Source organism: Squalius cephalus, assembly GCF_949319135.1.
Source record: "Squalius cephalus genome assembly, chromosome: 19".
In the NCBI taxonomy this organism is placed as follows: domain Eukaryota; kingdom Metazoa; phylum Chordata; class Actinopteri; order Cypriniformes; family Leuciscidae; genus Squalius; species Squalius cephalus.
The window spans coordinates 87,733-159,821 of NC_137140.1; the positions used below are offsets into that span (position 1 = coordinate 87,733).

The window sequence follows — 72,089 nt, forward strand, 5'->3', positions numbered from 1 at the left end:
ACTACATACACCCTTTCAAAAAAACAAAAACATTTAGCAGTTGTTTAGCAGGGTCTGTGTAACCTGTTCTGAAATGGTTTTATTATAATATCGTTATCGCAAGAGGCTGCAATGTATATCACAATATGGATTTTAGGCCATATCGCCCATCCCTAATTGATAGCCTATAGTAGTTGATAATAACATAGGCCTACCTAATGTTGCCTACGGACGGTAACAGTACAGTAGTAACCTTTTACAGTCTATGAGTAGAACAGCTTTCTCAAGCAGTTTGTGATGCATTTTGGAAACAGGAGATGAGCCCCTGGTCTAATGTGCCACCTGGCTTGAGAAACCCGTTCTCAAAGACTTACTTTTATAGTCATTATTTGGGTAGCACACATATTCTGAATGCCTTCGGCAGAATTCAAATGAGCCATTTTAATCTAGATTAATCTAGATTAATTTCAAAATTAATCTAGATTAATCTAGATTAAAAAAATTAATCTATGCCCACCTCTAATATATATATATATAAAAGGAACGCTAATTCTCCCATGGCCCTCTGCCTCGTCCTGCTCGCCACAGTGACTAAAAACATTTTAGGAAAATTTACTTTTTTGAAGCCAGCTTATGTGATGTTCTCTCAAAGTTTTCAGTTGTATTGACAATTCAACATTCAAGATGACTTTTTGGAAATGAGTGAATGCAAACAGAGAAAAATAAACTGCAGAATTGGAGGAAATGAGTGAAAAGTCCATTAAGAATTTCCCCGCCTCAAAAACCAAACTGAAACCAATCAATTAATATTTACTTGTGTTTCCTGAGTAAACAAAGCATAGTATGTGAATAGTACAGATTACTAGATTTGTACAATTAAATTAAGACATTAAGTAAAGTTAATTAAAAAGTGTTACTTAGAATCACTGTTGGATTTTACAGTGAAGGCGGAGGTCTGAAACCATTCAGCTGCGCACAATTTCAAGGTAATTTGTGATGTTTAAATTTCATATCTGAGAGAGAGGCGGACGCACATGTATCTCCACGCACATTTGATGCCTCACCATATCTTTGTCTCAGTTTAGATAAAGTATGACTTAATTTAATAAATACACTTTATAATTATTTTTGTGCATTTTTGAACTAAAATAATAGAATCACATTTAATTGAATCTTAACCACATTTTAGATGTCATAATGTATTAAATATGGATGTTAGATCAGTTGGTGTAGTTTAGGGAGAGTGAGTAGTGAAGTCTGTGGTGAGGGAGTGTGCAACAGTCTGCTTCGAGGAGAACTGTCATCAACACCCCACTCCTCGCCATCTGGACCAACAGCCCGAGAGGAGGACACACTGATCGAAACACCATAGAGGACTGTACCAGACTGGCCTTTGAAAGAGTTTCAGGGTCACAGAAATGTTGAGATTAATAAACTGTTGCGGTAGAGAAAGAGCATGTGTGTGATAGGAGTGTGAGTGTGTTTTTCCTTTCAACAATACTTGCCATTCTCTCTCTCTCCCTCTCCCTATCTCCCTCTCTCTCTCTCTCTCTCTCTCTCTCTCGCTTCCGGTGAGGGTGAGGTCGTGTGTGGTGGCGTTGGAGAGCGTTTTCTTTCTCTTTTGGGTTTTTTCCCCTTCTTTTTCTATGATTTTGTTTTTTTTTCTTTGTTTCTTTTCCCCCTACGTTACTTGTTTAAAAAAAAAAAAAAAAAAAAAAAAAAAAAAAAGCACCGGGTGCCGGTATGGCAGCCGTTCCGGCGCAAGGAACGGCCTGCTTATCCCTTCGTAATGGGTGCAGGTGTGTGCCAGAGGCGGGTGTAACAGTCGAAGATTTGTTGGTGGCGGTAGGACAAAAGGTTGGGTTTGATAACATAATCTCTGGCTCGCGAATGAACAAAGCGGTCGTAGTTTTTTTGAAAGCTGAAGCATTAGTGAATAAATTGACTGTGGACGGATTGTGGGTGAAAGAGGCTTTTGTTCCGGTTTCACAGTTGTCTGCCCCAGCTACTAAAATCACAATTTCAAATGTCCCGCCGTTTGTTTCCAACGATGCAATAACAAAAGAACTTCTACGATTTGGGAAAATTGCAAGCCCTATGAGAACGATTCCTTTAGGGTGCAAAAATACGGCGCTAAAGCATGTATTGTCTTTTAGACGTCAAATTTTTATGTTTCTAAGCTCCCAAGATCGATCCTTAGATGTTTCTTTTCGAGTCAAACACGAAGATAATTCGTACATGGTATACGCGAGCACAGAGAGTTTGAAATGTTTTGATTGCGGCGAAGTCGGACATAAGCGCTTCTCGTGTCCGCATAAAGTGCGCGATGAACCTCAGCCTTTAACGATTGCATCTAGAGCTGAAGAACCAAATGGAGAACTTCAAGCGATTGAAAGGAATAGACAAGACACTGCGCAGATTGATAGAGTGACGGAGGAGGTGAAGGAACAAGATGAGGTGAGTGGAATTGTTTCTAAAAGCGTGAGTGATCAGCCTGGATGTAGTTATGCTGTAGAAAAGCCTGTTAGTGCTTGTGGTGCTACGGATAGGATGGTGAATGTATGCAGTGTAGAGGATGTGCTGCAATACTCTTTAGTGACTCAGGCAAAATGTTCAGAGGAGGACGTAGAAGATGAAATGGATGGTTTATCTCAGAGTACTGAAGATAGCGTGAGAGATGAACAGTGGTCTGAGATGGGAAGAGTAAGAGAAAGTGATTTGTACACTGTTGAACAAATTAACAGTTTTCTTGATGAAACAAAAGGGAAAGCAGGAGTAGAAATTGGTGACTTTTTTCCTGATCTTGAGAAATTTGTTTCTTCGGTAGCTTGGGCCCGAAAAATGAATAACTGTACTGAGCTTTCTCAACAGAAAAGGTTTCGGCTTAAGAAACATATCACATCTGCTAGACAAAAATTGAAAATGTTTGGAAAAGAGCAGCTAACGAGGGGGAAAGTTAAAGACTCATGATGGGTTTCACTTTTTCTTTAATTTTTCTTTGCGGCTCTCTTTCCTTTCTCTTTCTGATGGAGATCTTAAGAGTAGGATCACTAAATGTGAATGGGATGAGGGATATGAAAAAACGTGTATTTCTTTCTGAGATTATTAATTTGAAAGAGTTAAATGTTATTTTCTTGCAAGAAACCCACAGTAATTTAGATAATGAAGTTGACTGGGGGCTATGGTGGAAGGGAGAACACTTTCTTAGTCATGGGAATAATTTAAGTGCAGGGGTAGCAATTCTTTTTGCTCCTTCCCTTAATTTCAATATTTTGTGGAAAAATGAATTGGAACCTGGAAGACTCTTGATTGTTAGAGCTGAAATACATAATATGAATTTCATTTTTGTGAACATTTATGCTCCAAATTTAGGCATTGAGAGAATAAGGCTCTTTTCTAAATTAGAACAGTTTTTAAGACAACAACATGATGGAGATTTTATTGTTTTTGGTGGAGACTGGAACTGCACCTTAGATTTCATAATAGATAGGAATGGGGAAGAACCACATCAAATGTCAGCCACTTGTCTTGCAAGATTGGTAAAGAACTTTCACTTATCAGATGTATGGAGAGAAAACAATCCTTTAGTTAAACAGTACTCTTGGGTGAGTTTTAGTAATGATACACTTTCTGCTGCTCGTTTAGATAGGTTTTACTTATCTCATAATATGAGGAACAGGACTCTGAATTCAACTATTACTCCTGTCCCTTTTTCAGACCACAAACTAATCACAGTTGAATGTAGTCTCATAACAAAAACCTATAAGAGTTCTTATTGGCATTTTAATGTTAAATTGTTGGAAGACACATTCTTTTGTGAAAATTTTAAGAATTTTTGGGAAGTTTGGAAGACTGAGAAAGGAAGATATGACAATATTATTCAGTGGTGGGAGATTGGGAAAGTGTTTATTAAAGAATATTGCCAACAATTTTCTTCTCATTCTACTTTGTGTTTAAAGAAAACATTAGAGAGTTTGGAGCAAGAACTTAAGATTATTGAAGGGAACATGATTGTAAATGCGTCTCCTAATTTGAAGGATATGTGGACTGAAAAGAAAAACTGTTTGAATTTAATCCTTGATGAAAAAGTCAAAGGAGAACTTATAAAAAATCGTTTTCTAACAAAAAGAGACATAGATGCTCCTACGTCCTTCTTTTTTAATTTAGAACGGAAAACTAAACATGGAAAAAAGATGTTGTTTTTAAAAGATAAGGATGGACACCTTGTTTCAGACCCGGAAAGGATGCGTAGACTTGCAGTGGACTTTTATACTGAACTATATTCTGCTGATTCCTTAAATGATCAATGCAGACGTGAACTTTTACAAGATCTTCCTGAGATATCTACAGAAAAAAAACAGCTTTTGGAAGCACAGCTTACTTTTAATGAACTGACTTCAGCAGTAATGGATCTCTCATCAGGGCGAGCACCAGGAATTGATGGACTTCCTGCTGAATTTTATAAACGTTTTTGGACTATTATTGGTCATGATTTTTTTGAAGTTGCTCAGAAATGTATAAGTGAAGGATGTCTAACAAGAAGTTGTCAGCGTGCTGTTTTAACATTGCTTCCAAAGAAGGGAGATTTGACGCTACTAAAAAATTGGAGACCTGTAGCTATCTTATGTTCAGAATATAAAATTCTTTCTAAGTGTCTTGCTAAAAGGTTAAATGATGTATTACATGAAATTATTCATACGGATCAATCATATTGTGTAAAGGGCAGATCTATTGCAGATAATTTACATCTGATGCGGGATCTGTATGACTATGCTTTTTACAACAATGTTGATGTTGGGTTTTTGTCAATGGACCAAGAGAAAGCCTTTGACAGAGTTGACCATATTTTTCTTTTTGAGACTCTTAAGGCTTTTGGATTTGGAGAAAATTTAATTTCATGTATAAAATTGCTTTATAATGAGGCAACTTGCTTGATAAAAATAGGTGGCAGTCTCAGTGTCCCCATAAAGGTTCAGAGGGGTATTAGACAAGGTTGCCCTATCTCAGGGCAACTTTATAGTATTGCTTTTGAGCCATTACTCTGTAAATTAAGAAGAGAATTAATGGGACTGCATATCAGAGAAATAGATTCTTCACAGTTTATTAAAATGTCTGCATATGCGGATGATCTTACAGTTTTAATAAGAGGTAATCAAGATATTAATGTTGTTAAAAAGTGTTTAGAAACTTATGAAAAAGCATCCTCTGCAAAAGTGAATTGGGGCAAAAGTGTGGCAGTATGGTGTGGGCAAGACAATAATGGTCCCATCCTTCCTGGAGAGTTGCAATGGGGAAGAGAAGGTTTTAAATACTTAGGGGTGTTTTTAGGATCTGAAGATTATAGGAAACAGAATTGGGAGGGACTAGTGGAGAAAACATGTGCTCGGTTGTCTCTATGGAAATGGTTGCTCCTTCAGTTATCCTATAGGGGTAGAGTTTTGGTCTGTAATAATCTTATTGCTGCTACTTTATGGCATAAAATGATGATATTAGAACCCCCAGAAGAATTGATAACGGACATTCAGAAAAAACTAGTTGACTTTTTTTGGTCCGGGTGTCACTGGCTAAAAGCACCAGTACTTTATCTGCCCAGGACGGAGGGAGGTCAAGGACTCATTGACATCAGGTCTAGAATCAAAGCTTTCAGACTTCAGACAGCTCAAAGACTCCTGTATGGTGAAGAAGTGAGCTGGCGTGGGGTAGCCCATGGCCTCCTGAGAAGAGCAGGTAAAATGGGTTATGATCGTCAACTGTTCTTAATGGACATTAATAAGCTGGACTTAACTGGTCTGTCATCGTTCTACAAGTCAATGTTGAGAGCGTGGACTCTTTTAAAAGTTTGCAGAGATTTAAACGGTGAACAGAGTCAGTGGTTATTGGAAGAACGTCTCGGGTTACTGGATGTAACCCTGGTTCCCCGAGAGAGGGGAACGAGACGCTGCGTCTAATATAAACGCTACGGGGAATGCCTTCGGCATGCGTTATCTGAAGTCACTATACAACTATTCCAATCTGGATTGGTGTGCGTCATCGTGCGTCATGACGTTGCATGTGACAGTGACCCGGACGCTATATAAGGGTCACAGGAACAAGGAAATGACAGCTTCGAAAAAAAGGTTCAAAGCAGCTGTTCTCAGGGCGCCCCGAAGGTGGGGAGAGGGGACGCAGCGTCTCGTTCCCCTCTCTCGGGGAACCAGGGTTACATCCAGTAACCCGAGACGTTCCCCTTCGTTACGGGGAACTCCCGCTGCGTCTAATATAAACGCTACGGGGAACGAGTACCAGCTAGCCCCCACCGAGAACAGGCGCCCCTGGTGTGAAACATCTGGCACACTCAAGAGCACTAAAGCAAGGGAGAGTGAAAGATCCAACTGTTCTAAGAATTTTATTCTTTCTTGTTTGGTGTACAAAGGGAAGGTTGCATCAACAACCTCGATATTAAGGTCCAAGTATATAGGCCTGATTAATGACAGGCAGAACACTTAACTCCTAACACCTTTTTAGTGGATCATCTCTGGAAGCCTAAGAGGCTCTCTTGCTTACACCGCACATGCAACGAAGGATGAAGAGCCTGAGGAATTTTTAGAATAGCCTCCGGTACCTTGGTTACCGGGGAGAAATATCTCAAAGAAAGCTAACAAACTCCCATTTAATACCCTATATAGATATACTCTGCGGAGCCGAATAAAGGCTCTAAGCAATTTAATATGATAGCCTGCAGAGACAGGGTTCATCCAGATTTTGACGCAGCATACAGAGGCAGAAAGCACTCTGAAGGTGAGGATCATTGCTAAGGACAGGGGAGAATTTATAGAACCCACTATACTAAGAATTTTATTCTTGTCTTTTTTGGTGTAAGAAAAAGGCTGAGTTAACAGCCTCAGAAGTGAGGTCCAATATATACATATGCCTAAAAAGGCAGGACACTGACTCCAAGGCACCATTAGTGGATAACCATAAAAGCCTAGAAGGCTCTCCTGTCACACTTATAGCAACGAAGGATGAAGAGCCAGAGGAAATCATAAGATAGCCTCCGGTACCCTTATTGGTGACCGGGGAAATTTCCTACTAGAAAGCTAACAGATTTCCAAAATATGTAGATTTTCTTTTAATCTAACATATATACACGTATCCCGCAGAACCGACAGGGGCTTTTCTTTCCACAGACCTGTCAGCCTGCAAGGATAACAGGATTCATCCTAGAAGGCTACAGGGAAATATGGAGGTCATGGGACGACCCGGGTGGACCACCCTGAGAGCATACGGAGGCCGTAGGCGCCATAGCGGCTCTGAGCGTGGACGAGAGGTCCCGATTAGAGTATAGAAGAATCCCAGTACTGAAGCCATAGGGCAGTAAAAGGCTGGGTCCAGCTAACTCAATTAAAACTTCCTGAGCCGGGGAGTTCTGGAGGTAGCTGATCTGATGACCTCGGCCACCAGATCACCCTATTCGAGAAGGCCAGTGTGGTTTTTCGAGAATAAGATCTACTCAAAATCCTCTGACCCTCTCCAGAACTCCAGGGAGTAGAGCGACCGGGGGGAAAGGCGTACAGACGTTGCCTCGGCCACGTCTGTACCATGGCCTCCAGACCCAACGGGGCTGGATGCGAGAGAGAGAACCAGAGCGGGCACCTCGGGGTGGAGCCTCCATTCCCCTGGCCTGGGCCCCTGCCTCGACAGGGTGTCTGCTCCTACATTATCAACCACAGGTATATACATAGCCCTCACAGAGAGAAATTTGTCCTTAGACAAAAATAGAATATGATGGGCCAATTTGCACAGAGGTCGAGACCTCAAGCCCCCCTGATGGTTGATATAGAAAACCACCGATATATTATCAGACCTAATAAGGACCTGATGGCCTCTGAGGTCTGGAGGGAAATGCCTGAGGGCAAAGAATACTGCCAGCATCTCCAGGCAACTGATGTGCCATGAGAGGTGATGGTCCTTCCAGACCCCGTGGGTGTACCGGCCCTCCATGACCGCACCCCAGCCCCTGCGGGAAGCATCCGTGGTCAGAATTTTTCTGGGACACGAAGCTCCAAGCACCTGGCCTTGGGACAGGAACCGTATGTCTTTCCATATGACTAGAGAACGAAGGTACCTGGACGTAACTCTAATCATACGGAAGGGGTTGCCCCTTGGGGAAAACCCCCTGGTCCCGAGCCACCACTGTAGGGCCCCATAAGGCCCAAAATTCCTTGAAAATGTTTGACAGTGATGGCCTGGCCTAACCTGATAGCTCTAACTGCAGCCACGATACTTTAAATACGTGGCTGGGTCATGGAACTTGCATAGATTGCGAGTCCCACTCAGCTCCAAGAAATTTTATTCTTTGAAGAGGAGACAGAGAACTTTTCTTGACATTGAGCCTTAGCCCCAAGCACTGAAGATGACGCAAAACAACATCTCGATGTTGGATTGCTAGCGTCTCTGGTTCTGCCAGAATAAGCCAGTCATCTAATAATTTAGGATGCGGTTCCCCTGAAGTCTCAGTGGAGCAAGGGCAGCATCCATACAGAAAGTGCAAGGGGATAGAGTTAGGCCGAAAGGAAGAACCCTATATTGGTAAGCTTTTCCCCCCAAAAGCGAACCTAAGGAACTTCCTATGATAATGGATGATGAAGTTATGAAAATAAGCATCCATGAGATCTATTGTCACAAGCCAGTCTTCAGATCTGATTTGCTGAATGATACTGGGTATAGTGAGCATATTGAAACTAAATCTCCTCAAAGATTTATTCAATACTCTAAGATCTACAATAGGATGAAGTCCACCATCCTTTTTCGGAACAATGAAGTAACGGCTGTAAAAACCTGAATCCCTCTCCTGATTAGGGGCAATTTCTATTGCTTTTGCTAAAAGAGATTCAACTTCATTTTCCATCACCTGGCGCTGATGTGAGAAAACCAGTGTGTGAAATACCCCGTTAAAATCGGGTGGTCTTACTTTAAACTGGATTCTATATCCTTTAACTATACCCAGGGTCCATTTAGATATATTCGGAAGGCCTGACCAGGCGTCTAAACAATCTATAAGAGGAATCAATTTCTCTGGGTTAGTCTCAGGTGATATAATGTGCATATCGGTGGTCTGAAGCAGTTTACTGGCAGGACGTAACCGATGAATAATCTAATAAGGAGATCAGTCCCTCGAGACTGACCTCAGGTTTTGAGATTCGGTGACCTGAAGCGATAGACCGGCAGGAACTAACCGAAAATAATATGAAGTGCCCATAAGGGTCCGCATTTTTACGCCAGGACCTCATAGTTTATTTATTTATTTTTCTTAGCCCGAAAGGCAGTCCTCAGACCTGACTTCGGGGCTTTTTTTTTTTAATTTTTTTTTTTTATGAGAACGTCTCCTCTGACCCCGAGCCCTGTACAGGGGGAAGGGGAGGGGAAGAGGTGACTTCCCAGAATATGAGGAGCTGGTGACTGTCCCCGGGGGACCTGGACTACCATATGTAGGTATGCATTTTTTTTTTTTTTTTTTTTGACATGCCGCCATATAAGCCTTCCCTACCAAATTCGAGATATTTATATTAGCTCCACTTTAATTTTAGAGGGACGTGTCTGAGTCATCAGAGGTAATACGATATCTGGGAGAAATATTCTTCTACCCCCTGCATCATTAAATTCCCCTTTAATTTTCTTCTTCAATTATTCCACAATCTCAGTACCTCAGTATGGAGATCGTTTGAAAAAGGAAGACTCTGACACAAGGATTTTGACTGGGTTTGCAGGAAGCACTCTTTTTTAGACGCTTCCTTCTTATTAAATTACCAAACATTTAATTTCATTACAGCCCCAGTCTTTCTCCAGCAACTCCTCATAATGTGGTGAATATTCGTGGTTCAGTGTTGATAGTATCTGACTCCTCAGAATCAAATAAATCAAACACCGGGTCTTTAACACGGTCGGAAGAAGCCGCAGTGACGCGGGCTTCCGAACCGTGCGCGAGACCTGTAAACACTGCTCCACGTGCGAACCCAATGCAAACAGACAACGCGCTGCCTCGACAGACGCGAGCTGATGCACTAGGAACGCAGGCCTATTTTATTCTTTTTAAACAGGCTCAGGCGGGAGCGGAAGAGTAAACTCAGAGTCTACACCCTGCAGACCTGTAATCTACGCGCTGCCTCGGCAAACGCGAGATCCAAGCCACTATAGATTCTGTATTGCAATGCAGACATTAATCTACGCGCTGCCTCGGCAAACACGAGATTAGTCACAGAATCTTTATTGCAGAGTAGCCGTAATCTACGCGCTGCCTCGGCAAACACGAGATCCGAGCCACTATAGATTCTGTATTGCAATGCAGACATAAACCTACGCGCTGCCTCGGCAAACGCGAGATCCCAGTCACAGAATCCTTTCAGTTTGCACAAAATAGACAGTGCCCTCGAGAACTGTCCGTGCAAGCTCCGCTCACAACCCAACACCACAAAGCAAGTGTGCGCCATCCTTGCTTCTTTAATTTTTCTTAAATCAAGGAGACGCACACTGCCTTCGCCATAGTAGATTTGACAGACAACACCAAATAAGACGTACAGTTTGACATAGAACGCTGCTGAAGAACAGAAGCTGTCATTTCCTTGTTCCTGTGACCCTTATATAGCGTCCGGGTCACTGTCACATGCAACGTCATGACGCACGATGACGCACACCAATCCAGATTGGAATAGTTGTATAGTGACTTCAGATAACGCATGCCGAAGGCATTCCCCGTAGCGTTTATATTAGACGCAGCGGGAGTTCCCCGTAACGAAGGGGAACCCTTGATCTTTAACCCAAAAATTGATGTGGATGTTCTAAAATCAACTTCTGTGAGGCATGCTTTATGGTCTGCAAATATTGTAAAGATTGGACACTTACTGACTGAAGATGGATGGATTTCTGCAGAGACTCTGGCTACCAAGCTTGGTATAAGATCAGTCCGAGTTGTGCAGAGGATGTTGAACCATCTATATGAGTGCATGCCGGTGGACTATAGAGACTCTTTATTTTTACACAAAAAAGAAAATGCTGTTTCTTCTTTCCCAGAACTGGATATTACAGCTGCGACTGGCTTGTGGCAAGAAATTGAAGGTGGTATTCTGTCCTTTAAGACACCTCAACTGGGGCGTTTCAGAGACATTGGGAAAAAAGCTCCTTACATGCTGTGTGTAAAAGTTCTTCATCTTCATGCACTTGAAACTGTAAAAGAGTGTAAATGGACAGAATTTTTTGGATCAGACTCTTCCCCGAAAGGTAGCTGGAGGACCATGTACAAGCCCCCCATTGAAAAAAGGTCTGGAGACCTGCAGTGGCGCGTTGTACATGGTATTATAGCTACGAACAGACACAGAGCACATTTTGATCCACTAGCGGGGATAGGGTGCCCTTTCTGTGAACAGCAGGAGACAGTTTTTCACTTGTTTGCTGACTGTAGTAGACTATTACCTCTTTTTGAAATTCTTGGAGGGTGGTGTCAGACTTTGGGAGAAGTTTTTACACTTGAGTTTTATATCTATGGACCTAAATATAAACGTAGCAAGAGAGAGATTTGTCATTTACTCAATTTTATTTTCGGACAAGCAAAGTTAGCTGTTTGGCTCTCTCGTAAAAGTAAAATAGGTGGTATGGGACAAACTGATGTGGTACTGATTTATGAGGGTTTGATGAAGTCAAGGTTAAGAATAGAATTTGAATATTATCGACTGAATGAGAATATTGAAGACTTCAAGTTCAAGTGGGCTATAAATAACTGTATTTGCGATGTTGACTGTAATGGCAATTTACAAATCTATGTATAATTATATATGATGATAATGGTTGTAAAAAGGTTTATGGTTGTTTTGTTATTTATTTATTTTTTTGTTTTCTTGTTGGCTAAATAATTGATTGAAGACTGTTTTTTAAATTTTTGTAATAAAAGTTGTTCAAAGGTCTCTCTCTCTCTCTCCCTTTCCCTATCTCTCTCTCTCTCTCCCTTTCCCTATCTCTCTCTCTCTCTCGCTCTCTCTCTCTCTCTCTCTCTCTCTCTGTGTGTGTGCATGCGTTGAGTGAGTGAGGTGCGTGGATGGAGAGTGCGTGACGGCGTTGTGAGGTACGAGTGTTTGGAAACTCTTTTTCTGCCTTTTTCTACCCTTTTCTATCTTAGTAATTGTTTTTAGAATTTTATATTGAGGTTTAGGTAATATTGGTGAGGGAGGTGGTTGTTTTTGGGGGAGTTTTTACTCCCAGTCGGTGTGCTGGGAGAATGGCAGCTCCAGGTGCGGAGACATTGGAGTTTCTAACAAGGCGTCATGGTGTGAAAATTGATGTTACTGCAAGTATAGAGGAGTGTAGTTTAGCGGTGAGTGCAGTAGTTGGTCATGAGAATGTTTTGTCGGCGTCGCGAATGAACAACGCGATTGTTTTGTTTGTTAAGACGATCGATTTGGCGAACTTGTTAGTGGAGAGTGGGGTAGAGATTGGTGGTATTTTTACCTCAGTGTTGCCTCTTTCTACGCCGTCTAAGAGAGTAACTTTATCTAATGTGCCGCCGTTTATTAGGAATGAAGTTTTAGTTGGAATGCTCGCTAGGTATGGAAAACTGGTCTCTTCAATTAAAATGATCCCAATTGGAAGCAAGTCATCTTTGTTGAAGCATGTGGTGTCTTTCAGACGTTATGTTTACATTGTATTGAAAGATAACGTTGAGGAACTTGATCTGACTCTAAATTTTCGGCATGAAGAATTATTATGTAATATATGCCACTACTAATACAATGAGGTGCTTTGGTTGTGGTGAAAATGGACACCTGATCCGTGCTTGTCCAAAAAGAGAGGATAACACAAATAAAAATGCACCAACTGTTGCTTCAGAAAATGTAACTGAAGTGCAGGGTGAAATAGCCACAGTTGTTGTTGAGGAGGTGCCGGGTCCAAGTAGAGTGTCGGTTGCTCCAACAATGGTGGAGAGTGTCTCTGAGACTATAGAAAAAGAAGTTGTTGAAGAAGTCAGTGTAGCTGTAGCTGAGGAAGAGGAGGTCATAAGTTCTCAGAGGAGAGAACAAGCAGAATGTGTTTCAGATGATGATAGTAACAGTGGAGACGAGGCTAGGGTAAACCCAGAGGATGGGGGTTCTGTGTTGGAAGATGAAGAATGTTTTTTTAAAATCCCCCAAAAAAGGAAGTTGTTAGAATGCCCTGCTGATAAAAAAGCAAAAAGAACAGATGGTATTCACATGAGCCAGACTGACACTGAGAGCGAAAGCGACATGTCAGAATGTAGTGTCAATGTTAGTCTTCCCCAAAGTGGCTTCTCTAGCCGTACATATACTGTTGGAGATATTAAGTCCTTTTTGAAAACGACGAAAAATGTGAAAAAGGTCAAACTAGAGGAGTATTTTCCTGACATAGTACAGTTTATTGAGAAGGTAAAGGTTTTTAGAAGTGAAAGTTGTTTCACCAATCAAGAGGTTTACCGTCTTAAGAAAATTCTTACGAAATTAAGTAGTCAGTCAGGTGGGCCCAGTGAATCCAGCCAGAATGGATAAATTGATGCATCTTTTATGGCTTTATTATTTCTTTTGCTCTCTTTTTTTATCCTTTATGGGGGAAATAAATCTTGCTTCTTTGAATGTTAACGGAGCAAGGGATTTTAAGAAGAGAGCTCAAGTATTTGAATTAATGAAACATAAGAGAATTGATGTGTTGTTCATACAAGAGACCCATAGTGATGTATCAAATGCTGTAGAATGGGTTAAAGAATTTGATGGATTAGCGATTTTAAGCCATTATACTTCATTGAGTGGCGGAGTTGCGGTGTTATTTTCTAAAAACTTTACTCCACATTCCTATAATGTAGAGGAAACAATTAAAGGAAAGTTGCTGAAGATCAAAGCTGTATTTGAAAATAGTTCTTTTGTTTTTGTCTGTGTATATGCTCCAACTATGGCATTGGAAAGAATGACTTTTTTGAACACTTTGGATGGTGAAATTTCCATGGTACACAGAGACAGTACACTTGGGCTCACGCTCATGATAATCAGCTATCGCTGGCAAGGCTTGATAGATTCTATGGTTTTAAGCATCAATTAAGTATGTTTAGAGAATGTTCAATTAGTCCGGTTTGTCTTTCTGATCACAGCTTGATAAAATGTGTTGTAGCAAAAAGTTTTGTGAAATCAAAAAGTGCTTTTTGGCATTTTAACAACAATTTATTATGTGACACTTTTTTTAGAGAAGTTTTTAAAGAGTTTTGGACAAATGCTAAATCTATGAAAGCTTCTTTCGTAACATTGCAGCAGTGGTGGGATTTTGTGAAGATACAAATCAAACAATTGTGTCAACAATATACTCACAACGCCACAAGAGATATAAATAGCTCAATGAATGTGTTAGAAGAAGAGCTGTTGAAGCTACAGGAGCTTGCAGAGTCCACAAAGGAAGCCACATATATAGAGCACATTAAAAAGAAAAAGAATTTGTTAGCCGATATGCTAGGTTGTACAACAAAAGGTGCCATCATTAGATCACGTTTCCAAAGTGCAGAATTAATGGATGCTCCTTCAAAATTCTTTTTCAGTTTAGAAAAAAAGAATGGTCAGAAAAAGTTTATTCATGCCTTGCGATCAGAAAAAGGGTTTTTATTGACAAATCCCTCCGATATTAGAAAAAGAGCTGTACTTTTTTATGAAGATTTGTACAAAAGTGAATTTTCAGAAGAACAAGATGGTAATTTGGATTTTTTTGAAAATTTACCACAGATAACTAAAAATGCAAATGAGGAAATTAGTAAAACTTTGAGCTTAGTTGAGCTTGAAAATGCCCTTAAAAAAATGGCAAATGGAAAGGCACCAGGTATTGATGGCATTACAACTGAATTTTATAAATCTTTTTGGGTAGAAATAGGTCCAGAATTGGTAACAGTTTTTAATGAGAGTTTGGTAAATGGACAACTGCCACAAAGCTGCCGGAGGGCAATTATTACTTTATTGCCGAAAAAAGGAGATTTAAATGACATCATAAATTGGAGACCAGTAAGTTTATTATGTAATGACTATAAAATATTGTCCAAAGCTTTAGCAGTCAGATTGGGTGAAGTCATTGGATCTATTGTTCATCCAGATCAGTCATATTGCGTCCCAGGAAGAAGAATCTTTGATAATATTTCTTTTATTAGAGACATTGTAGACTGTGGAAACATCTTTGACGTAGATTTTGGTATGATATCCATCGATCAAGAGAAGGCTTTCGACAGAGTCGAGCATATTTATTTATGGAACGTTTTAAAAGCCTTTGGTTTTAGTTCAGAGTTTATTGCAATGATTAAAATGATGTATTGTGGCGTTGAGAGTATATTAAAGATTAATGGTGACTTATGCTCTCCGTTTAGGGTGTACAGGGGTGTCAGACAAGGCTGTGCGCTGTCAGGCATGTTATACACCTTAGCCATAGAACCCCTGTTAAATAAACTAAGAACTGATGTGTGTGGATTGCGCATGCCAAATTGTGTTAATGTTTTTAAGTTATCAGCGTACGCTGATGATGTCGTTGTCATAATCAGTGAACCCAATGATGTCAATGTGATGTTGAAGGTTTTGGATGATTTTAAGACTCTTTCTTCTGCAAAGGTTAACTGGAAAAAAAGTGAAGCCATATTAGTTGGAAAATGGCCAAAAGGTGAACCAAGAGTTCCTGATGGTCTAAAATGGACAAGAGATGGTTTCAAATATCTAGGAGTCTTTTTAGGAAATGAAAATGTTGTAAAAAAGAATTTTGAAGGCACTGTTGAAAAGGTCAAAGGGCGACTGGATAAGTGGAGGTTTTTACTCCCTAAAATTTCCTATAAAGGAAGAATCTTGATCATCAACAATCTGGTTGCCTCTGCACTTCTGCACCGCCTGGCCTGTATAGATCCCCCAGTGGATGTGTTGATGAAAATTCAGTCTATGTTAATAGTTTTTTTCTGGGACCGAATGCACTGGGTACCAAAAAGTGTTCTGTATTTATCAAAAGACGAAGGAGGACTTGGTTTGATACACTTGCAGAGCCGAACGGCTGCATTTCGTCTGCAATATGTTCAGAGACTTTTACAGTGCTCTTCAGAGTCGAGTTGGATGGGAGCTGCTTGTGCAATCCTTCGGAATATTGAAGGGCTTGGACTGGACAAAACTTTGTTCTGGTTGGACTCTCAAAGATTAAAACTATCTAATTCTCCAGTTTTTTATCGCAATTTATTTAAAGTCTGGTCTCTATTCAAGAAAAATAGGGAAAGCAATGTTGCTTCTCTGTTTTGGTTACTTCAAGAACCATTGGTCTGTGGCTCACGTTTGGACTTATCACCAGAGGCGGACAGAGTACACAGCTTCATTACTTGAGTAAAAGTACAGATACCCCTTGCTAAATTTTACTCAAGTACAAGTAAAAGTACTACAGTCAGATGTCTACTTAAGTAAAAGTACTAAAGTACTTGTTTTTAAAAGTACTTGAGTACCAAGAGTACAAGAGTACATTTTCTAAATATTGCATTACTACTGCCATAGTGCTTACATTTATGTACAGAAACGTCCTACATGGCGTTATGAAAAATGTTAATGTTAATACTAGGAGTGGAACGGTACACAGAAGTCACGGTTCGGTTCATACCTCGGTTCAGACATCACGGTTCGGTACGAGTTCGTTACAATGGAGGGAAAAGCAAAACAAAAATGCAGAAGGCATTTTTTTTTTTTATTGTGCATGTCTCAGGTTGTACCACCTAGTGTCATACAGCCTCTACCCTGAGCTAGCTGCAACAGCCTGCCCTGAAGTGTGTAAAGTAAGATGTAAACAAAATAAGACAATCAGCTATAAAACTGAAAATAAAGCATCTCTTATTTATGTGCGGACGCACGAGCGCGAGGGTGCGCGCGGCAAAAATGTCGTCATTGCGGTGTGGGCGGTCGTGCGTGTTGGGTGTGCAAGGCCACATTTCGCTTGGCGGTGTGCAGTGCACGGCTTTTAGCGCACGGCTCCGCATCCGAAGATGCACGACTTCGAGCCGAATCTGGCCGAGCATGTACATCTCACAGCACCGGCACCCAGTTCTTGCGTCTAAATTAGTTGCTTACATTAACAAAATGAGCCTACAATAGCAGACATCAGCCCTTTAAATAAAAATAAATGGCCATGTTTTATAAAAAGGTTCACAAAACTAAATAAAAATGTTTAGAAATTATGTAAGATAACGTTAATTTAGTTGTAGGTTACGTTCTCATATCCATTTTTTTTTTCTAATGTCACAAGGAATAATCTGGTTTACTGCTTTACACGATTATTTTGCTGTGTGGGTTTTGGTGAACTAAAGTGTTGTTTTACTAAAATAAACATTCACGAGTGTAGCCTACCTTACTTCAAACCGCTGATTCCTGATGGTTTAGAGGACAATTACACCGAGTCGCACCCTGTCGTTTCAAAGAATATACACCGGCGAGCGCGAAGTATAAATGCCTCGTCCATTTGGGGAGGCGCGCGCACGGTCAGCGGAGGCTCGCGCTGCGGAGGCAGGCGAAAGTATAAACCATAGACAGTATAAGAAGGTATAAACAAACCTAGCTTAAGGTGGGGCTACAGATTAGGTGTCCCTAAAGAACCCGCGTATCTAACAGTAGTTCCGCATTACATTAATTAATTTGCACGCGAGTTTTATTTATTTTTATTCCGTATTCTCCGTGTAAATTCATGTACCGAACCGTGACGCCCGTACCGATTCGGTTCAATACGAATACATGTACCGTTCCACCCCTAGTTAATACCTTGGAGAATGTAAAGAAATTGAAAGTAAAATCAAGTCATTTTCATCTTTTTACCATGGTGCTTTATTTAACATTTTCACTTGCCCACAAGGCAATAGCACAATGGCAACGCTCTGACAAACCTCTGCTAGAGTTTTAATGGATTTTTTGCACCCACATTTGAACCCGACTGTGTTAAACACACCGCATACTCAAGAACATCAACGCAAATGCTCAGCTTACATTAATGTGTAATATCAGAAAAGAAAATTCAGCCAACAATTGTGTGTATACATGTGAGTTTCTCTTTTTTTCATCAATCAAATCACAGGGTTCCAGACTGCGACCAAATATGCGACCATTTTATTGAGAATGTGCGAGTTCAAATTGTATGTGGTCGCATTTGTGCGAGTGCATGGTCATGTACTACTCAGTTAAATTCACGCATGAATTTTCCTGCATTGAACTTGTTTTAGCGCCCGCCAAAGTGAATTTTTGTCCCGCCAAAGTCTTATTTGAACGGTGAGTAAAGTATGAACTGCCGCTTGTGACAGGGCGCATGTTTAACTGAAAGAACGAGCAGAGAGAGAGAGAGAGCCGGTCGCGCGCGCAGACACACTCGGTCTCTCTCGCGCACTGTCGCTCGCTTTTTCTTTTTTCCTTTTTTTTTATTTATTATTTTTTTAGAAGAAGTAACGGGTACTCACGGTTATGGATAGAAATGTAGCGGAGTAAAGAGTACAATATTTGCCTCTCAAATGTACTTGAGTAAAGTCATGAGTACTCCCCAAAAATGATACTCGAGTAAAGTACAGATCCCTCAAAATTGTACTTAAGTACTGTACTCAAGTAAATGTACTCCGTTACTGTCCGGCTCTGCTTATCACGTGAGTTTTCGTTCCTCATACCAGAAAGGACTTTGTGTAATGCCAAGTTGACAGTAGTTGATCATTTACATCAAATAGCGGGATCTGCTTTTAAGAATGTGACCGCGATTGCTGAGCATTTGGGACTCAAATCCTGCCGTATAGTAGCAAAAGCTCTTGAAAAATGGAGATCGGCTCATACTGAGGAAGAGACAGAACTGTTGGATCAATACTCAAAGGGGTTGATATTTCCTGATTGTAGAGACCCTTTTCCGAATTTGGGTATATCTCCCATTTTGGGAGAACACAACAGTATGTTTTTGGATTGTAAAGAAGTAATGATGGTGGGTTCACATGTTGCACTTGGAAAAGAACTGTACAAGGTTTGTGTAAAAGCTTTTAATAAGAAATTTTTAGACAACAAGTGTGATACACCTTGGCGAAATATACTCAATCTTGCTGTCAATGAAAAACCAGAATGGAGAGCCTTGTATAAGTCACCATTAGTCAAAAAAACTGGGGATTTACAGTGGAGAGTGTTACACGGGGCTATTGCAGTAAATGCTTTTGTCTCCTTGATCAATTCTGATGTGACTGAGGGTTGCCCTTTTTGTTTGGAGAAAGAAACCATTTTTCATGCGTTTATGCACTGTATGAGGTTAAAACCCTTATTTGATATTTTGAGAAATTTTTTTGCTTCTTTTGATGTGGTTTTCTCAATGAAAGTGTTTATTTGTGGGTTTAAATATGTGAAGAAAAATCGTCATCTGTGTCAATTGTTAAACTTCTTGTTGGGTCAGGCAAAAATGGCGATTTATGCCACAAGAAAAGAAAAAATTGAGCAAAATGTTTGCAACAGTTTGGCAGCAGTTTTTGTCAAATTAGTCAAATCTAGGATTTTGATTGATTATCATTATTATAGATTAATGCATGATCTTTTATCTTTTGAGGTAATATGGTGTTTAAATAAGATCCTTTGTGAAATTGTTGAAGAAGAGTTGTTGTTTTCTTTCTTTTAAGTCTTTTGTTTTTAATATTAATGGTGTTGTTTGGTAGTTTGTAATAGTTTTTTGTGATGTAAATTGTAATAAAGGGTTTTGAAAATCTAAAAAATCTAAATCTCTCTCTCTCTCCCTCTCCCTCTCCCTCTCCCTCTCCCTTTCCCTATCTCTCTCTCCCTCTCCCTCTCCCTCTCCCTCTCCCTTTCCCTATCTCTCTCTCTCTCTCCCTTTCCCTATCTCTCTCTCTCTCTCTCTCTCTCTCTCTCTCTCTCTCCCTCTCCCTCTCCCTTTCCCTATCTCTCTCTCTCTCTCTCTCTCTCTCTCTCTCTCTCTCTCTCTCTCTCTCTCTCTCTCTCTTAATTAATAAAATTAAAGCAGGCTTGATGAATGCTGTGGTAATGCTGATGGAGAGTAGATTTATTTCAGGTACATAAGGTACAAACTTGTTTACATTTTTTTAAAGAACACTTTAAAATATTTGTTATTTTTGGCATAAAACAAAGAAACAATTTACTACTACTTTTTGCTTGTTTTCGGGCTTGTATTCTCCGCACTTATTACATTTGATTAGTCATTAAATCTGAATAATCAATTATGGCACTGAATGGTGGAATTGACAGTTTCATGGTCATTATGCAGAAATGTGTCACTGCTAAACTGTGTGTTGCACCGTGTCAGATACAGCCCAGTAGTAAGGCACAAGGACACAGGATTTCCAACAAAAATGGGGTTTATTTACCCAAAAATAAGAAAAGGTCCCAATTAAGGGATACAAAATAAATCAAATTGTTCTAGCAAACATCTAGCTAGACTTAAATAAACAAAAGTAAATAAAACAAGTTTTAACTCAATATAACGAAAACTAAGGAGAACTGAACAGAACAAAATTACCCCCCAAATGAGGCAACAAACAGGTATTTATCACAGACGGTGAGCTCACTTAAACAAGACAGGGGAAGCATACAATCAACAATTTATAAATCAACAAATTAGTTACAAGTTACCCAATAAAAGTAAATAGAGTAACAAACAAACAAATATAAGAATACAAAACAACAAATGTTAATAATCGAAATAAATTGGAACCAATCAAAAATATAATTTCATATTCTTCACCCCCCCCCCCCATGACGTAGCATCCAGTTGGTATCGCCAAGCGGAACGTTCAGACCATAAATATTTACTGCCGCACGCGCCTCAGCCTTTTGTCAGTCCAGACCGCGATGACGGAAAGACGCACACCTGCAGCCAACATCATTCATCCAACCTCCATGCCACGGTAACTTAAACTCAAATAGAAACAAGGATAAGGAAACAGACATAGTACAACGCAAGCCAGTAAGTGTGCACTCCAAACCAACGAACGAAGTACTAACATGTATAAATAAAGCTTTGCAAATTTGTCAAACCAAATCTGTGTAGTGATTTTATTATACATGAACCTTAAATCCTATACTATACTAAACTCAAATATAAATGAATGATAAAGAGGAAGAAAATAACTATCAGTATGTGAATGAATGTATGTATCGCAAATGAATGCGTGTCTGTTACCCTTATCAATGTGTGGCCACAGGTTCGGCCATCACACACCCCCTCCCTTCAGACATCTCGTGGATACAACGAGAGAAGTAGTCAGCGGTCACATTAGACTTGCCAGGAACATGCTGGACAGTGAACCGGAAAGGCTGCATAGCCAGATACCACCGTGTGATCCTCCCATTTGTGTCTTTCATCCTTTCCAACCACTGGAGAGCTTTATGGTCCGTTTCCAACTTGAACTCCCTTCCCAGTAGATAATATCTCAAGGAGTCTAGGGCCCATTTAACTGCCAAACATTCCTTCTCTATGGTTGAATAGCGGACTTCCCTTGGAAAGAGTTTGCGGCTTATAAAAGCCACAGGCCGTCGCTCACCAGGTGGTCCCTGTAACAGCACAGCCCCTATGCCCCTCTCAGAGGCATCCGTCTGCACAATAAATTCTTGATCAAAGTCTGGACTGTACAGCACAGCATTTTCTCTTAAAGCCGATTGAATATCTCGAAAGGCCGTCATTCTTTCTTCTGACCACTTGCATTGATTGGGACATCGGACCCCCACCATATCTGTCAACAGGGCAGCCCTGCTAGAGAAGTGAGGGATAAAACGATTATAAAATCCCGCCATTCCCAGAAAGGACCTGAGTTCCTTACGTGTCTGTGGAATGGGAGCTTCCTCTAACGCCTGGACCTTTTTGACTTGTGGTCGCACTACCCCGTTGCCAATGACAAAGCCCAGGTATTCGGTTTCCGTCCTGGCTACAGCACACTTGTCAGGGTTCACTGTGAGGCCTGCTTCTTGAAGACGCTGTAGAACCTCTTGAAGGTGTCGAACATGCTCCTCCCAGGTAGTACTGTAGATGACTATGTCATCCAAATAAGCTGCAGCAAAGGTTAGCCCATGTAACACCTGATCAATAAGTCTCTGAAAGGTAGCCGGTGCCCCATGCAGGCCAAAGGGTAAAACCCGGAAATGGAATAGCCCCCATGGTGTCCTAAATGCTGTTAAAGGACGGGCCTGTGGTGTCAGTGGTATCAGCCCCGGCAGCTCCAGCAGCCCCACCAGCCCCACCAGCCCCACCAGCCCCACCAGCTCCGGCAGCCCCAGCAGCCCCAGCAGCCCCGGCAGCTCCAGCAGCCCCACCAGCCCCGGCAGCCCCACCAGCCCCACCAGCCCCACCAGCCCCACCAGCTCCGGCAGCTCCAGCAGCCCCAGCAGCCCCAGCAGCCCCGGCAGCTCCAGCAGCCCCAGCAGCCCCACCAGCCCCACCAGCTCCGGCAGCTCCAGCAGCCCCAGCAGCCCCACCAGCCCCACCAGCTCCGGCAGCTCCAGCAGCCCCAGCAGCCCCACCAGCCCCACCAGCTCCGGCAGCTCCAGCAGCTCCGGCAGCTCCGGCAGCTCCAGCAGCCCCACCAGCCCCGGCAGCCCCACCAGCCCCACCAGCCCCACCAGCTCCGGCAGCTCCGGCAGCCCCACCAGCCCCACCAGCTCCGGCAGCTCCGGCAGCTCCAGCAGCCCCAGCAGCCCCGGCAGCTCCAGCAGCCCCAGCAGCCCCAGCAGCCCCACCAGCCCCACCAGCTCCGGCAGCTCCAGCAGCCCCAGCAGCCCCACCAGCCCCAGTAGCCAGAAAAAGAGGCAGTGATGAGCTCATTGAGCTAATGAGGGAGGACATGAGGTTTCAGAGGGAAACGGAGGAGAGTAGAGCATAAGAGAGCAGGGAGAGAATGGACAGACTGTTTTCTCTCCTTGAGAGAATGATTGAGAAAAAATTATTTATATTTGTTTAAAGCAATTTTTGTATTTATGTTTTTTTTGTCACTTATTAGTACACGAAACAAAGTAATTTCTGTACACTGTTTGTTTTAAGTTAAACCTGATATGGAATTTAAGTTATTTGTAAATGAGTCAAGGCAATTTTTGTACATTGTTTATTTTTGTAATACGAGTTTACTTTTGGGAATAAAACAAGTAATTGTTCTGGACATTGTTGACTTGTATACATGTTTTTGTAGCATGTAAAATGAAAATGATTTCAAGTACTTTTTACAAGTATTTAGAAACAACAGGAAAACAATTCAAATTAATTGTACATAAAACAGATTGGGAAAAAAAAATGTATGTACACTTTCAGCTGAGCAGGGAGACCCTGGTGGTGCTGCTGGACCGGGATGGGCTCCTCCTCTAGGGCAGACACCTCTGCAGACAGCTGGTCACGCCAGGGAGCCCCACTGACCGTCTCCAAACCGTGCTCCCCTTCATCCTTGTGCTCATCCTCCTCATGCTCATCCTCCGGGGCCATGATGTCACCAACCCCAAGGCAGATGTTATGGAGGATGGCACAGGCTGTGATGACCTGAAATGGAATTAAGAAATAAATTAATATTTTTTAACAGATTGAGTTTATTATTTTGCAGTATTTTTAAAATGTATTTTTAATTCACTTACATGAGGTACAAAGGTGTGGTGCACCTCCAGCACTTGCAGGAAGATGGCCCTGAACCTGGTCTTCATCATCCCAAAAGCACGCTCTATAATGGAGCGTTCCCTAGAATGATGGAGATTAAAGCGCTGGGCTCCCACACCTCGTACTGGCCTCTTGTAGGGAGTGATGGGGGGGAGTGGGTGTTGGAGACATGGGTACCCGCCATCTGCGAGGATGAAGTGCCCTGGAGGAGGGTACACTAACCTCCTGTACAGTGGGCTGTACCGGAGCACTCGTGTGTCATGCACTGACCCGGGCCAGCCCACGTAGGTGTCAATGAAGCGGCCCTGATGGTCACAAACAGCCTGCAGGATGATGGACAGGAACAGTTTCCTGTTCCTGTAGCATTGACCATCAGGGCCGCTTGGAGGCTTGATGCGGACATGGCAGCCGTCGATTGCTCCTGCAGCTTTCAAGAAAGCCCTGTGTCTTGCCAGCCCTGCAAACCCACAGCAAACTGCCTCCAGGTCTTCTGGGGTGTTGGGGAGGTGAATGACTTGGTGGCGAATGGCCACCACCTCCTCAGCGACCCGGTGGACAGTGGAACGAGGTATATCAAATGCTCTGGAGACGACCCTGTATGATGTACCACACGCCAGCCAGGAAAGAAATACGGGGGTCTCTATTGTGGAACCCCATCTGTGTTGCCGGTCACTTCCCAACGGGTCCAGGAGCACTCTCAGGGCCTCCCTGCTCAGCCTAAAATCAGGTCGAGTGACTTCCATTTCATTAAAAAACCTGTCCAGCACTGGCACGTCCAGGTTTATTCTGCAGTACAGGGATCTGGTCTTAAATAGGGAAAGAAGGAAAAGAGAAACCTTAGTTAAGTAAATGTGTTATTTTGCATACTCTAATGCATCAAGAGTAAAAGTAAAGGTATGTATTCTGCAGAAGATTTTTTTATTATATATATATATTAGTGGTGGGCCGTTATCGGCGTTAACGCGCTGCGTTAACGCGAGACTCTTATCGCGCGATAAAAAAAATATCGCCGTTAATCTATTCTCCAAGTTGGGTTGGGAGCTGGCTCAAGCTACACAAGCTATGATGACGCAATCTACCCGCGGCCGCGTGGAACACCCGGCTGCAACGCATCATATTCGTCGTCATCTTAAGTAAACACGGCTGAAAGTGAAAGCTGGTGTAAAAGATCCGTGCAATATCCATTATTTGGACTTGGTTCGGATTTAAGCCGTCCGACGTAGACTGTGTGGGGTAACAGTTCGGTGAGTTAACACACGACTAATCCATTCTACCACCTCAAATTCAAAACGAAACATATCACTGAATACCAGCGCGCGCGTATTATTCCCAATATAGCTTAGTGAGTGGTGTAGCACATAATCTCTTTTTATTAAAAGCGCCCGATTTTAAGAATCGTTGTTGTGTTTCTTTTTAACTGAAAAGACATCAGTTAGACAATATTCTAATTTTAAATGTGGGGTTTCATAAGCTCCAAGCCATATTAAACATTAGACCTACTTAAGTCTCTGCAGCTATAGTGTACTTAAATTTTATTTATCTGCAAAATTATGTTGTATACTTACAGTTTTGCACAATATATGTTCTCAAAACTACATACACCCTTTCAAAAAAAAAAAAAAAAACATTTAGCAGTTGTTTAGCAGGGTCTGTGTAACCTGTTCTGAAATGGTTTTATTATAATATATATCGTTATCGCAAGAGGCTGCAATGTATATCACAATATGGATTTTAGGCCATATCGCCCATCCCTAATTGATAGCCTATAGTAGTTGATAATAACATGGGCCTACCTAATGTTGCCTACGGACGGTAACAGTACAGTAGTAACCTTTTAGAGTCTATGAGTGGAACAGCTTTCTCAAGCAGTTTGTGATGCATTTTGGAAACAGGAGATGAGCCCCTGGTCTAATGCGCCACCTGGCTTGAGAAACCCGTTCTCAAAGACTTACTTTTATAGTCATTATTTGGGTAGCACACATATTCTGAATGTCTTCGGCAGAATTCAAATGAGCCATTTTAATCTAGATTAATCTAGATTAATTTCAAAATTAATCTAGATTAATCTAGATTAAAAAAATTAATCTATGCCCACCTCTAATATATATATATATATATATATATATATATATAATGGTTTTGCATCAATATTACTGCTATGTTGCATTTTACTTCTGAATAGGTTGAAGGTTGTTAAATTTAAAGTACTTTATATGTTGTTGGGTAGTTCAATTTACAACAATACATCATATTGTAAAAAAACATGTTTTTTGTAGTATTGCTGTCCTGTGAGGGGAAAGAAGTACTTCAGTAGTTTACATTTGTACGTGAATGCTTAACAAATGTAGTTCCTTACAGTCCACCATCACATTATTGACAAACTGTTGCTAACTAACCTATGGAGGTCTTGTTGCCTAGCAACTGTGACAGCTGCAAATGACTAGTTGCAGTAACATTTGTCCTACAGTTTTTTTTTTATTTCTATTGTTTTTTATTTTTATGTTTCAACTGTGTAAAAACAAAACAGGGTTAAAAACCTGTCAAAATATGTTCACCATGGTCAAGAGAATAAACTATATAAAATTGAATTTTGGTAAGATTTAAGTCAACATTCAAACCGCTTTGTGTATTTTGTATTTTCATATGTATCATTAGATTATTCAAGTAAGTTGAACCAATAATTAGCTACATTTAAAAGTGTAATCCGTCAAATAAGGACGCAGCAAACCAGTTAAATTTACCTGCCCATGGTCTTGGCAAAGCCTGAGATACATCACCCGGCGGCGCCGGGGATGAATCCCCACCATCTCCTCCAGTAACATATAAAAAATAAAAATAAAAATGAGCAATTCTGGCTCCATATTTGCTTGTTTCAAATGACTTGCAATTTGACATTTCACAAATGTCATGTAGGATGGCAGCTCTCCTCTCGCTCCGTTTGCTAGGCGGTAATTGGGAACACCTGGTGGCTCAATTAGATATCCAATGAAGGCTACATTCGGAGCCTCCTTCGAAGGACGCAGCCTTCACATTGGGACACAGCTTATAGGCTGTGTTGAGGGAATCAGGGTACCGATGAGGATCCGCAGCACGTGTGTCCAGGTGTGGACATGTGGTGATGGCTGAGTGCAGGTGGGGACCAGGAGGGATGCTGGGAAGTGTAGTGCAGACAGGTTACAGAGTTGGTGACTGAGCTGGTGACTGTAATAATACAGTAATCCTTGGAACAGGAACGAAAAGATAATGATCATGCATCATTCATGTTTGGAGATAAGGGTTAGGGTTAGGGTTAACCCAAGTGTCAAAAAAAGAGGCAGTTAGGGTATTAAATTGTATGCAGATTTAAATGTCAAGTTAATATTAGTATGCAAAACACAAATGAATGCTTCTGAAGTTTGTGATCTTCTGTGCAGAGGTGAAGACGTTCAGACGACACACTGCTCTGTGTTCCTGACACTTCTGCTCCCTCTTTCCCTCTGGCTTTCTCTGTTACTCCGCTCTTCCTGGACAAAACTAAACCAATTAGTGAGTGCTAAAACCAGGCATATCAACCCATGAAAAGGTGGGAATAAATGTCAGATGAATAAGTTTGAACTAAACAATGTTAAAGTACCCTCCTCCTGTATTTCAATTCAGACTCTCTCTTGAAGCAGAATTAAGCCCTATTCGGACGGGATTAACTTTACAAGAGTAGATGGAGTAATGTAATTTTACCACAGGATGTCTGTAATAGTAATGGACAGTTTGCACGGGATAAGAGATCTCAGTAAAACTAGAGATTTGCGCATCGCCATCACCCTCCTGTCTTCATGTGTGTATTACGTTGCTTCCTGATATCACGTGCTCAAACAACCTATATTTATATATATAAAACAGTTATGTCCGGTCGAACGATGTATTAATTAACTTCAGATTGGATTGTGTTGGTAATAGGCACTTACCTAACGCTGAAAGATGTTTCGTGCCTCTAACAAGTGCTGTCGATCTTCTGTCTGGTCTGAATGGTGTGTGGAAAACACTTGAGCTTTGCCACAGACTCGTCCCAGCGTCTAGAAAGAACTGAATGCTTTTCAAGCGTCTCCATACTTGAAAAAATGCGGAAAACTACTTTTAAACAGGAAATGACTAAATATTTACGTACATATTTACAGCGGGTCTATTCGCACACGATTAGTATTACCTGAGGCAATTTTTCCAGACCTTTTTACTGAAGGTAAAAGTCGCTGTAATCTTTACTGACATTGTCTGTAATGATAACTGAGATGGCACTAACCCTAACCCTAAAATCACAGAGAAGCTCTGGTAACTATTACTCTACCCCACCTCTCCATGTTACACTAGTCCCGTCCGAATAGGGCTTTAGATGACAAAAGAAAAAATCATTACCTGAGCCATTCGAGCGAATGAGGGCAGGGATTTGCTTTATCATGGTTACATTAACAGAAATTTGTCATTTGAGGTGTAACATAAAGCTTATTTACATTTATATTTACAAAATGTTAAAAATATGTCTGTCACTGTCCTCAAATTACTTTATTGTTAAACGGGAGTTTTCTCCTGTCTTGGAAGGATTCAGGAGAGTAAATTTGGTGTCTGTGCTTTATTGCGATGGATCGTTGTCTTTGTTACACGTTCTCATTGGTTGCTTGGCATATGCGTGATTACATGTGCCAGAAAAGCTGTGGCAGAAACGCTTGCCCAAGCAGAAAAACAATGTACTGTTGCCAGATACCGATAACAGAAAGCCACCTGAATGCAGTTGATGTCAAATTATCTAAATTAAATCCAACAAAGAATATGTAAATCATAACTGTATATTTTAATCTTATTCTCAGACAAAAAAAAAATGTGTGGGGAGGTTCACCAGAGTTACAGTTGCAGTTAGACCAGAAGAACCAGACCGGTCCTCCGCACAGACCCAGTGACCAGCTTCAGCTCCACCCCGGCGTGAGGAATCGATGATCAAGCTGAAGGAACTGAAGGAACTGAACAAATATTTGAATGCTACTGACCCTGATCTGACCTCTGACCTGTAACGCTGCCTGGATCATAATCACTCACTGTTCGCTCGTTGGCCAGAGGAGAACTGAGCGACTTAGTCTGGTTTGTCCCAAGATTTTTTTCTCCATTCTGTCACTGATGGAGTTTGGGTTCCTGCCACTGTCGCCTCTAGTTTGCTTTATTGAAGACACTTAATATTCAACAATATTATTGATCTGACTTGTTGTTACATTTCACTTCCATTCTTTCGGGGTAAATCAAGAAAAAAGTGTACACTGTATTATGTAAACCACATAATTGTGAAATTAATGCAGGAAAAAATAAATACTCTGAACCAGCACCATGTGTGTTGAATAAGAACTGAACTGGGCCGGGTTTCCCGATAACGATGTATCTTAGCTCTTAAGAGCGCTTTCTACGTGCAAGATTACGAACGCTCGCAGCAATTCCACGAGCGTTTCCCAAAAATGAACTTAACATGAACGCGCGAGAACGTGCTCTACGTGCTACTTAAGAGTCGCTGTCCATTCGTGAAGTTCTGAAACATAACCTTATATGGAATCGTATTCTGAACGTTTAACCTAATAATTGTCATCTGTTATGGATTAGCAATCAAGACAAGTCTATATAAAACTTTTTTGTTTTGTTTTCTGACCTTTTTAATTATTTAATTTATACATTAATTTAACCAACAACAAAAAAGAGTAATAAAGTGTACAATGAAAGTACAATCAAAACCTTATATTATAATCACATACATTTGAATAAAGTTAAAGGTGTAATCTGCCGGTTGTCCTGCAGGTGTCCTCATAAATCTGTCTTCTTACGATGAACTTGAGGATGTACGATTACTCCAGAGCACTCGTAGATCTACGAAGATTTTCAAGTGCTACTTAAGCTACGATGCTTTTGGGAAACAGACCGTAATATTAAGATCAGTCGTACGATCGTTTTTACGATCAACTTAGGCTTACGATGCTTTTGGGAAACGCAGCCCTGAGCTGGACGATGACATCACTGTTTTCTACAGAACTGCTTTATAGATGAAATGAGTCAATAAATGTTGATCTTTACAATAGAACTGAATCAACAATGAACTGACAACAGCCGAAATGCATCATTGTGTGTGTGTGTGTGTGTGTGTGTGTGTGTGTGTGTGTTCCAACTATTCAGAAAGACAAAGACTTAGTCAACGGTTTTTCACTATAAAGCTGCTTAAATCTCCCCTTTCTATATAACTTCATTGATTCCATGTTGGATCCAAAACAGCAGCCGCTGTGGCTGAAGAGTGAGTGTGTATTTCCACGAGGTCTTGAGATAGATCTCCTCTGTAGCATGTGGCTGATGAGACTATGTGTGTGTGTGTGTGTGTGTGTGTGTGTGTGTGTGTGTGTGTGTGTGTGTGTGTGTGTGCCAGTCCTGCAGGGATGTTGGCAGCTGATGAAGGACAGTTCTGCTGGCCTATTGAACTGTAGTCTTTCAAGAGGAAGACTTTGATTGCAAGGGCATTCGAGCCCTCCTGCTGCCTTCAACCGGCGCTGGCCATGACTGCTGTATAATTTTACGCTCACACACTTGCTTACATCACTGAAAGTATTTATTTGTTGTTTATTTGAATAGGGACAGATACAAAATAAACATAGATTATTACATAAAGAACAATCTGATGCATGTATCACAGTGTTTATAGCCATGGCTAATTCGCAACACCTGTCCCTAGAAGAGCTTTTAACAGTCAAGATAATGAGGAAAGAAAAATTAAAATAAAAGATTACAGCGAATACAATGAAATGTCCAGAAACCAGTTAGCACCAATAAAGATAAGTATAATAAATAAACACATTCACTCGAACTCACACAGATGCACACCTCACATACACCCAGCTACACATCTCATATGGCATGATCACACTGCTGCTGCTCTATGAACCAGGCTTTTGTTAATTTTTTAAAGGTGGACAGTTTAATTAAAGTCTTTATATTTGTAGGAAGGCAGTTCCACAAATTGGCTCCTTTCACAGAAAACACATTTTGGGCAAAAGATGTTTTACAAAATGGAACTTTACAGTCTCCACATGTAGCCGCTCTTGTTGATCTGGAGGTATCCAGCCTGTTCAGCCAAAGTGAGCTTCTTTCTATTTTAAGACCATACACACAACCATACAAGAAAGAACTACAAGCTTTAAGGTTCCAAGACAGATCCATATTTAGCACAGTGATTAATTTGTTGGAATGATTCACCTTACATAGAGCTTGCAGCACAGCTAACATGATGGTAATAATTTAAAATTGCCGGGTTTGAATTTTATTGAATAGAGATTGCTTTGTAAATTTTCCAAGTTCAAGATATCTCTATGTGTTGCTGAAAGAAGATAACATAACTGACATATAATTCGGTGGCTAATTAAAACACTAGGCAAAAACAAAAAGCAAATCTGTAACATCACTGGTTTCAGGATTTAACATGGTAACAATGAATATTTCCAAAAATATGCTAGAATTTTTTTTCTGCTTATTTTCTCTTTCCGAGACACTCACACTTACAGAGATGTTAATTAGATCAGTAATGACTTGACTGATGGGTAAATAAAATTAAATAAAAATTTTGCCTGTTGAGCTGCAGAATTTGACAGTAATCACACCGGGTTTTCCATGTCCCGCTTCCCACTCACTCGTCAGAGAACAAACGATCATATTTGTTTTCCTAATGCATGTTTGTGGTTGTATTAGGAAATAGTGTAATTTTTGCTTATTCCAAATTGACAATAAAATAGTTTAATGTTACCCAAAGAGCTATTTTAGGTTGTTTTAGCAAACTTGCTTTTATGTCTCCATTCTATTATGTAACTGCCACTTTTGACAATCCGGTCAGTTCCCAAAGGATAGAATCAAACCTACCCTGTACTTGTTTGTGCTGAACATCCTGTTTCACTCGGAAATATGTCCGGTTATGAAAGTAAAATTTCTTAATGGGGTTTAAAAAAAAGAAGCTCAATGAGCCGTTGGTCTGAATGAATATCTCATCTGCATGTTCTCAATATTGGCAATGTTTGCCAAAAGTTTGACTGATTTTGCACCCTGAGACAGAACTACACACTCTCCACTCTGAGGGCTAGTCATCTTCGTCTCATAAAACAAGGTTCTGAGCAGTTTGGCACTTTCTTTGATTGCTGCAGAATGACAGCTGGTCTCATTACTGATCCATGTAAATTTATGCAATAGTAAAACAGCCAACAGCAGCCTATTTGTTTCCAACACGTCTCTGTGATTCACGTTTTATTTTGTAAATATGTAAATTATCCAGTACTGTTTCAACTACTGTCCTTAAAGTAGCCAAATCCCTGTCCAACAAACCCTTTTGTCAAAATTAGTTTACCGATATTCCATTCAATTCAGTTTGATGTTTTCAGACTAAACTATTAACAGTAAACCAATACTGTAATATGTGTGTATGTATAGTTAACTGCAGGCGGTAGATCCTTTTCCTATTTAGCACCTAAACTCTGGAACAGCCTTCCTAACATTGTCCGGGAAGCAGACACACTCAGTTTAAATCTAGACTAAAAACACATCTCTTTGACCTGGCATACACATAGAACATTATCAATGTCTATTATTAATCAGATCAGTTAAGTGATTGTTAGGCTGCATAAACTGGGAACGGGGAACACTTCCTATAACAGGGTAAGTGAACTTATAAGTTCACTTGTAGTACAGATGCAGTACAAATGAGAAACGTAGTTGTGCACTTAAAGTTTACTACTGTTACACTTATAGTACACTTAAACGTATACTTTTTACATACTAAAAGTGGGCCAATTTAGTCCCAAGCAGTATGAAAATAGTGAAATAGTACACTTACAAGTTGACTAGCACATTCACATAAAGTACTTACCACATAAAGTATACTTAAAAATATACTTGAACATTGAAGTTTGAAGTTGTAGTATACTTCTTTTTCATAAGGGATCTTTTACTTTTAAATTATTTTCCTTCCAGTTTATTTATTTTAAATGTTCCTTGCATGCCCTGATGTTGTAGACAGTAATCACTGAAGTTTTTCCAAGGTCCATTTCATTTGTGTCTATTTTAGTCTCATCTTTGAGGAGGTTGGTAAAATGGGACACACTGCGCATGAACTTCTTTTCATAAATGCATGTGACGGATCATGCGTCACCACCGATGGAAGATTTGAGTGGTGATTACATCAACATGCTGCCAACCCAAACCAGAAACCTAAACACTACAATGTCCAAAACAGCATTATTTCAACAGTGTCAAAGTGCGGGGGTTTTCTGGGTGTTAAAGGTCCCATTGCATGGATTATCTTATTATTTTAGAATATTTCCTGAGGTGCCCTTATAATGTTAGTGTGTTTTTTAGATCAAAAGTTGTTATAATTTAGAAATAAAAGGTATATTTCCTAGCCTGATTTTAGCCTCTGATTTGAACGCTCTGTTTGAAGGGGCGTGTCTGCTGTGAGACTTCAGTGTAAACGCCCACTGCTGTGATTGGCTGCTGTGAGACTTCACTGTAAACGCCCACTGCTGTGATTGGCTGCTGTGAGACTTCAGTGTAAATGCCCACTGCTGTGATTGGCTGCTGTGAGACTTCAGTGTAAATGCCCACTGCTGTGATTGGCTGCTGTGAGACTTCAGTGTAAACGCCCACTGCTGTGATTGGCTGCTGTGAGACTTCAGTGTAAACGCCCACTGCTGTGATTGGCTGCTGTGAGACTTCACTGTAAACGCCCACTGCTGTGATTGGCTGCTGTGAGACTTCAGTGTAAATGCCCACTGCTGTGATTGGCTGCTGTGAGACTTCAGTGTAAATGCCCACTGCTGTGATTGGCTGCTGTGAGACTTCAGTGTAAACGCCCACTGCTGTGATTGGCTGCTGTGAGACTTCACTGTAAACGCCCACTGCTGTGATTGGCTGCTGTGAGACTTCAGTGTAAACGCCCACTGCTGTGATTGGCTGCTGTGAGACTTCAGTGTAAACGCCCACTGCTGTGATTGGCTGCTGTGAGACTTCAGTGTAAACGCCCTCTGCTGTGATTGGCTGCTGTGAGACTTCAGTGTAAATGCCCACTGCTGTGATTGGCTGCTGTGAGACTTCACTGTAAATGCCCACTGCTGTGATTGGCTGCTGTGAGACTTCAGTGTAAACGCCCACTGCTGTGATTGGCTGCTGTGAGACTTCACTGTAAACGCCCACTGCTGTGATTGACTGACATGCTTGCATATGAAATATCTAGCATTACATGTGGAACTCTCTCGAAAACTTTTACTTTTACAGCTATTATACGTTTTTACTATTACAGCTATTGAGATTAACGAATCGTGAGAAGTTTTTTAAGTATTTAGATCTATTCCCATCACATAAAAGGTTGCAGTGATGAGCATTGAGCAGATGACAGCCTGTTGATCGCGATTACAACGCAGTTTCTGCACTCTCACTAATGATTTCACCAATGCAAACATGAGGTAAGTACAGTAAGAGCTTTGTTGTGCAGCGTAACAGCATCATTGATTTCATAACGAGTTTTGGCAAGTGTCCAGATAAACTCGCGCTGTGTGATTGACAGCTTGGGCAATTGGAAAGGGATTGTTCTTTGATCGCTTTCTGTATATATTTTAATCAGAGTTTAAATAAGATTATTTTCATCCTACTAAGAGAAGCGATGTGAAGTTGATCGTTTAGTCACTGGCTTGATTTACTGATGCATAAACAGTATTGAACGACTTTGAGAGAAAGATTATCTGTCTGAACTTGAACAATTACACATCAGAAATCCACATAACCCACTGGTTCTCCAGAGGCTCGGATGAAGGAACTAAAAAAATACTTTTGTGTCCATTTGTACATCCAAACACTGAGCAACTGCCATGCTTCGCTCGTTTGCAAGCCATGATGTCTCTCGGGGAAAAACCAATATCGCGCTCGCGCCGCTCATTTTCTCATGGGCGGGCAAAGAAGAGAAAGGGGAGGTGACCTTTCACCTTATGACGACATACAGGGAAGATTCTAGATTCGCCGTCTGAGCTTTCATTTTCTCAAAAATACCCAGGGCTTGGGTTACACCCATCAAAACGTCTAGCCACTGGGGGACCATAGGCAGGCTAGGGGAACTCATATTAAGGTTAAAAAAAACTCATAAAGTGAAAATACAGTACTATAAATACAGTAATTTGCAGCATGGTGGCATTTGTCTGAACTTCGGCACATTGGATTCAAGTTGTCAAGAAAGAAATCGACAAAGCTTGATTACACATTGTACTCTTCCATTTAATACATTTCTTTAGTCCAAAACTGAAAGTATAAATACATCTATTTACAATAAGATTCACAAAAACAATATGCATAACTCTAATGTATATCTGCCCCAAAAATAAAAGGCTGAAACAGAATAGAAAGTGAAATACAGGGAGTGTCATTTCAATCACTAGCGTTTTAGCCTACATGTAAATATGTGATATTGTGTGTTTTTTTTATATTTGTCTGTTTATTATTTGTGTTTTGGATCATGTGTGTCCTTAATAAAAGCTTTGATAATCTATGAGAATTGAATTCTTATAATTAAAAATGTCTTGCATACTTTCAGCTGGATGAAAGAAATCATGTCTGATGAACATCAGAGGGCTGGGCTGGTGTATTATGAACGAGGTAGATCTGTCTCTAAAAGTCTAAGAGAGGGTGAATGTCCATGATTCGGCTAATTATTCCAGAATCATAATCTGTATCACAGCGTCTCTCATAATGAGTCATACTACAAAGTTGCTGTTTTTTTAGATACCTAGTATTTCACAGTCAAATATGCTACACCGAATGCAAGGGTTGAACATGGGTGCATGTTGAAAAATGCGAGCAATATGAGTCATACGCCACAGGCTCTCTGAGTCTGCTTTTTGACGTCGCAGCTTCTGCCACTGCTCTCACACTTCTTTTATTCCGAGCACGTAGCGCTGCTTCCTGACGCTTTTTCTTAATGAATCCTCCTTCTTTCTCTAACCCACCCAACCACTACTTTTCCTCCCTCACTCTCACCACTGTTTTTTCTCTTTGTCTCTCTCTCTCTATACCCTCTTGCCTGTAATGGTAAAATCACAGATATTGTCACATCAGCCTCACGACTGCCGAAACACGAGGCCCTTCTGTTTTAGAAGGCAGAAATATTTTCACTTACAGTGATTTTATGGGTACATGTTACCATGCACATAAAACGTCTGTTGGACAGAAAATTTAGAAGGCTCTTTAAAAATGAAAACCTAGAGGTGGATGATACAAAAATATCTACTGTTAAAATACAGGCACTCAGAGAACACATACAAACAGCTGGCAATTTTTCTCACAGAGAAATACAAAAAAAATACATATCATATAAATGTATAACATATATAAGACCAAAAACATGAATACAGTACCTAGCAAAAAATACTCCTTAAACACTCCAAAGCTGAAGTACATAAACAGTGCAAATAGATCTGAAGTACTGAACCGAAATACTGATCATTTTCACATAAGCAGAATATTCTAATTGTACCACTTTTCACATGTCAGCAAATCAGGTTCATGTTCAGGTTTTTCTACAACACATTCAGTTGACTGACACTGGTTTGCTGCTAAGATGTCAGTAGATATGATCCGAGTAATGTCCCTTCTGCTCTGTGCTTGAGTTACAGTGTGCAGGTGAAATCATGTATTACTCTCACTGTTTTACAGAAACACATGCAAGCATGTATAGGAACATTTTCATGTGTACATACACTGTCCCCAGATTTCACTTTGCAGTCACTTGACAGACAAAGCGATAGGCAATATTAAAATAACAGTCTGGAACTTCAAAAACACTTCTGTGATGCAACACAAATACGTGAGCGTGCACAAATTTCACTCCAATCATAGTTAAATATGAAAAAAAAAAATCTGTTCATTTGTCATGCAAAACATAAGTTCACATTATCTTGTCCTCATACATTTGACCTGGCCTAAATAAATAAATAAATAAATCAATAAATAAAAGTAAGTAAGTCCTGGCACTGATTGCAAACTGCATGTGATTTAACCATACATGATGTTCATGTTAACATATTAAGTAGCTGTCATTCTTTTATCAGTGTTCATATTTCTTTCAAAAAGCCTTCCTTTCCTAACCTGCAGTCAGTTGTACAGAGATTTACATGATTTTCTTTTGCATCCTCCTTTCATAAAAACGCTCAAGATGAAAGCAGGGAAAGTTGCAGCATTATCAGGGACTCTCCTGTTTCTCAAATGACCCAACCATATTATTTCTCCAATCCATAAACTGACACACACACAGAGATCCTCCATGGCGCTTGTTCCTTTGTGATTTTTACCTAATAGAAACATGAGTCTTCCAATATATTTGCCAGTGTACTGTCACAAAAATGTTTCCAAAGGCCGTCAGTGAAAGTGAGAAGATGTTACAGACAACTTACCATCAAACACAGGCCAGCGGATTAGGTTTTTTCTTTCCAGAACAGCAGAAAAACTCATAGCGTGTACAGCTCTGAGCTGAAGATGCCAGCCTCCTTCTTCTCTCTCCTCCGGGACCGATGAGCCTTCCAGCAAGCGGCCGCTACCAGCAGCAGGACGAAGCCCAGCACCAGCAGAACCAGCGACACCACCCGGGTCTGGGGCAGTGTGTTGAAGCTGAAGGTGACGCCACTGCCCGCCACACCGATGACCAGCGAGATCACCCCGAACGGGAACACACACCGGTACCAGGACTCCTCCGTGCCCCCGGTGGCCTGGGCCAAACGCTCCAGAGTGGACAGATCTTCCGGTTCTCTGGCTCCAGCCGTGGGGATCGAGCCGTCGTGGGACAGGCTGCGGTCAGGGTCCGGCTGAGCCGAGGCTGGGGGCCGGCAGGGCAAACGGCCCGATGAGCAGCCCATCTCACTGACCTCCTCACTGACACCACTGACGGCTCCTCTGGGTGCTGATCCTCCTCCTGCCGACTGCTTCAGGAGAGAGCATTTGCCTGGGAAGAGGGATATTTCTGGCTGTGATCTATATATAGAGCTGGATGAGGACAGGACGAGTCATGCAGTCGTTATATGCTGAGAAGACAGGTTTACTCACTTCCTCTCTCAGGCTGCGATGTGTTCCTTGTTCCGGTGCATTTGTTGAGTCTCCCCTGTTTGTAACAGCAGCACATTGTCTGTTTTGCTAGCAGAGCTGACTGAGTCTACAGTGCAGAGGGGCTGGCTGGGAGGAGCCAATGAGAGCAGAGGGGCTGGGAGGAGCCAATGAGAGCAGAGGGGCTGGGAGGAGCCAATGAGAGCAGAGAGGCTGGGAGGAGCCAATGAGAGCAGAGGGGCTGGTTGGAGCCGTCTGATTGGCTGCTTTTCTCCTGATGGCAGATGGTTTGAGAGAGCTCCAAACACAAGTGTTATTGATGATGCTGATATATCCACAGCGTATGCCACCTACATTCATGTCCATCTCATGCCCTCTCACGCTTTTGCTCATTCTTTTTCTATAAATACATATAAAAGGTTTGAATTCACTGAATTCAAAAGACAAAACAACAAGACAATAAATTAATGAATGAATGAATGCATGTGTGTAAGCTTGTTTATAAACACACACAGTAGAATAGAATTTTGCAAAGCCACATTTTCAGTAGGCATTTCTCCAGTCTACTTAGAAAACACTGTTCTACATCAATCTTCATCTTAATCATTATCATTATAAAGTAGTTTGGAAATTGATAGACATTATTATTAATACAATTGCAAATTATTGTACTCAATGAAGTTTGCAATTGCAATAGAATATAAATGTCTCACCTGGAAACCTTGTTGAACAGTTTGAACTTCTTCAATAGTGAAGAAAAGACACTGGGATAAAAAAAAAAAAGTTAAATTATATCATAATCAAGACTATATAGATTAATATATTTCTGTCATGGTAACTCTCTAATGGATATGTCAATGTTGATATGTTTGTTCTTGGCGGAATAAAAATGCTACACTGCTGCTTCTGCTATTGATTATTGCTACTGCTGTTATTGCTGCTGCTTCTTCTTCTGTTACTGCTGCTGCTGTTATTGATTATTGCTACTGCTGTTATTGCTGCTGCTTCTTCTTCTGTTACTGCTGCTGCTGTTATTGCTGCTGCTGTTACTGCTGCTGCTGTTATTGCTGATGCTGTTACTGCTGCTGCTGTTATTGCTGCTGCTGTTATTGCTGCTGCTGTTATTGCTGATGCTGTTACTGCTGCTGCTGTTATTGCTGCTGCTGTTATTGCTGCTGTTGTTACTGCTGCTGCTGTTATTGCTGCTGCTGTTATTGCTGCTGCTGTTATTGCTGCTACTGTTATTGCTGCTGCTGCTGCTGCTGCTGCTGTTGGTGCTGTTGCTGTTATTGCTGCTACTGTTATTGCTGCTACTGTTATTGCTGCTGCTGCTGCTGCTGCTGCTGTTGGTGCTGTTGCTGTTATTGCTGCTGCTGTTGCTGCTGCTGCTGCTGTTATTGCTGCTGCTGTTACTGCTGCTGCTGTTATTGCTGATGCTGTTATTGCTGCTGTTGTTACTGCTGCTGCTGTTATTGCTGCTGCTGTTATTGCTGCTGCTGTTATTGCTGCTACTGTTATTGCTGCTGCTGCTGCTGTTGGTGCTGCGGCTGTTATTGCTGCTACTGTTATTGCTGCTACTGTTATTGCTGCTGCTGCTGCTGCTGCTGCTGCTGCTGTTGGTGCTGTTGCTGTTATTGCTGCTGCTGTTGCTGCTGCTGCTGTTGTTATTGCTGCTGCTGTTACTGCTGCTTCTGCTATTGATCATTGCTGCTGCTGCTGTTATTGCTGCTTCTTCTTATGTTATTGCTGCTGCTGTTACTGCTGCTGCTGTTATTGCTGCTTCTTCTGCTATTGCTGCTGCTGTTACTGCTGCTGCTGTTATTGCTGCTTCTTCTGCTATTGCTGCTGCTGTTACTGCTGCTGCTGTTATTGCTGCTACTGTTATTGCTGCTGCTGCTGTTGCTGCTGTTGCTGTTATTGCTGCTGCTGTTGCTGCTGCTGCTGTTGTTATTGCTGCTGCTGCTGTTACTGCTGCTTCTGCTATTGATCATTGCTGCTGCTGCTGTTATTGCTGCTTCTTCTTATGTTATTGCTGCTGCTGTTACTGCTGCTGCTGTTATTGCTGCTTCTTCTGTTATTGCTGCTGCTGTTATTGCTGCTTCTTCTGTTATTGCTGCTGCTGTTATTGCTGCTTCTTCTTCTGTTATTGCTGCTGCTGTTACTGCTGCTGCTGTTATTGCTAATGCTGTTACTGTTGCTGCTTCTGTTATTGCTGCTGCTGTTACTGCTGCTGCTGTTATTGCTGCTACTGTTGTTGCTACTGCTGTTATTGCTGCTGCTGCTGCTGCTGTTACTGCTGCTGCTGTTATTGCTGCTGCTGCTGCTGCTGCTGTTATTGCTGCTGCTGCTGCTGCTGTTATTGCTGCTGCTTTTACTGCTGCTGCTGCTGCTACTGTTATTGCTGCTGCTGTTATTGCTGCTGCTGCTGCTGCTGTTATTGCTACTGCTGTTATTGCTACTGCTGTTATTACTGCTGCTGTTACTGCTGCTGCTGCTGCTGCTGTTATTGCTGCTGCTGTTACTGCTACTGCTGTTATTGCTACTGCTGTTATTACTGCTGCTGTTATTGCTGCTGCTGTTACTGCAGCTGCTGTTACTGCTGCTGCTGCTGTTATTGCTACTGCTGTTATTACTGCTGCTGTTATTGCTGCTGCTGTTACTGCTGCTGCTGTTACTGCTGCTGCTGTTACTGCTACTGCTGCTGTTATTGCTACTGCTGTTACTGCTACTGCTGCTGTTACTGCTGCTACTGTTATTGCTGCTGCTGTTACTGCTGCTGCTGCTGCTGTTATTGCTGCTGCTGTTACTGCTGCTGCTGCTGTTATTGCTGCTGCTGTTACTGCTGCTGCTGTTACTGCTACTGCTGCTGTTATTGCTGCTGCTGTTATTGCTGCTGCTGTTACTGCTGCTGCTGCTGTTATTGCTGCTGCTGTTACTGCTGCTGCTGTTATTGCTGCTGCTGTTACTGCTGCTGCTGTTATATTGTCACTTTAATTCAGCGTGAGCGGCGCAGCAAAAATAAACTCGGCGCTGAAACGATCGCGGCACTGCTGCTTCTGCTCTGCTCCTGCCTATTTGTTATTTCTTTATGGTATAGTGCTTAACAAACATAGTTTAATTTTGCCCAGTTGTGTCCTGTTGAGGGGCAATAAATATAAAAAGTTCTAAAACATCTATTGTGTTATTTGTATCGATCCACTATATAAACATAATATCTACATACATGGCATTTGATTGGAGGCTAGTCTCACTTTGTCCCACAAAATAGTTTAGATTTGTGTACATTGTTTCTGTTAATAATGTATTGTATTAAGTGTCCATTTCATTATAATATTCAGATTTATCATAAATAATTGAACATGCACATGCATTTTAAGTTCCGTTAAAGAGGGGTGGAGGTGGGGTCACATTTGAGCATTTAAAAATTTACTGGAAAGTAACGCAATAGTTACTTTCTGAAGTAACTACTAGTTACTTTTATAATTTGTAAGTGAGTAACTAATTTAGTTACTTTTTGGAAGAAGTAAATAGTAACTGTAACTAATTACTTTTTAAAAGTAACTTGCCCAACACTTCTGATAATACAATCACTACTGATACAGTTTAAAGGCTATATATATATATATATATATATATATATATATATATATATATATTGAGAATTTTTCTATTTATTTCTATCTCATTTAACAGATCAATGTCAATAGCATGTTCTCCACATCAATACTCGAAGAAAGCCAAATTCATACTAGAAACAAAGCAACATAACACACATGGAACATGATGCCCAAAAAGAGAGCTATTTATCTGCGAGAAGCTTTTGATGCAGATGCTCAACATCTGCAGTCCATGTGGCTAATTATATGCTTGTTTCTATTTATACAGCCACGGATACCAAGCTGGGGGATTCAACGAGCACAGAGTAAGAACAATGTGATCTGATTTTGCTGGATCACATTCTGCACAAATAGAGAAATTTAACAAATTACAAGAACATTTGGTCAAAGGAGCATTTCTGGAAGAAGCAGCTGGTACATACAGGCAGGGGTGTAGCAACCGGGGGGGATGGGGGGGACACGTGCCCCGCACTTTTAGAAACAGGTGATTCTGTCCCCCGCACTTTTAGAAACAGGTGATTCTGTCCCCCGCACTTTTTTTGACCCAGTGCCAATATTTCCACCCGTGTTCTCTGATTTGTTACTTAGATTTGAGTGAACTAACATTCAGCCAATCACAGCGCGAATCATCTCTTGGGCGTGTCTGCCATGAGCTTCAAATCTCTTGTTGCTCTTGCGAATTTTCGTTCGTTTAGTCACTTTGCTGTTTGGCCGTCTGGGGTAAAATGTAGGGATGGCTGACGCGAAACAGTCGTTCCGAAGCTTTGCGAGATTCCGAAGCGCAAATGTTTCGAAACACTGATCCGAAGCGTGATTCAAAACACCCATGTCACGTGACTTTGGCCAAACGAAGCCTCGAAGTGTTTCACTAAGTGTTTCATCAGGTGTGGTCCGCCGAATCAGCGTTTGATTGACACGGTCGGGAACAGACCACACAATCGCACATCCGTATAAAAGTGAAATCAACGCATATTGACCTCGTGGGGTTTTTTCGTGGGTAGTTTGATTTTGATGATATAGTGACATAGTGAGATTTGATTAGTTATAGGCTATTTAGGCTTACATTTAAATTTACACAACACATTGACTGAAAGGCTAGAGACAGACAGAGTAGGCTATACAGTGACACATTAATAGATACATAGATATAAATATATATATATAGACAGCTAGATTAATATAGATACATATATAGATACATAGATAGATAGATTTGGATAGATAGATAAAATGGAGGCTCCCCAGAAGAGATGCCTTATATCTCTGGTGTGGGAGCATCTCCGTTTAGAAACCCCAAATAAAGTGAGATGTGTGTATTGTGATCGGCAGCTAGCCTACTGCAACAATACATCATCCATGATGCGCCATTTGAGGAGCACTCATCCTGCCATTTTGCAGGGTGCAGAGGATGGTAGCATTCCCCTTTAGGCCTGCTACTGACACTGCTGGGCCATCTAAGCAAGGTAGGCTATGCATTATTTTAAATATAATTATAATTGAAATATTATTACAAACTGTTGGGACACTTTTTAGAAAGTCCATAGGCCTGTGTCAACCTAAGCCCTACAACCTAACGTCCCAATCACAACTGCCAATCATGTTAAAAACAGCTTCATTGTGAATATAATATGATTCATGTAATTTATACTTCATATATGCTGTCAGTTTAGGATTTGTTACTAACTGCTGTTTTCATTTTCATTCTGAGCCAAAAATGTCAACATCAGGCCCATCATCATCATCATCATCATCATCATCAACATCAACACAGGACAGTTTATGGGAACTTTTTGATAATCGTATCCGTGAAACCCAGATGATACACAATGCTACAGCTGATGCCATAGTGGAAGTGAAAAAAATACCTCAACGATGCGTTTTTGCCCAGAACTCATAATCCCCTAACTTACTGGAAAGAGAGAGCAGTCATCTTTCCTCATTTGTATGTCCTTGCTAAAAAATATCTTTGCATGCCAGCAACAAGTGTCCCTTGTGAGAGGATTTTTTCAAAGGCTGGAGAAATTATCTGTAAAAAAAAGTAGTAGGCTAAGTCCTTCCACAGCAGAGAAATTAATATTTTTTTTAATAAAAATCTATAAAAAAGTGAGACATTGTGGCTTGATTTCTTTTATTAATATTAATTTTTCCTGACCAAAATAACATGCACAGTGAGGAGCCTACAGGTTACAAGCTTCACATATTTAAAAAAATACAATAATAAAAAAAAAACACATTTTTAATGGCTCGTTGTCAAGGTTGTTTCAGATCAACACCTGCAAGTGACCACTAGGTGTCACCGTTGAGACGGGTGTCAGATTGATTCGAAGCCTCGAAACAATATGGCACATTTGCTTCAACTGTTTCATTGTTTCACGAAGCCTCGATCTGCCCATCACTAGTAAAATGCACCCCAGAAAAAAGCAGAGGACGATTACATCCTTTTTTCAAACACACACTGTAAGTATGTGTTACAATATGTCGCGATGACATGAATCAAGCGTAAAGTTTCCTTGTTATGATTTAACCTACTGTAACGCAGTAAGAAGTGTAAGACAACAGAACCCGTATGGACCTCTTCACGTCGCGCCGGATTGTGCCGAGTGTGTGTTAAATGCTCTCCTACTTGTCGCTTTTGGATAAAAGCGTCTGTTAAATGAGACATAACAGATTATTCCCAGCGGGCACACAACGTCATAAGACGTTGATATTTGGTTAAATTTCGGTTGTGACGTCAGGTGACCAAAATTCAATGTAAATTCAACATCTAATGTCAATGTTAAAGGGACACCAGGCAACTCTTGAGTGTTTTTTCTCTACGAAGCTCCCCCTAGTGTCTGGTAGTAAATGCTTTCATACACTCTGTCGTAAAAACGAACTGTTGTCACCCCCCCCCCCTCGCCACGAGCAACCCAGCTGATCAGAGGAACCGGCTATTTCAAAACCAGTTATGTCTACCGAGGCAAGTAAAGCAATATTTTCTTTCCAACTGATGGCTATTTTTTTTATTTTATTGTGTTGTCATGCATACTAGTATTTTTACCGGGAACGAACGATATGAACGAGGCGAACTACTGCTTTCGTGTTTGTTTGTTTTTGGGAGAGTGGGCATGAGCATAAAATATATATATATCGGAGGCTAATATTTGTCTAAAGTTATATTAGCAAGGTTCATCTAGTAGAATGACGGTTACCTTTGCCTGTCTAAGAAAACATCAGAACGTTTTTTCTAGCTCGATCATGATATGTGCAACATGTTTATTGCCTATTATCAGACGCGTTGACTTAGTGACATAAAATAAAAGTGTAAGTTACACAAATAAAACCGACAGAGGAACGGCCAAACAACTACAGAAATCAAACGTGTTTGCTAATGACAATGCCTAACATCAAAGTTATAGTATCTAGCGTAACGTTACTAGTAAGCCCGTAACAGACAGCGATCATAATAAAAAAACTTTACAGACAATAGCAAACATCCTGAGGTCACAATTACTTGAAATTTAAATATTAAACACAGTTTATTCCAAAGATACTTACAAGTGCAACAGCAATAAGGCCAGGTCAGCATCCGTTTTGCAGGCTTCTGTTTCTCTCAGTTCTCACCATTCTGAAAAAGCCGGTCCGATATTTAACTTTACTCGAGTCTGACTTATTGCTCGGTCAGTCTCCCGTTTCCTCTTTCGTTGGTCCTCCGACAAAGATTTCCTAGCTTTCTGCTTCTTTTTACAGGCTCAGCCATAACTAAATCTATCGTTGCCCTTTGCTTAGCTAGCCGGTGCTTGAATGGGGGCGTGTAATTACGTGTGCAGTGCCGTCAAGCAATTCGTTACATCGCGAGACCTGATATCACGCGATACTTCCTGACACCGACCCGCGTCCCAAAGTTGCAAGTGAGTTTTTTCCGCTCTCGGGCACCAGGGGGGTGCGAAACCACCACCATTCAACCCGAAATAAGTAATATAAACATTCCACTGACTCCGAAGCTGTTCAGTTAAGGTTAAAAAGTTACCTAGAGCCCCTTTAAATTGATGTCCAATACCGACGTCAGCTGACGTTGAGATTTTGTTGTTTTTGTGTAACCAAAATCCAACGTTAAGTCAACGTCAAATTGACTTGACTTCAACCCGATTTTCATTTTCAAGGTTTTATTGATATATTTTTATAAAACGTTTGTTGTATAAAATTACTGTAGATGTAATCTGTATACTCATTGAACACTTTTTTTTGTCCAACTGTTAAGAAGTAAGATAAAAGTTATTGTTCAAATGTAGTGTAACTAAAATATTGTAAATATCATAAAATATCTTTATTTCATAAAAATAAAGTATAGATGACCACAGTGGTCCGAAAGTCCCAAGTCCTGCAGTATTTTTTTTATTTTGAGTATGATTTCACAAAAATAGGTTGCTGTTAGCTATCATGGCATGTTCCCAAAATTGCCACTAGGGTGCTGTAAAATGCCAATTACTATTCTATCTAGAATTTATTATTATGAACATCACCTTTGGGTCACATCACCATACAGCTTTTGTCTCCCCCACTTTTATAATGGCCGCTGCGCCCCTGCATACAGGTAAATACAGGGCTTCTTGTGTGAGCTCTGCATGCATTCAACTTGTGCTGCTGTATATATGCACCGTATGAGATCATGCATTGCTTGCACTATTAGCTGTATGTATTTTTTCTCTGTCCAATGTACGGTTCAGGTCCATGCCATGGGAAGCAAAGTGTAGCCTGTGGGGCACCATCCAATAACTATGAAAATCCCCTGTAATGTATGTTGTAGGTGTCTCGACACAGAATGAATGAGGAAAGGGGCGCCCAGGACGAGTGAGAGAACAGGAGAAATGAAGAGGAGTACTTAACACATTAAAACCAGCACTTGGATCTATACAAACTTTGTTTAGTGATAAATTGTGTGAATCGAGCATAGGAAATTAATGTTGACTATCAGATGAACCCGAGGAGCGCGTGAGAAGATGCCATATGTCTGGTCAGCTGACGTTAGTGCCCTGACTCTCTAATGCCCAGCGAGGCACGACTGGCACACTGAGCTCTGCCTATCTCCACCTGTCACCCGATCTGCTGCCGTTTGTGCCAAATTATCAATGTATCTCAGCCACTGAACAAGCCTACAGCGACAGATGCACTATAAGGGGAAATGTCCTTTTCATCTGCTTATAGCCGTAGCCGTGAGGAGTGTGAGAGTCCTCGATTCTCCACAGCAGCTGCAGCACAAACTAGTCACGACCTGGAGGACTGGATGCTCCTGATGGGTAATTAACCCAGTTCTGTAGGAGCACGTGGGCGAGAACTATCATGGCATGAGGACCTCTGGTGGATTGATTTGAAAGTAGAGGAAAAGAGCTAGGAGGATCTCTTTTGTTGCATCTTATCCATATTGTATGAAGTGAAACGGGGGCTGACAGAGGCATGCTTTCAGAAAGATATAACACACTCTAGGGAAAATCTGAGGAAATCCTGAAGGATTCACAGTGCCAAAGTCTGAGTGATCATCTAAATCAAGGAATTTCATTCAAAGGGCTGTGAAGAGACTGAGCGAGGTCAGTGGAGAAAATATACAGGATAAAAAAGCCTATCGAATTTTCAGTAACACTTAAAAGATTCTTCACGTGAAAATACGTTAAGGGGATAGTTCACCCAAAATTTTAAAAAAATCTAACCCTTTACTCATGTCATTCCAAACCTAAGATATTTTGACAAATGTCAAAAAGTCAGTCTGTCACAAACTGGCAGTGTAGATAAACACGAAGAAGGCTAATTAGTTCAGACAGTCTCTTTACTTGATCATTCACAACGAAGAGGGCAGGAGAAAGCACACCACATCTATTCACAGACGAGACCAAACAAAGAAACACAAACAGAACAGGACTTAAGTACACGTGATAATAAGGGAGATAATGAGTGCACAGCTGAACATAATGAGTAACCAAGACAACCAACGACTAACTCAGGCAGAAGGTGGTGAGACACAAAAAGTCCAAACCAGGGATGGGCCTTCGGTCTCCACCTTCGGTCCTGGAGAGCCACTGTCCTACAGAGTTTAGCTCCAACCCTGAAAAAATCATCTGCCTGTAATTTTCTAGTAATCCTGAGGACCTTGATTAGCTTGTTCAGGTGTGTTTGATTAGGGTTGAAGCTAAACTCTGCAGGACAGTGGCCCTCCAGGACCGAAGTTGCCCATCCCTGGTCCAAACAAACTCTAACTGTGAAACAGTCATATGGGGCTGGAACAACATGGCGGGAGTAAATGATGACTAATGATGCTTTAATGCAATAGCTAACCAGGGGCCCGTTCTTCGTGCGTCGCTAACTCAGTTAGCTGGATTTGATTGTTGGCGATTTGGCATGATCTTGGATTGTTTGGTTCTTCAAAGCTCATCCTGGACTTGCTGTCATAGCAACAGGTCCGCAAGCTTAAACCTGCTCGCGAGCAGCTTATTTCATGTTAACAGGATTAGACTGCGGCTTTATAAGCGGAGCTGATACGGGAAGTCCAGCGCAGCGCGATAGTGCACTTTCTGAGATATATATTTTTTCTCGTGACTCGTGAGATTGTCGTTTACATTATTAATTTGTTGGAAACGCACATTTATTTTTGACTTGTGGGAGTCGGGCTTTAACTACAGCACAAACTGTTTGCATTGCCCTAAGATTATTTGCGAGTGGTTCTTTCCTTTACACTATTGGAGATGCGGAGAACTTGATGGAAAGTGCTGTCTGTCGTGTCATTCGGAGTTTACCTGGCGCTTTTAGAACCGCTGGGGTTTTTTTGTGGCATTTCCAAGCCACTTTAGACCCAATGTTGTGAAGCAGTTTTTTTTAAAGTAGTTTTTTTTTTAGGCTATCATAGTTTTTTATGAAGATCATGCAATCATGCAATCATGACCATGCCGATTACAGTATATGTCACTCAGGCTTCACTAACATGATTGGTACCATAGACTATAGGCTAGACCATAGGCTGCCATCAAGGCCTCAATGAAGGGGATTATGTGAACAGAAAGGGGGTTCACAATGTAAATGTGCAGCCCAGTTACTATTGTGATTCTTAATATTCCAGATTACTAATATTATATCAAATTTAAAAAAAGGCAGTTGACTAAAATCTTCCATATCACAAATGTGAAAGCAAAATGGCCAGGATCTGTGCATGACTTAAGAATTTTCAGAGATTCACATTTATGCATATTATTTGAAAGTGGTAAGGAAAGTTCCACAATTAAATATCAAGCTCACTGTATTACATACACTTATGCTGATCCTAACAGAACGTCTCAGGTTACGACTGTAACCTATGTTCCCTGAGAACAGGGAACGAGACACTACGTCAGAATGACGCTATGGGGAACGCCTCAGGCGTGACAGGTGTCTGAAATAAATATCAACTCACGTCAATCATGTTGACCGGCGACAGCCCGTGCATCATCAGCTTGAATGATGAGCGCGCGACCTGGATGTATAAAGGGGAGCCTTGCACACATGACAACATCCTATCGTCTGAAGGGACTGTTGCAGGCAGGCCCCGAGGCATGGCAGGAAGACGTAGTGTCTCGTTCCCTGTTCTCAGGGAACATAGGTTACAGTCGTAACCTGAGACGTTCCCTTTCGAAAGGGAACTCTACACTACGTCAGAATGACGCTATGGGGAACGATATACCAACGCCACCATGCTGAGGGGAGTGCATGCCCAAAGGCAGTGACAACTGTCCGAACCAGTAATTCAGAAACACTGGAACCACTCACCCTTAGGTCACATCGGGCTGTCAGTGACAGCACTCCCTACCGGTCATAGCCCAAGCTAATGAACCAAGAAACCGCCAGAACATAGTTAATTGGGGGTATATCTGGGCCAGCTCAAAGGCTTAGGACCACAACTTCCAATAGAAGGGGTCCCTTCCAGGGAGTGTGGCTAGGGGACCCAAGGGACTCCCAGCCAGTCACTATTCAGGGGAGCATGCCTCCTGAAATGCCACCAGGCTGGCCTGGTGATCTATACTAAGACTCACAGTCTGGCCATTGCCTGTCTGTCCAAGACAGAGCCTCTGGAAGTTGCCTTGGATAAGGCATCCAGAAACTGAAGGCCTGTAAAGCTGGCAGAAACCATTCAGTTCCGGATCACAGAGACGGGATCTCCCAGAGAGTGTGACTTAACCTCAAGAAACGACGGAAGTCGTCCACTCAATCCACGGGTCTACCCAGTGCTCGATCCGAACACTGGGGAAGTAAGAGAGGGTTCAAACCCAGGAAGGTCTACTGAGACCTAAGACCTGATGACCCCCTCATGTGGGGAGCTCCAGTACATGAGGGCTCATATCAGGAAGGCCGCTGAGGCCTGTAACCTGGCGACCACAGTATGTGGGAGCTTGTATTCAGGAAGGCCGGAGAGGCCTGTAACCTGACAGCCACACAATGTGGGGCTACCTTCAGAAAGGCCTAATGAGGCCTGTAACCACAGAATGTGGGAGATAGCCTGAAAGGGAAGCACCTGTCGTAAAACATTGCGACAGAGGACGCATCTAGAGTGGGACCCAAGGTGAAGAACCGGAGTCTGAGCCACGTAAAAAAGGGAATGAAGCGGACAGCGCATAACCCTTACCATAAATATGGATTTTAGAAAGTACACGAAACGAAAGTGCGTGTACTTAGCCATTCTGAATCCAGGAAGGCCTGGTGAGGCCTCTAACCTGGCGACCACAGCGTGTGGGAGCTCATACTCAGGAAGGCCTAGTAAGGCCTATAACCTGACGACCACAGTAAGTGGGAGCTCATCCTCAGGAAGGCCGCTGAGGCCTGTGACCTGACGACCACAGAATGTGGGGCTACCTTCAGAAAGGCCTAATGAGGCCTGTAACCACAGAATGTGGGAGATAGCCTGAAAGGGAAGCGCCTGTCGTAAAACATTGCGACAGAAGACGCATCTAGAGTGGGACCCAAGGTGAAGAACCGGAGTCTGAGCCACGTAAAAAAGGGAATGAAGCATACAGCGCATAACCCTTACCATAAATATGGATTTTAGAAGGTACACGAAACGAAAGTGCGTGTACTTAGCCAGTCCAAATCCAGGAAGGCCTGGTAAGGCCTCTAACCTGGCGACCACAGTATGTGGGAGCTCATACTCAGGAAGGCCGCTGAGGCCTGAGACCTGGCGACCACAGTAAGTGGGAGCTCGTATTCAGGAAGGCCGGAGAGGCCTGTAACCTAACAGCCACACAATGTGGGGCTACCTTCAGAAAGGCCTAATGAGGCCTGTAACCACAGAATGTGGGAGATAGCCTGAAAGGGAAGCGCCTGTCATAAAACATTGCGACAGAAGACGCATCTAGAGTGGGACCCAAGGTGAAGAACCGGAGTCTGAGCCACGTAAAAAAGGGAATGAAGCATACAGCGCATAACCCTTACCATAAATATGGATTTTAGAAGGTACACGAAACGAAAGTGCGTGTACTTAGCCAGTCCAAATCCAGGAAGGCCTGGTAAGGCCTCTAACCTGGCGACCACAGTATGTGGGAGCTCATACTCAGGAAGGCCGCTGAGGCCTGTGACCTGACGACCACAGAATGTGGGAGCTTGTATCCAGGAAGGCCGGTGAGGCCTGTAACCTGGGAACCACAGCATGTGGGAACCAATGATCAGGAGGCCAGACGAGGCCTGTAACCTGATAGTCACAATGCGTGGGAGCCCACATTCAGGAAGGCCTGATGAGGCCTGCATCCTGACATGTGGACGCTCACAACCAGTGAGGCCTATACCCTAGCGACCACAGTGCGTGGGAGTTCACATCCAGGAAGGCCTGGTGAGGCCTGTAACCTGACATGTGAAAACTCATAACCAGGAAGGCCTAGGAGGCCTGAAGCCTGGTGACCACTGAATGTGGGAGCTTAACACTCAGGAAGGCAGAGAGGCCTGAAACCTGGCGACCACAGCATGTGGGAGCTCATACTCAGGAAGGCCTATGAGGCCTGAAACCTGGTGACCACAGTATGTGGGAACTCACATTCAGGAAAGCCGGATGAGGCCTATAACCTGACATGAGGAAGCTCATAACTAGGAAGACCTGCGACCACGGTGTGTTGGAGCTCATACTCAGGAAGGCCGGGTGAGGCCTGTAACCTGGTGGCCACAGTATGTGGGAGCTCACATTCAGGAAGGCCGGATGGGCCTGTAACCTGACATGTAGAAGCCCATCACCAGGAAGGCCGGTGAGGCCTGTAACCTGGTGACCACAGTATGTGGGAGCTCATATTCAGGAAGGCCTAGTAAGGCCTATAACCTGGCGACCACAGTATGTGGGAGCTCATACTCAGGAAGGCCTAGTGAGGCCTATGACCTGATAACCACAGTATGTGGGAGCTCATACTCAGGAAGGCCTGGTGAGGCCTATAACTTGATAACCACAGTATGTGGGAGCTCATCCAACCACAGTATGTGGGAGCTCATAACCAGGAAGGCCGGATGAGGCCTGTAACCTGATGACCACAGTATGTGGGAGCTCACATTCAGGAAGGCCGGTGAGGCCTGTAACCTGACATGTGGAAGCTCATAACCAGGAAGGCCTGGTGAGGCCTATAACCTGGTGACTACAGTATGTGGGAGCTCATATTCAACCACAGTATGTGGGAGCTCATACTCAGGAAGGCCTAGTGAGGCCTATGACCTGATAACCACAGTATGTGGGAGCTCATATTCAAGAAGGCCTGGTGAGGCCTATAACTTGATAACCACAGTATGTGGGAGCTCATATTCAAGAAGGCCTGGTGAGGCCTATAACTTGATAACCACAGTATGTGGGAGCTCATATTCAAGAAGGCCTGGTGAGGCCTATAACTTGATAACCACAGTATGTGGGAGCTCATCCAACCACAGTATGTGGGAGCTCATAACCAGGAAGGCCGGATGAGGCCTGTAACCTGATGACCACAGTATGTGGGAGCTCACATTCAGGAAGGCCGGTGAGGCCTGTAACCTGACATATGGAGGCTCATAACCAGGAAGGCCTGGTGAGGCCTATAACCTGGTGACTACAGTATGTGGGAGCTCATATTCAACCACAGTATGTGGGAGCTCATACTCAGGAAGGCCTAGTGAGGCCTATGACCTGATAACCACAGTATGTGGGAGCTCATATTCAAGAAGGCCTGGTGAGGCCTATAACTTGATAACCACAGTATGTGGGAGCTCATCCAACCACAGTATGTGGGAGCTCATAACCAGGAAGGCCGGATGAGGCCTGTAACCTGATGACCACAGTATGTGGGAGCTCACATTCAGGAAGGCCGGTGAGGCCTGTAACCTGACATATGGAGGCTCATAACCACGAAGGCCTGGTGAGGCCTATAACCTGGCGACTACAGTATGTGGGAGCTCATATTCAACCACAGTATGTGGGAGCTCATACTCAGGAAGGCCTCGTGAGGCCTATAACTTGATAACCACAGAATGTGGGAGCTCATATTCAACCGCAGTATGTGGGAGCTCATTTTCAGGAAGGCCTAGTGAGGCCTATGACCTGATAACCACATTACTCCTTGACAGTCAATTCCTGGGAGCTCACCTCAGGGAGGCCCAAGCGCTGTCCGGTTGCAAAATGGGGACTGTATGGTCAAGGAGGCCTGTTAAGACCTACTACCTGACCATCGAAAAAGTAAATCTAAAGATTTTCTTACCCAAAACATTTTGCCCCAGACTCTAAAACAGGAGACGTGGTCTGAAAAGAAACAGAAATATGTTAATTTCACATTTTACAAAAAAGACCAGAATTACACCTGCTCTTTTTGTTCGCTGCTCATCATTTTAATTCCTCAATTAAAATGCAGCCAAAAACACTGGATAACGCGATCTGGATGATAGGCTGAATTACTAAATATCTAACTTCTTAAAAGTCAGATAATATTCCATCATTTTAATTCATAGAATTAAATGCAGCCATAATCACCAGACAATACTGTTTTAATATTTATTATACGTTCTCGTAATCTACACACTGCCTCGGCAAGCGCGAGAACGAGCCGTTAAAATATATTTGGCTTTCATCCCTCGAGAAGAAAGTCAACAGGTGCGAGGTTGAAACATCCGACAGCGCACGGATTTTTTCTTTCTCACGCGCGCCGAGATATTTCTTAATGAACACTGTCAGCACCCTCAGGAACTGCTGTGAACGCCTCGTACCCAAACAGTATTGTTTCACAAATCGCGTGCACCACGGGGCTCAGATGCTGAACCCTCCTCCCTCGAGAAAAGGGTCCGACGAGAGCGGAGCATCTTTAAATGAAAAACGCTCACAGTTTGCACAAGAGCCTCCAGCGCGCTTCAGCGATATTCTCAAAATAGACAAACAGTCCATGAAGACGAAAAGATGTTGTCATGTGTGCAAGGCTCCCCTTTATACATCCAGGTCGCGCGCTCATCATTCAAGCTGATGATGCACGGGCTGTCGCCGGTCAACATGATTGACGTGAGTTGATATTTATTTCAGACACCTGTCACGCCTGAGGCGTTCCCCATAGTGTCATTCTGACGTAGTGTAGAGTTCCCTTTCGAAAGGGAACTGCATTTTTTCATAGGTGATTATGACATGTTCCTGCCTGCAGACAGGTGTTTTATGACCCCATTCCCTGACCAAAACCAGTTACAGTGCAGCTCTAGCCAGGACAAGGGCACACAATGAAATGAACTTTGGCTAACTAAAGGGAAGATTTCAGTGTCTGAAAAGTCTGAGGGTTGCACACCTGACAGGGCCTGTGACATTGTTGCATGTGCCATATTACACAACATTGCCCAAAAAAAAAAAAAAAAACACTTTTCATTAAATGTTTCATAAAAGATAAATATGCTTAGTTCCTTGAGTTTTATTTCAATTGTTCTTTGTAAAGAAAAGCCAGTGGCCAAGTGCCTGCAACAAGAGATATTAGACACATCCCAGCAAACATTGGTCCGACGACAACGTCGTGTCCCTGGCCAAAAATAGTCGCGGTATGACGGCATAAATCGGTAAAAATATGTAACACAGAACATTTCCTAAAAATGCATTCAGATACATTTGTACATGTCTACAGTTCTCTGGGGTTGCATGTATAATGGGAGCAGTATGTGGGAGCTCATAACCAGGAAGGCCGGATGAGGCCTGTAACCTGATGACCACAGTATGTGGGAGCTCACATTCAGGAAGGCCGGTGAGGCCTGTAACCTGACATATGGAGGCTCATAACCAGGAAGGCCTGGTGAGGCCTATAACCTGGTGACTACAGTATGTGGGAGCTCATATTCAACCACAGTATGTGGGAGCTCATACTCAGGAAGGCCTAGTGAGGCCTATGACCTGATAACCACAGTATGTGGGAGCTCATATTCAAGAAGGCCTGGTGAGGCCTATAACTTGATAACCACAGTATGTGGGAGCTCATCCAACCACAGTATGTGGGAGCTCATAACCAGGAAGGCCGGATGAGGCCTGTAACCTGATGACCACAGTATGTGGGAGCTCACATTCAGGAAGGCCGGTGAGGCCTGTAACCTGACATATGGAGGCTCATAACCAGGAAGGCCTGGTGAGGCCTATAACCTGGCGACTACAGTATGTGGGAGCTCATATTCAACCACAGTATGTGGGAGCTCATACTCAGGAAGGCCTCGTGAGGCCTATAACTTGATAACCACAGAATGTGGGAGCTCATATTCAACCACAGTATGTGGGAGCTCATTTTCAGGAAGGCCTAGTGAGGCCTATGACCTGATAACCACATTACTCCTTGACAGTCAATTCCTGGGAGCTCACCTCAGGGAGGCCCAAGCGCTGTCCGGTTGCAAAATGGGGACTGTATGGTCAAGGAGGCCTGTTAAGACCTACTACCTGACCATCGAAAAAGTAAATCTAAAGATTTTCTTACCCAAAACATTTTGCCCCAGACTCTAAAACAGGAGACGTGGTCTGAAAAGAAACAGAAATATGTTAATTTCACATTTTACAAAAAAGACCAGAATTACACCTGCTCTTTTTGTTCGCTGCTCATCATTTTAATTCCTCAATTAAAATGCAGCCAAAAACACTGGATAACGCGATCTGGATGATAGGCTGAATTACTAAATATCTAACTTCTTAAAAGTCAGATAATATTCCATCATTTTAATTCATAGAATTAAATGCAGCCATAATCACCAGACAATACTGTTTTAATATTTATTTATACGTTCTCGTAATCTACACACTGCCTCGGCAAGCGCGAGAACGAGCCGTTAAAATATATTTGGCTTTCATCCCTCGAGAAGAAAGTCAACAGGTGCGAGGTTGAAACATCCGACAGCGCACGGATTTTTTCTTTCTCACGCGCGCCGAGATATTTCTTAATGAACACTGTCAGCACCCTCAGCAACTGCTGTGAACGCCTCGTACCCAAACAGTATTGTTTCACAAATCGCGTGCACCACGGGGCTCAGATGCTGAACCCTCCTCCCTCGAGAAAAGGGTCCGACGAGAGCGGAGCATCTTTAAATGAAAAACGCTCACAGTTTGCACAAGAGCCTCCAGCGCGCTTCAGCGATATTCTCAAAATAGACAAACAGTCCATGAAGACGAAAAGATGTTGTCATGTGTGCAAGGCTCCCCTTTATACATCCAGGTCGCGCGCTCATCATTCAAGCTGATGATGCACGGGCTGTCGCCGGTCAACATGATTGACGTGAGTTGATATTTATTTCAGACACCTGTCACGCCTGAGGCGTTCCCCATAGTGTCATTCTGACGTAGTGTAGAGTTCCCTTTCGAAAGGGAACTGCATTTTTTCATAGGTGATTATGACATGTTCCTGCCTGCAGACAGGTGTTTTATGACCCCATTCCCTGACCAAAACCAGTTACAGTGCAGCTCTAGCCAGGACAAGGGCACACAATGAAATGAACTTTGGCTAACTAAAGGGAAGATTTCAGTGTCTGAAAAGTCTGAGGGTTGCACACCTGACAGGGCCTGTGACATTGTTGCATGTGCCATATTACACAACATTGCCCAAAAAAAAAAAAAAAAAAAAAAAAAACACTTTTCATTAAATGTTTAATAAAAGATAAATATGCTTAGTTCCTTGAGTTTTATTTCAATTGTTCTTTGTAAAGAAAAGCCAGTGGCCAAGTGCCTGCAACAAGAGATATTAGACACATCCCAGCAAACATTGGTCCGACGGCAACGTCGTGTCCCTGGCCAAAAATAGTCGCGGTATGACGGCATAAATCGGTAAAAATATGTAACACAGAACATTTCCTAAAAATGCATTCAGATACATTTGTACATGTCTACAGTTCTCTGGGGTTGCATGTATAATTGTTATTTTGACTTTTAGCTACGTGTAGTTCAATATAGTGTATCGGGTGAGAGGACGTCACCTGGCGACGTCTTTTACACGTGCATTTATAGTCCATCATGACCCTCCATCATGGAATCCTTGTGAAATATGCAAAAGCTGTGCTTAATCCTTGCATGGTTAATACTGCAAAAATTAATTTAATTGCCCAAGTAGTTTTTAAGAGGTTGTGAAGACGTCCACTGACGTCCTTTACACGTCAAGGCTGTGAACAGACGTCCACTGATGTCTTTTACACGTCTAGTCAAGCAAGACAGAAAAAAAACAGGAATTATCTTTATGAAATACACGAATTGTATACAAAGTAAATATATTTACTTTATCTTGTTTAAATAAATTATAATCACACAGTTCCTAGTGTGGTTAAGTGAATGCAAAGCCTCTGCATTCTAGTCATTATTTCAACCTGTAGCCTACCTGATACGTTGTGTGGTTTTTTTTTTGTGGTTTTTTTTTATGGAATGTATGCATATACATGTAAAACAGAAATATATCTGGTCACCATTTATGTCTGAGTTGGATGTAATTGCCAAAACTGTGCTGCCAAGATGTAACAAAAGATCTCCCGACATTACCAAATCCCGCGATAGGTTAGATTATCTCACGAGATGTTAACTCGTTTTCCCCATAGACTCACTCCGGAACACTGAAGTTTGAACAACCACGGAGAGAGGAGGAATTGAGGCCCATATTATTAGAAATCTACTGTTGGGTACGTACTACGTACATTTTGTATTATTAGATTCACGTGCTAGAGTTTTACTTGTTTGACATGAATGAACCGAAAGAAATGATGCCCACATTGTCAACTGAAATTGGCTAACTGAGTTTGGCTAAAATTAGCTAGTAGGCTAAAAGTTAATTTGAACTTATACAACGGTATATACCATAGTATAAAGTATGTTTAATGATACAGTCAAAGTTATTACTGTAAATTATTAATGTAGCCTTTTGAGAGTTTCTTTCAGAAAGTAAATTATCTGAAGTAGAATGAAATTAGCTGGATTTGAACATGTATGTTTTCAGTAACTGCTTTAAAAATATTTTGTAATTTTAGAATTGCTAAACATGTCTATTCAGGGGACATCACAGCCCACCTGTCTTTATCAGAAATGTCCTGTTCACTTTCTCACTGTTACACACCTAGTTAAGGGTCTTTCTCAAGGACACCACAGTGGTATTGAAGAGGCAGGGGACAAATGCTGTTTTGAATTTAGCTGAAGACCATACAAATATTTTGAAAATAAGTGCATGTCATTTACCTCAAATTTTTTATGTTCATTTAATTTAAAAAGAAATATATTCTCTTCCCTTAGATGCTGTGAAGAGGTGGAGCCCACATGCTACAGACACTGAAATTGATGCAGCAATGGCAGAACACCTGAAACACGCTCCAGGAAGAGCTGGGGGTGGTGGATACAAAAAAAGAGCCAAACAATGTGTTTAAGGGATAGTTCACCCAAAAATGAAAATTGTCATCATTTACTCAACCTCATGTTTCAAACCTGTATACCTTTCTATGCTAAACACAAAGATATTTAGAAGAATGTTTGTAACCAAGCAGATGTCGCTTCCCATTAATAATCATTTTTTCTCCAATAATGGTAGTCAGTGGATGCTCTATTTGCTTGGTTACAAACATTCTTCAAAATATCTTCTTTTGTGTTCAGCAGAAGAAAGAAACTCATACAGGTTTGGAATTTGGTGAGTAAATTACATAATTTTCATTTTTGGGTGAACTATCTTTATATAATAATTCAGTATTTTGCTATTGGTATTTAGTTTGGTTAACAAATCGAGAGCTTAGAATTATAAGGTTCTATCTCTGTTTATTGTAGTTTATTGAGGATCAAAGTTTTTAAACTCGGTTTATGTTTTGTGAGATGGAACCTTTTATTTTATTAATAACTACTAACAAAATATTTTTTTTACAAAAATAACACCACACAGGCATTAATAAACACCTAATGAATCAGATTGTCAAAAACTCAATTTCGACCAAAAGTGGAGATAGAACCTTATAATTCTAAGCTCACGAAATGTTAAACATTGAAAAAAATAAAGAGAAATTTTGGCTGTTCAAGATCAATAAAATGTTGTGCTTAATCAGAACATGCTTCTTTTTTGCTTATGTCCACAAATAATGTGTTATTGTTTTTGATGTACACGTGATTAAAACGTTTTATTGACGTTCAGGTCTGACTGGACCAATTTTGGACCTTTTTAGAACCTTTGTCAAGATGTGAAGGCTAAACCTCAAGACTTGATTGTCTTTCACGATGTTACACAATAGGTGTGTGATTATTTTATATGCAGGCTTATACACTTAAATTATGCAGCAACACATTTAAACACATATGACGACGCATTTAGACGTCCAGGGACGCGCAGAAGAGACGTGGAATTCACGGCCAGAAGAGACATGGAATTCACGGCCAGAAAAGACGTCGGTTCAACTTCCATTTTGGAACTATTTTTCAACCATGACGGGACGTCTCGGACGGACGTCTTTTCAACGGTCATTAAACGTCCAAATGTTTGCTGGGATGCCTCATGCAACAAATAAAAAGGAAAAGTTGGCTATCCACTGCCCACCTGTAGGCCTATGTCTCCTCTGTCTGTGCAGACTCTTCTGTAGGCCTTTCTGTAGATGTGGAATCCTGCAACTTATATTGCAGCCATAAAGCATACAAGTATAAATGAAGTAAAGTTATTTATGCACTTGCAGGTAGGCTAGTTCCTCCATATGACAGTTATCTGAGAGGGTTTATTCACTGTCCAGTGCAATGGAAACAAATGGACATTACAAAGTCTTATACTTTCTTTCCTTTGGAAAGTTAGAAAATGTCCACTTACTGCACATATTTCAGCCACCACTTTCTTGGGAACAGATACAAGTGTTGGTGTATTATGTAAAAGTGCACAAAAGAGGAAAACACAATGTCATTACAATGAACTACACTCGGGAAAAATGTGATCAATAACTCATGGCAAAATATGTGTACATTAACATAAGTTTATCAGTTTTCACTTTCACGAGTCAAAGCAATTCATCATTACTCAAGATTTAACAGTTGAAATGACTATACGGCCTTAATTTAATGCAGCAAAAATTATTTTACAGTGTAGGCTACTAAGATCTTTTATTTTATTTTTTCTCAGCCTTTTTCTTGGTTGCTTTTATAATCAGACAACCATTTATTTAACAGTGCCTTTAATAAAAGAGACTATAATATAACTAAAAATGACCATTATGTAGAATATTTTTGTTCTTCACTTTTATTTGTTCCCATGTTCTAGTGTGGTGACTCTGACATTACAATGAACAAAGTAATTATGCATTTATTAAAATAGAAAAATATAGGCTAATAAGTGATAAAAACATCTAACATGGCCACTTCTAACGGATTTAAATTGTCTGCTACTTTTTGCCAGCCCTCTCTCCTGGCTTCTGCAGACTTTGAGGTGTTCCCTGGCGTTTTGATTAAACATTAAAATTCAGAATAAACTTTGACTATTAGTTCTTGCTCTGCTGAGGAGAAAAACTGAGCGCGCTCTTTGGCCACGCTGAGCAGCCAATAACAGCGTTGCTGATCAATGTTTCTACTATCGATACATATCCCCTTTTAAACTTCGCATGAACGCGCAATTATCTCAGATAACTCAATCCAGCGATACTAATCATATCCGGCAAGTGTGTTCAAAGAACCTAATTAGCCAGATTATGATTAGCACAATGATATCTGTTACAGCAGTGGTTCTCAATCCTGGTCCTGGGGACCCACAGCTCTGCACATTTTATATGTCTCCTTTATCTGACACACCCAGTTCAGTTCAGAGCTCTTTCCTAACGAGATGATGATCTGAATCAGGTGTGTTAAATGAGGGAGACAAACAAACTGTACAGAGCTGTGGGTCCCCAGGACCAGGATTGAGAACCACTGTGTTACAGAGCAGGCTTCCTCTCCACCTCCTCTTCACCATCGCCATCGCCAGAGTATTAACTTTTCTCCGGACTCCAATTCCCATAATGCCTCTTACCTGGGACTGATTGCACAACACACCTGCATCTCATTCACACACACATATAAGCCACTTCCACACACACACACATTGTGAAGTCTTGATTTGCCCTGGCCATCATCTCTGAGCGTTATTTCCCTGTGTTTGACCTTGGACTGCCTATTTCTGCTGAACCCTTGCTGCCTGCCCTGACCTGGATTGTTTACTGGACTTTGATTCTTGCTGCCTGCCCTGATCCTAGCTCGTCTACCTGGTTTGTCTCTGTCTCCTCTGCATTGCCCTGTCTGCTATTGATGACCTTGCCTGTTTTGATTATTCTTAATAAAAGCTGCAAATGGATCTCGCTGAGTCTGCCTCGTCACAACAGAAGACTTCGCTACCACAAGATCCAGCGGCTATCATGCACCTTACCACTGAGCTTTCTGCCCAAGCCACTCAATTATCACTACATCACCATCAGCTGAACCGTCTCACTTCTCTCACTGAGGATCTTGTGCAAACACTTCAAGATCTCCGAGCATCACCCGTAAACGCTACCACAGAACAAACACAATGTGCACATGCCTACTCTGTCAATGCATCAGCCAACCCTCGTCTCGCATTTCCAGAGAAATTTGATGGGAATCCAGCCAAATATAAGGGGTTCCTTCTCCAGTGCACACTTTACATTGATCAACATCCCTCATTTTATTCCAATGATGCGGGGCGCATTGCCTTTGTCTGTTCACTACTCACCGGAAAGGCACTCGAATGGGTTACGGCAGTTTGGAGACCCGAGGGTTCCTCCTTCTCATCTTTCGCAGCATTTCTTCAGCAATTTCGTAATGTCTTTGAACAATCCACTGCAAGAGGAAGTCCGGGAGAACAGTTATTAAACCTCTCTTAAGGAAGAAACACCGCTGCTGAATTTGCACTTACCTTTCGTACTCTTGCTGCTCAGACCAACTGGATAGAGGACACACTGAAGACCCTGTTCAGAAAAGGATTATCAGTTGAGTTACAGTCTGAATTAGCCTGCCGAGACAAGGGTAGGAATCTGAATGAGTACATTGATCTCACTATCCAGGTTGATAATCTAATACGTTCTCGACACCAGGTCAGAACCCCACTTCGCTACACTCACGAAACCACCGCTCACGAACCCATGCAGTTGGGCTATACTCACCTCCCTCCAGAGGAACGAGAGCGCCGCCAGCAGAACCACCTTTGCCTGTACTGTAGCCAGCCAGGTCACATGGGAGCCATCCTATCCCAACGTCAAGGTAACCCAGAAAAGATGTTTCCCTGTGCTTTCTTTTCCAGAAAATTAACTGCAGCAGAGCGAAATTACGACATTGGAAATCGTGAACTACTGGCCATGAAACTTGCTCTCGAGGAGTGGCGGCACTGGTTGGAGGGAACGACCCAACCGTTCGTTATCCTCACCGATCACAAGAATCTTGAGTACCTCCGATCAGCTAAACGACTGAACCCACGACAAGCCAGGTGGGCCTTGTTCTTCGCCCGATTTAACTTCACTGTCTCCTATCTACCAGGTTCAAAGAACACTAAAGCTGATGCACTCTCCCGTCTGAGCGAGGAACCCATTCAACCCTCAATCGAGGAAAACATCATTCCAGAGAACCTCTTAGTGGCTCCAGTACAGTGGGATATCATCACAGAAATCGAACAATTCAATCACCAAACCGAACCTCCCTCTGAATGCCCTGAAGGTCTTCTATTCGTTCCAGAATCCGCACGCTCCCGTTTGATCGATCAGGTACACTCCACATCCAGTTCAGGACACCCAGGAATCACAGCCACAATACAGCTACTCAGAAACCGCTTCTGGTGGCAGACTTTATACTCAGACACATCCAAAGCCTCCAGACAACTACCAGCAGGACTCCTCACACCTCTACCCATACCTCAACGCCCCTGGTCACACATTGCCATTGATTTCATTACCGACTTACCAAACTCCCAAGGTCATACTCACCATAGTAGATCGTTTCTCCAAAGCTTGCCGTTTAATTCCTCTGCCCAAACTTCCCACTGCATTAGAAACCGCTGAACTACTGTGCAATCAAGTTTTCCGTTTCTACGGCCAGGACATCGTCTCTGACCGAGGACCCCAGTTCACTTCTAGGGTATGGACATCCTCCTTCAAGCACCTCAATGTCAATATCAGTCTCACTTCCGGTTACCATCCTCAATCCAATGGACAAACTGAACGTCTCAACCAGGATGTTATCCGCTTCCTACGCTCTTATTGTCAACAACATCAAAATGAATGGAGTCGATACCTGTTCTGGGCCGAATATGCTCAGAATTCCCTCATCAAACCCGCTACTGGCATCACACCCTTTAAATGTATCCTAGGCTTCCAACCTCCACTCTTTCCATGGTCCGGCGAACCCACTGATTTATCATCAGTCACAGAATGGCTACAAAGGAGTGAAGAGGTCTGGGATCAAGCACACACTCACCTACTGCATGCTGTTCGACGTCAAGAACTTCAGGCCAATCGTCATCGCCGCTCCGCTCCAGAGTACCAATCCGGCCAATGGATATGGCTCTCAACCAGAGACCTCAGACTCCGACTTCCATGTCGCAAACTCAGTCCCAGGTATGTTGGTCCGTTCCAAATTATTAAACAAATTTCTCCAGTATCCTTTCGATTAGACCTGCCCGCTCATTACCGCATTCCTCCCACTTTTCATGTTTCACTTCTCAAACCTGCCGGTGGTCCGAGAGGAGAGTCGGAGGAGGTAGCCACGTCTCCAAACCCCCCATCCATCATGGTCGACGGCGAAGAGGCTTATCGTGTGCACGAGTTACTTGACTCAAGACGCTGGGGTAACGTACTCCAGTATCTGGTTGACTGGGAGGGGTTCGGTCCGGAGGATCCTGGGTCAATGCAGGAGATATCCTAGACCCCACACTCATGGAGGAGTTTCATCGGATGCACCCGGAGAAACCGGCCCCTCGACCTCATGGAACACCCCTGCGTCGTTTGCCTTCTCGCTTCAGGAGCCGCTCGCAGGGGGGGGGGGGGGCTCTGTTACAGAGCAGGCTTCCTCTCCACCTCCTCTTCACCACCGGAGGGAGCTGTCGCCAGAGTATTAACTTTTCTCTGGACTCCAATTCCCATAATGCCTCTTACCTGGGACTGATTGCACAACACACCTGCATCTCATTCACACACACACATATAAGCCACTTCCACACACACACACATTGCGAAGTCTTGATTTGCCCTGGCCATCATCTTTGAGCGTTATTTCCCTGTGTTTGATTTCTGTGTTTGACCTTGGACTGCCTATTTCTGCTGAACCCTTGCTGCCTGCCCTGACCTGGATTGTTTACTGGACTTTGATTCTTGCTGCCTGCCCTGATCCTAGCTCGTCTACCTGGTTTGTCTCTGTCTCCTCTGCATTGCCCTGTCTGCTATTGATGACCTTGCCTGTTTTGATTATTCTTAATAAAAGCTGCAAATGGATCTCGCTGAGTCTGCCTCGTCACAACAATATCATCTTGGATGTCTCATTTGATCTCGGATGTTTTAAGCAACGCACGAAGAACGGGCCCCAGAAGTGACAACAGACAATATTTTGACAGCATTTATTGATCTTGATTAATGTTCATGTCTACATATACTAATAAATGTTTAACGTTTCAAGTTTATTTAAATTAGATAAAGTGTAATGAACAAACATGAAATAGCAATGAACAATAGTATATTAAAGGGGTGGTTGATTATGATTTCACTTTTCTAACTTTAGTGTGTAATGTTGCTGTTTGAGCATAAACAACATCTGTGCCGGGAGCAGCAGCTCATTTGCATTTAAAGGAACAGACACAAAACGGTGCGTTTTTGCTCACCCTTAAAAAGTGACAAATTTAACATGCTATACAAAAATATCTGTGGGGTATTTTGAGCTAAAATTTCACACACACACTCTGCGGACATCAGAGACTTATTTTACATCTTGTAAAAAGGGCATTTTGCTTAGATACTACGGTCTGAGAGTTAAGATGGCACCACTATGTTTGGCTTGCCACTTGCTTCTCTGTTTTTTCATGTTTGTTTTTGCTACCGTCTCGCCGATTATTGTTTATGATCGCACTACGCTGCTGGAATTGCGTTTTACAACTAATCGCCTCCTAAATGCCCAGTCCTTCAAACCACCACCGCCACTGTTGACATTAATTCCTTCTTACCTGAGACGCCCTGTCTGTCTGCTACCAGGCAGTAAGCGTCGCAGAAGACGCGGTCGGAGAAGGGGGTTACATGTCAGGCTGAGGACTCACCTGGATTCTCTGTCGCCGAGGACTTGATATCAATCAGGACTTGGCAGTGCTAGAAGATCGTGGGAATGCTACCGATGTGTTCGGCCAGTTAATTCCAACACTGGCGTTCCATTTCCGTGTCCCCGCCGCGTCAAAACATCTACCCGGGGTTGCGTCCAAGGAAACCTCTGTCCAATTCCTCGTGTGACATCGCCACCTGTCAACTCGACCACGTTTCGCATGGCATTATGTAACACCAGATCGCTCAATAACAAAACATTTGTCCTCAATGATGTCATCTCCTCTTACAATCTGGATTTGTTTTTCCTCACCGAAACCTGGCTTCCCCCAGGTGACGTCACTGCCTTTTCGGAACTCCTCCCCTCTGGCTATCTTTACCTAAACACCCCGCGGCAAACGGGTAGGGGCGGGGGGATAGCTACTACCAGAGGCGTAGCAAGCTTTTCAAAAGTGCGGGGGATGGATGTGGTTTGTTTATTAACAATAAAAATTATGAATACAATGACAGAAGGGTACAAAAGGTATAGCATAAGATTTAAAAAGCTTCCCATTTAAATTAGTGATACTAGAAAAGACAGTAGTAGTATCCGTGTGTTCCGAAAATACACTCGGAACACACGGAAAATAAGTGAAAATATGCAACAGTAGACTTGCTAAAGAATCAGAATCAATTTCAGAATTTAATTTCAACATTTTTCAACTTTCAGCTTTCAACTTCACTTACAGGATTTCTCTTGAAAAAGGTGTCAATCTTCTCCTGCCTCTTTCATTTCTGCATATTAATGATAGGCCTACTGCGTGACAAAAAGACAGTGGTAAGCTTGATAGTGACATGGGTCTGACAGGACTGTGACTGAGACTTTTAAAAAACAAAAAGTATCCACGAAAGTATTCAGCTAATCAACAAACAATGCTCAAAATATCAAAATCAATTGCACTGGCAATAAACCCATAAATACACTGCTTAATAGGGCTGGGTATTGACACAAATTTCACAATTCGATTCGATTTCGATTCACAAGCTTGTTATTAAAAATGAACTGATTTGTATACTAACACTTAAATTACACTTATATTTATTTGTGTAATAATAAAGTTATATGAAATATAAACATTTAAATGGTGGCTATAAAAACTTGCCAGAATTATTCAAACATGCATTAAATATTGAAGAACATTCAAAATTATAATATGTAATATGGTGCATTTATTTAGCAAAATGCTCCTCTCTAGAGTTAATTCTTCTAGCTGACTAACGAGTTTATGATGATGATGATTTCTTTATTGTCATCGTACAAACATACAATGAAATGTGTATGCATGGTCACTGGATATGTTTTTTTTCTTAGGTAAATGTGATGTTACATGAAATTGTTTACAAGCTGTGTTACTGACGTCTTTCGATAAGTTGTTCTCTATTTTTTAACACACTTTCAGATGCTCATTCATGTTTATTTCGCGCTGTAACTGGTGTTATTAAGGCGGAAGAGAAGATCATGTGCGCTCAGCGCTGCTGCTTTTCTTGAGTTCAGAGCTGCGCCAGAGCGATCTCACGACACAGCGCCAAAACTATGTTTTTGAATTTCGTGAGAAAATGGACGTAATTTGAAATCTGAGACTTTGTTTCATAGCAATCGTAACAAAGCACAAATATTACTGCGATTTATTGGATGGGGTGTACGCTACAATGTTCCATTCACTCATCAACTGAAAACAGGATGACTAATCGATTCTTGGTATTTAAGAATCGATATCGGTTTGTAAAAATGAGAATCGATTAAAATCGAGAAATATCTATTTTTTACCCAGCCCTACTGCTTAACAATGGCAATTTGTCCCTCTTCCTCGTCAATTCCCTGCCTTCTTCATCACAGTTACTTTATACATTGCATGCCACATACATGAATTTAGCTAGCTGCTGAACAATATCCAAATTATCATTAGTCTAAAAAACGAAATATACAGAAAACACTCGACATGTCAACAAAACATAAAAAGAACATCTTCCCAAACACATATCAAGCTTATTTAAAAACCTCCAAAGCATAAACACTCATTCAAAGTACCTGGGAAAGGGAGACGTAAATGGTAAATAACGATAAACATTCAAGTTCCCGCCTCCTCAGCACCGATACATCTAACACACCAAGAGAGGCGGGACTTAAGGCAGAACAGCCAATCATCAGCCGGTCACACTCAAAGCCGGTGTCATGTTTGAGAGGGAGGGGGAGAGGAGGCAGCCGCAGCGAGCGCTAACATACAGAGCGGCCAGAGAAACGGAGGAATGACTGTAGTAAGGCGTTTGTGCAAAACTGCGGAAAAACTGCAGAAAAAGTGTGGGTGTTGAACCCTCTCATCGGGAAAAGTGTGGGTGTTAAAACACCCACATCCCCCACGGGTGCGACGCCCCTGGCTACTACACACAGACAGTCCTTGATATGCCGCCAGCTGTCCACTAGAGGGTATTCCAGCTTTGAGTTACAAGCATTTGTGCTCACACTACCCTGTCCTATCTTATGTGCAGTAATCTACCGGCCACCAAAGCTAAATAAGGATTTTTTAAATGAGTTTTCAGAGTTTCTGACAGAGTTTCTGGCAAAGTTTGATAATATTCTAATCTGTGGTGATTTTAACATTCACGTTTGCTGCCCCTCTGATAAACCTGCTAATGATTTTAAGGCACTTTTAGATTCATTGGACCTTACCCAGTCCATATCCCGTCCCACTCATAGGTTAGGTCACACCCTTGACCTTATTATCTCTCGTGGGGTGATAGTGTCAACCTGTGAGGTCCTGGATTTTCCCATCTCTGACCACTCTCTCATACGGTTTGACATCTGTGCTGTTCCTCCTGCTCCCCCGTACACTGCCCCCCATCGTCGTCGCATTATTACTCCATCTACAGTTGATAACTTTGTTGCTGCCTTCTCTGTTTCTGACATCGTCTCCACTGCTGAATTGGCATCGCCTCTATGTCCTGACCTTCTCCTCTCCTCCTTCCACACCATCTGCTCCCAGATTATGGACTCTGTTGCACCCTACAAGGTAAAGACGACCAAAGGTCCATTCGACCCCTGGCTCAATGATTCAACTTGGGCCCTCAGGCGCCAGTGTAGACAGGCTGAGCGAAAATGGAAGAAGGATAGGCTGCAGGTGTCACTGGAGATGTTTAGAGACAGTCTTGCCACCTATCAGAGAGCAGTGAAGGAAGCTAAAGGACAGTACCTTTCTAATCTCATCAATAGCAATAGCCACCGCCTGGAATCCTGTTCAGCACTATTAATTCTGTCATAAATCCGGTGTCTGTTGTTTTGAATGATGTATCAGAAAATACATGCAATGCATTCAAACAATACTTTTTGGACAAGTTTTCGTCTGTTAGGAAAACTATCACACAAGCTCCTGCTGTTGCCTTTTCCTCCCGAGCGACGCAATGCGTGCTGGAGAACTTTGATGCAGTTACTCTGGAGGACCTCAAAAAAGCTGTCCATGAGCTGAAGCCTACCACCTGCCCTCTAGACGCTGTTCCTGCCAGGATTTTGAAAGAGGCTATTGACATTGTAGGTCCTTTTCTTGTCTCCTTCATAAACAGCTGTCTTAGTTGGGGACTGTTCCCACTGCTCTCAAACACGCTATTGTTAGACCGCTGCTCAAGAAACCCAACCTAGATCCCACCATACTGTCCAATTTTCGACCAATATCTCACCTGTCACTTCTGTCTAAGTTGATGGAGAAGCTTGTTTTCTCCCAGCTTCAGTCTCACCTACAACTGCACGTCATTAGTGATAAATTTCAGTCCGGTTTCAGGTCTAGACATAGCACTGAATTAGCGTTACTGAGGGTCCATGATGACATTCTTGGAGCTCTGGATAGTAAAAGCTCTGTGGTTTTGGTACTACTGGACCTTACCTCTGCATTTGACACCGTGGATCATGCCATCCTCATCTCCCGTCTTCAACATTTTGTTGGTTTGCAGGGCGCAGTGCTCAATTGGTTCTCCTCATATCTCACTAACAGAACTTTTTCAGTAATGCTCGACGACTTTTTCTCCTCATCTGCCCCTCTGTCATCCGGTGTGCCTCAAGGATCCATTCTTGGTCCTGTTCTGTTCTCTCTCTATATGCTGCCACTTGGACAACTCATCTCCAATCATAACGTTCATTTTCATTTCTATGCAGACGACCTCCAGATCTACCTTCCTGTGATTCTGAACAATCGTTCTGCGCTGGACCCCCTTTATAACTGCCTTAAGGACATCAAGCAGTGGCTTTCCCAGAATTTCCTTCATTTGAATGAAGGAAAGACTGAGTACATTCTTTTCAGCCCTAACTCACCCAACAGTTCTTTCAGTTTTGGTCCTCTAACACCTCAGTTTGCACCCACTGTGCGTAACTTGGGTGTTATTTTTTACAAAAATTTGCAGTATGACAGACAGATTAGTGCAGTTGTTAAGGCGAGCTTTTACCAGCTAAGGCTTCTCAGTAAGGTCAAACCATTCTTGTCCCGAGCTGACCTTGAAAAAGCCATTCATGCCTTTATCAGCTCGAGGATAGACTACTGCAATGCCCTCTACACTGGACTTAATCAATCACTCCTTAATCGGCTTCAACTGGTTCAAAACGCGGCAGCACGTCTCCTCACCAACACCTCCAAACGCTCACACGTCACCCCAGTCCTCCGCTCGCTCCACTGGCTCCCGGTGCGGTTTAGGGTTGGAGTATAAGGTCCTGCTATTCGTGTTCAAGGCCATCAATGGTCTGGCCCCGGTCTACCTCGCCGATTTAGTAATGGTCTATCAACCATCCAGAACTCTCCGTTCCTCTGAACACACCTCTCTGGTCACTCCCAAATTCAAATATAAAAAGTTTGGAGGCCGGTCATTTGCCGTCCAGGGCCCTAATCTGTGGAACGCTTTACCAACACTCCTACGAAGCATCACCGTGTTGAGTGTTTTTAAATCGCAGTTGAAAACACATCTGTTCAGACAAGCTTTTAACACGTAACCTCTGACTCTGACTGATATTTGTGTTTTATTTTCTGTTGTCTATTGATGCTTTTACTGGAAAGCGCCTTGTGCACCTTTTGGCTGTTGTAAGGCGCTATAAAAATAAAATTTGATTGATTGATTGATTGATTGATTATACCACCCCTTTAAAAAACAACAAAATACTGTCAACATACATGTTATTGTCATGCTATGGTTGATGCAGGAATTAAGAAAAAGCAGGATTTAAGAGTGCTGCAGTCTTTTATTAATCACAAATATCAAAACAACAATATACTCAGGATACTTGAAACTCTCAACACAAGAGCAGAACAACCACAATAAAACCGATGAGAACGGACAACCAAGGCTACAAACTGAGGGATATAAATACAAAGGATAATCACTGAAAGAAACGAGAAATAGGCGCAGATTGTAAACAAACAATGAGTACCTAACGAAACAAAAGCAAACAAAGGAAAGAGAACAGGAAATACTAAAAAAACAACTCAAAATCCAACTTAATCACAGACTAAATGGGACAATTATACTGTAAAATATACAGTTGTAATCAAAATGATTCAACCCCCATTGCAAGGTTTATTGTCAAAATTTACAGGCTTTCAGCAGTTTGCAATGAACAAATCAAACAAAAGTAATTGAAATAGCTCTACACAACAAACATTTCAAGCGGTTCCCCCAAATTTAACTGAAAATGCTACTTTTAGCTCAAAATTATTCAACCCCCTGAATAGAATGTTGAAAACAAAACAGGTGTTGTCTCACTTATCAAGGGCCTCATTAGTTGCGCCAGGTGTGCTTGAGCTGGAAACCATGAAATATCTGAACAAGCAAGGTTTGTTGAGTGTCACGTTTGACTGCTATTAGAAATATGGCTAAGTCAAAAGAAGGGTCCAAAAAGTTAAGAGAAAATATCATCGCCCTTCACAAACAAGGAACAGGATACAAAAAGATAGAGAAGGCACTAAATGTTCCTCGAGAATCCGTTGGAAGCATAGATCGCAAGTTCAAAGTTAAAGGGGGGGTGAAACACTCAGTTTCAGTCAATCTCATGTTAATCTTGAGTACCTGTAGAGTAGTATTGCATCCTGCATATCTCCAAAAAGTCTTTAGTTTTATTATATTTATAAAAGAAAGATAGGCTGTACCGAGTCTTTCCGGAAAAAAACGAGCGGCTGGAGGCGTGCCGTGTGGGCGAAGCTAAAGAATCACGAGCTGTGCTTACTCGTGAGCTAACAACACACAGACATTTGAAGCAGTTTTACTCACCGCCTGCGGTTCCAACGCACGACCGTGAACCTTTATCGTTGGGACTGCTCCATCCTTAAGCATTAGATGATCTGCAAATCCGGCGTAGAACTGGGCCTTGTTTATAAAACAATCATCGTCGAAATGCAGGGAACAAACAAAGTCCTGTGACTGCAGCGAGCACAGCGCTTTGATGGGCGTACTGCTTTCGCTCTCTCGCTCTGGTCTACGGGTGCGCGCGTGCCCTTCCGGGAGAAGTGCCCTTAGGACCCGTATAAGGAAATTCCGCCGCATCTGACATCACACATGCCCATACTCGAAAAAAACTTTCCGAAACTTGTGACAAACTGGAAGGAGTATTTTTGGCACAGAAATACTCCATCAAACGTACAACTTAATTTTTGAAACTTTGTCCATGTTTAGCATGGGAATCCAACTCTTTAACAGTGTAAAAAACTCAGTATGCATGAAATAGCATTTCACCCCCCCCTTTAAAGAAACAGTGGTTAGACTCCCTGGACGGGGCAGAAAAAGGAAGCAATCAACAGTTCAGAAAAACCCTGGAGTGACTGCAGAAGACCTGCAACAAGACCTGGTGGAAACAGACTCTGAGGTTTCAGCTGCACAGTAAGGCTCGTACTAAGAACTCCAAGACTACACCACTACTGACACAAAAGCTCAAGAAATCATATAAATATGCCACAGAAGTTTTGGGATTCTGTTCTGGAGCGTGAAACAAAGCTGGGTCTTTTACAGTGGTGTGTCTGGAGGAAGAAGAATGAAGCATAAGCTGAACAGATCACTGTCTACAGTTCAGCATGGTGGGCTCGTCATGCT

General features: G+C 42.1%; 1 protein-coding gene across 1 annotated transcript; it reads right to left on the reverse strand.

Annotated features, from left to right (window-relative positions):
* Window positions 1–34,865: 34,865 nt before the first annotated feature.
* Window positions 34,866–37,833, reverse strand: LOC307147024 (uncharacterized protein). The gene is made up of 2 exons (XM_079851473.1): window positions 37,702–37,833; window positions 34,866–37,600 (listed from the first exon to the last, which is right to left on the reverse strand). The coding sequence occupies exons 1-2, from the start codon at window positions 37,775–37,777 to the stop codon at window positions 37,110–37,112; spliced, it is 567 nt and encodes a 188-aa protein (XP_079707599.1). The 5' UTR covers window positions 37,778–37,833; the 3' UTR covers window positions 34,866–37,109.
* Between the last annotated feature and the right edge of the window lie 34,256 nt (window positions 37,834–72,089).

Bases quoted from the DNA above. Each gene is read 5' to 3' on its own strand.
- LOC307147024 (XM_079851473.1), bottom strand. From the start codon at position 37,777: ATGTGCTGCTGTTACAAACAGGGGAGACTCAACAAATGCACCGGAACA. The intron at 37,601-37,701 runs GTGAGTAAACCT...CCCTCTTCCCAG, and splicing joins ATCGCAGCCTGAGAGAGGAA to GCAAATGCTCTCTCCTGAAG.